The sequence below is a fragment of the Triticum urartu genome, chromosome 1A, assembly GCF_056163025.1.
Source record: "Triticum urartu cultivar PI428250 chromosome 1A, HENAU_Tu73, whole genome shotgun sequence".
Classification (NCBI taxonomy): domain Eukaryota; kingdom Viridiplantae; phylum Streptophyta; class Magnoliopsida; order Poales; family Poaceae; genus Triticum; species Triticum urartu.
The window spans coordinates 518,701,098-518,762,045 of NC_141873.1; the positions used below are offsets into that span (position 1 = coordinate 518,701,098).

Consider the following 60,948-nt stretch of genomic DNA (forward strand, 5'->3'; position numbering starts at 1 on the left):
TTTGCTCATGGCCAATAGAATCCAGCTCGGTATGCTTTAGCCACGATGGCTCGAGAGGACGCATGATGACCACAGGTCCCCGAGTGGATGTCATTGAGGATCATTCGACCTTCTTCTGGTGTTATGCATTTCTGACCGACTCCAGTCACACTTTCCCTGAACAGCTGCCCTCTTATCACAGTAAAGGCCTTGGATCGACGGACGATCTGTCGAGCCTCTTCTTCATCCTCCGGGAGTTCTTTCCTGAGGATGTACGCAATGTAGGGCACCGTCCAGTCGGGAGTAATGGCCAGAACCTCCATGATCAGGTCGACAACGGCTGGGACCTCGACTTCAGTCGGATCTGTGGCGCTCTTAGGTTGCGGGGGCTCTTCAGTAAAAGGATCTTCCTGAACTATTGGCGAGTGGATATGCTCCAAAAATACATTGCTGGGAATGGCTTCTCTCTTGGAACCTATCTTTTCCAAATCGTCGGCTGCTTGATTTTTCAGTCGGGGTATGTGGTGGAGTTCTAACCCCTCTAACTTCTTCTCAAGCTTTCTCACCGCGTTGCAGTACCCAGTCATGGCTGGGCTTCTGACGTCCCACTCCTTCATCACTTGATTAACTACCAAATCTGAGTCGCCATAGACCATGAGGCGACGGACGCCGAGTGAGATGGCCATGCGCAACCCATACAGGAGTGCTTCATATTCCACTTCATTGTTGGAGGAATCAAAGTGAATCTGGAGGACATATCTGAGCTTGTCTCCTCGGGGGGATACCAGAACTACTCCAGCACCAGAACCGTTCAGCATCTTGGATCCGTCAAAGAACATGGTCCAGTGCTCAGAGTGAACCTGAGTCGGCAGTTGCTGTTCGATCCAATCCGCGAGGAAATCTGCTATTGCTTGGGACTTGATAGCTTTCTTTGCCTCAAACTTGATATCCAAGGGAAGGAGTTCAATCGCCCATTTGGCCACTCGACCAGTTGCATCTCTGTTGTGCAGAATCTCTAACAATGGAGCATCGCTGACGACTGTAACAGAGTGATCCGAGAAATAGTGTGCAACCTTCTTCATGGTCATGTAAATCCCATAGACAAGCTTCTGATAATGAGGATATCTCTGCTTTGACGGGATCAGAACTTCAGAAATATAATAAACTGGGCATTGAACCTTATAAGATTTTCCTTCTTCTTCCCACTCGACCGTAAGTACTGTACTGATGACTTGTCCAGTGGCTGCTATATAAAGAGGTAGAGGCTCTTTGTTGATTGGAGCAGCAAGCACCGGCTGGGTGGAAAGCAGGGCTTTTAGCTCTGCAAACGCTGCATCAGCTTCTGGGGTCCACTCGAACTTGTCTGATTTCTTCATCAGTTGGTAAAGAGGCAGCGCCTTTTCACCGAGGCGAGAAATGAATTGACTTAGGGCGACCAAGCAACCAGTAAGCTTCTGGACATCATGCACACGCACAGAGCGCTTCATTCGGAGTATAGCGCCTACTTTCTCTGGGTTAGCATCGATTCCTCGTTCAGAAACAAGAAAACTGAGTAACTTTCCGCCTGGAACTCCAAACATGCACTTTGATGGATTGAGCTTGATATCATACCTTCTAAGGTTGGCAAAGGTTTCAGCAAGGTCAGTCAGTAGGTCAGAACCTTTACGTGACTTGACCACAATGTCATCCATGTATGCTTCCACATTCCGACTGATCTGAGTGAGCAGGCACTTTTGAATCATCCGCATGAATGTGGCTCCGGCATTCTTCAAACCGAATGGCATTGTGACATAACAGAAGCACCCAAACGGGGTGATAAAAGCTGTCTTTATTTCGTCGGGTCCATACAGACGGATCTGGTGGTACCCAGAGTATGCGTCCAAAAAGGACAAACGCTCGCACCCTGCAGTCGAGTCGATGCGAGGGAGAGGAAAGTGATCTTTCGGGCAGGCCCGATTGATATGCTTGAAATCGATGCACATGCGAAGTGAGTTGTCTTTCTTTGGGACCATGACAACATTGGCTAACCACTCGGAGTGGTAAATCTCTCGGATAAACTCAGCTGCCAAAAGCCGAGCCACCTCTTCCCCGATTGCCTTTCTTTTCTGGACGGCGAACCGTCGAAGATGTTCTTTAACTGGTTTCACCTTCGGGTCGACTCGCAAACGATGCTCAGCCAGTTCCCTGGGAACACCCAGCATGTCAGAAGGCTTCCATGCAAAGATGTCCCAGTTCTCACGGAGGAACTGGATGAGCGCTTCTTCCTATTTGGAGTCGAGTGAAGTCGAAATGTGAGTCGGAGCAGCATTGGGATCTGTCGGGTGAATGTGAATTGACTTCGTTTCATCAGACGACTAGAATGCTGATTCTGTGGCTGGCTTCTTGGCTCACAGCAAGTCACTCGGATCTGCATTTTTCTGGTATTCTTGCAATTCTACCACGGCCATCTGGGCATCAGCGATCTTTGAGCCCTTCTGGAAGCACTCTTCCACCTTCTTCCGATTGCCAGAGATAGTGATCACTCCTCTGGGACCAGGCATCTTCAGTTTGAGGTACACGTAACATGGTCGAGCCATAAATCGTGCATAAGCTGGCCTGCCCAGAATTGCATGATAAGCACTCTGGAAATCCACAACTTCAAACGTCAACTTTTCTTTGCGGTAATTTTTGGAATCACCAAAACCCACGTCGAGTGCAATTTGACCGAGGGATGTAGCCTTCTTGCCTGGAATGACACCATGGAAACTCATATGGCTTTCGCTGAGTCTGGAAATCGGAATGCCCATTCCTTTCAACATTTCTGCATACAGTATGTTTATGCCACTGCCACCGTCCATCAGGACCTTTGTCAGTCGAGTGCCTTCGACCACCGGGTCGACCACTAGTGCTTGCCTCCCAAGGGTGGCGATGAGCGCTAGATGATCAGACTGGTCGAATGTAATGGCAGTCTGCGACCACTTCAAGTAACTGGGTGTCGTCGGAGCGACCATGTTCACTTCCCTGTTGATGACTTTCAATCGACTTTTACTCTCAACGTCAGCAAAAATCATCAGAGTGGAATTCACATGGGGATAACCATCGTCATCCTCTTCCTCATCCTCAGCCTTGTCTGCCTCCTTCTCTTTTTCCTTGGGCTGTTTCTCTCGGAACTGCTGGATTAGGAGCCGACACTGCCGAGTGGTGTGCTTCGGGTAAATGAAATTACCTTCTTCATCTTTTTTGGTGTGGATATGGCACGGCAGATCCAACACGTCATTTCCATCTTGATCTTTTACTTTCTTGGGGTTCCACGGCCCTTTGGGCTTCCCCTTGAACTTTCCTTGAACCACAGCCAAGGCTTCACCCGGAGCAGCTGGCTCGTTCTTGCGCTTCTGTTTCCGACCGGAGTTTCCTCCTCCGGCTTCGTGGGTGACTGCTTTGTGCTTGCCACTACGGAGTCGTTCTTCTTCTTCACCATTGGCATACTTGGTGGCAATTTCCATCATCCGAGCCAGAGTCATATTTCATGTCCAGCCGAATTTCATATTCAACTCTCGATACCTGATGCCTTCCTTAAAGGCGCAAATTGCCTGATGATCTGACACATCTTCTACTGTGTGGTGCAGGGTGATCCATCTCTTGATATAATCCCTCAAAGTTTCATTCGGTTTCTGAACACAACACTGCAACTCTGTCAAACCTGCCGGCTGTCTGCACGTGCCCTTGAACATTCTGACAAACACTCGGGCGAGATCTTCCCAAGTATAGATGCTGCCAGGTGCTAACTGATTCAGCCACGCTCTAGCCGAGCCCTCTAACATCAGAGGAAGGTGTTTCATGGCCACTTCATCATTGCCGCCACCAATCTGGACAGCCACTCGGTAGTCTTCAAGCCAAGTGTCAGGCTTGGACTCCCCGGTGAAATTACTAACTCCAGACGCCAACCTGAAGTTGGGGGGAATCACCGCAACTCTGATAGCTCTGCTGAAGCACTCTGGACCATAGACATGCACCCCATTGCTGGTTTGTGGACCTCCATCATGGCCCTCTCGGTGAGCTCTGTTTCTGTCGACCAAGCCCTGCACGAGAATAGATCTCGCATCAAAGCCTGGTTCCCTAGGGTCGATTGGAATACCTCGCCCAACACTGTGAGGGCGTCTGTCTTCATACTGCCGAGGCACGTACGACCCGCTCCTCAGGGGAGGCATGGGCACTCGACGGCGATCATCACGATCGACTCGGCGATCATACCGCTCTCGGTTTCTATACTGATCTCGTCGATCCCCACGTCCCTCACGCCTCGGAGGCGATCTTGGGCTATGGGTCGACTGAACTATGTCTGCCATCATGGATCTGCTGTGGATCCTATCCTGCAACTAAGATACAACTGTATTCTGCTCTCCTGCCGCCTGGAGCAAGGCTTGGATCTGCACCAGACCTCGACCAGCTTCTGCTGGGAGGGTTGGATCGACTCCGCTACCCAAGCAGCAGCTAGATTCTGGATCGAGGTTCGGTATACCTGAGTTGGAGGTGGAAAAAGTTGGCGTCGACTGGACTCAGGAGCACGTTGTCGAGCGTGATCATCGAGTGCGTGCTGGAGGTTCTCCAGTCGAGTGCGCTCAGCCAGATTGGTCAAGCGCGCCTGCTCCAAGGCCTGGCCTCGGGTGTTTCTCCAGCTATAGGAGTGTGCAAGGCATCCACGTTCCGGCGACGAAGTTCTTCCCTCTGCTGTGAGGAGAGAGGTTCGGGGCGGTACTCCTCGTGAACACGTGACGGATCGCCATTCCCGTCACCTCCGTCTTCACGATTGAAGCCAAGAGGACTGCATGGTCCATTGACCATCAGGACTTCCGCCGCCGAGTCACTGCTGCCGCACTCGGATGCGGTCTCTACGGAGCCAGTCGACAGATCGAACAGGCCGTAGAGAGATTCGTCGGGCTCGATCGCCGCGACTTGAGGGGTGGCCCATTGGCGGGCCACCACATGCTTCACCCATTGCTGAAGCCTCGACCGACCGGTGCGCTTGCTCTGGCGGGTCGCAGGGAGGGGGAAAGCTGCTGGAGTCGACTACTACTGGGTCGACGGTTGCCGCAGGAGGACGCCGCGGACGCACGTGCGAAAGTGCACCGCCCCGCGGGCGGGGAGCGCGTCGGCGTCGAGTGGTGCCTCCTGGAGCCAAGCGGAGTCGTCAGCGACAAACACGAGCGCGCCGAGACGGATCTCGCGTCCCTCGGCCAAACCTCCGCCTGGAACCATGATGAAGGGGATCGGAAAAATTGCAACTTCTCCAATAAGTCGCTAAGACACCGGCCCCACGGTGGGCGCCAACTGTCGTGGTCCTAAGACTGACAGTAGAATAGGGGGTAGGAATGTAGAGGCAAGATCCTAGCTATGGAGGAGTTGTACACACGAGTTTACGAGTTCAGGCCCTTCTCGGAGGAAGTAACAGCCCTACGTCTCGGAGCCCTGAGGCGGTCGACTGAATATATGTGTGTGAATTACAGAAAGTGCGAACCCCTGTCCCAGAGGAGGGGGTGGCTTATATAGAGTGCGCCAGGACCCCAGCTCCCCTCCGTTACACAAGGTTCAATGTTCATAAAGGTGGGGCGTTACTGGTAACGTCTACAAAGTGTTATAAATGCCCATAAAGCTATGGTTTAAGTCACAACCGTTGCAGAGTGGAGGGCTTCTCATCTTCTGGTGGTCGAGTGTCTTCAAGGTAGTCGAGTGTCTTCAAGGAAGTCGAGTGAGCACATCTTCATGGTCGAGTGGATGATGTTTTCTCTTCGACTGCTTCTGATTCTTTGTAGAGATGTCCTTGGGGAGGGTATGTTGGATAGATTCATGACCCTACCCTAGGTACATAGCTTCATCAGTGGCCTTATTTAATTTGCGGAAATCAATTACCATCCTATAACCTGTAATAATTCTTTGAGGAAACAATTCATCTTTATCATTAGGTAAGACAGTAATACCTCCCTTCTTAGGGACACAATGGACAGGACTTACCCACTGACTATCAGCAACGGGATAGATTATACCTGCCTCAAGGAGCTTTAGTATTTCCTTTCTTACCACTTCTTTCATTTTAGGATTCAGCCGTCGTTGATGATCACGAACTGGTTTAACATCTTCTTCCAAATTTATTTTATGTTGACATAGAGTGGGACTAATGCCCTTAAGATCATCAAGAGTATACCCAATAGCAGCATGGTGCTTCTTCAGAGTTTTCAATAATCTCTCTTCCTCATGCTCTGAAAGGCTAGCACTAATAATAACAGGATATATCTTTTTCTCATCAAGATAAGCATATTTAAGAGTATCAGTCAATGGTTTAAGCTCAAACACGGGATCACCCTTGGGAGGAGGAGGATCCCCTAGGATTTCAATAGGCAAATTGTGTTTTAGAATAGGTTCCTGTTTAAAGAATACTTCATCTATTTCCCTTCTTTCATTCATAAACATATCATTTTCATGGTCTAGCAAATATTGTTCTAAAGGATCACTAGGAGGTATGGCAATAGAAGCAAGACCAATAATTCCATCCTTACTAGGTAATTCTTCTTCACGGTGTTGTCTACTAAATTTAGAGAAATTAAATTCATGAGACATATCATCTAACCCGATAGTAACAACATCCTTTTTGCAATCTTTCTTAGCATTAATAGTGTTTAAGAAGGGTCTACCAAATATAATGGGACAAAAGCTATCTTGTGGGGAACCAAGAACAAGAAAATCAGCAGGATATTTAGTTTTCCCACACAAGACTTCAACATCTCTAACAATTCCCATTGGTGAAATAGTATCTCTATTGGCAAGTTTAATTGTGACATCAATATCTTCTATCTCAGCAGGTGCAATATCATGCATAATTTCTTTGTATAAGTCGTAAGGTATTGCACTAGCACTAGCACCCATATCACATAAGCCATGATAACAATGATCTCCTATTTTAACAGAAATAACAGGCATGCCTACCACAGGTCTGTTTTTATCTTTAGCACAAGGTTTAGCAATTCTAGCAGTCTCATCAGGGAAATGAATAACATGCCCATCAATATTATCAGCCAAGAGATATTTAACAATAGCAATATTAGGTTCAACTTTAACTTGCTCAGGAGGTGTATATGTTCTAATATTGCTTTTATGAACCACGGTTGAAGCTTTAGCATGATCCTTTATCCTAACAGGGAAAGGTGGTTTCTCAACATAAGAAGTAGGAGCAATAGGATCATTATAAGTGATAGTCTTTTCTTCAACTTTAATAGGTGCACCTACTTTTAATTCTATGGGAGGATGATATTTAAACCACTTCTCCTTGGGGAGATCAACATAAGTAGCAAAAGATTCACAGAAAGAAGCTACTATCTCAGAGTCAAGTCCATATTTAGTGCTAAATTTACGGAAAACATCGGTATCCATAAAAGATTTAACACAATCAAACTTAGGTGTCATACCTGACTCCTTACCTTTGTCGAGGTCCCAATCTTTAGAGTTGCGTTTAATTCTTTCCAATAAATCCCATTTGAATTCAATAGTCTTCGTCACAAAAGAGCCAACACAAGAAGTATCGAGCATGGTGCGATTGTTATCAGAAAGCCGAGCATATAAATTTTGAATAATCATCTCTCTTGAGAGCTCATGATTGGGGCATGAATATAACATTGATTTAAGCCTCCCCCAAGCTTGAGCGATGCTTTCTCCTTCGCGAGGCCAAAAATTATATATATAATTCCGATCATGATGAACAAGATGCATAGGATAAAAGTTCTCATGAAATTCCAATTTCAATCGTTAATTTGTAGTTCCATGACCCCGTATCATCACATACCCTATACCATGTCAATGCATCTTCCTTCAAAGATAAAGGGAAGACCTTCTTCTTAACAACATCTCTGGGTACACCTGCAAGCTTAAATAATCCACAAACTTCATCCACATATGTTAGGTGCTCACCAGGATGCATTGTTCCGTCTCCTGCAAAAGGATTATCTAGCAGTTTTTCTATCATACCCGAAGGAATTTCAAAGCAGGCATTTTAATTTTCAGTAGGTTCAGTAGGTTGAGGAGCAACTCTTTGCTCTACTGGTCGGGGTGAAGATACCCCGAACAAGCCCCTCAGAGGATTACTTTCCATAGTAACAAGTGACAGTAAATTTCAGCACACTGTATAAATTTTCCTTACCAAATTCCACCTACCAAAGGCGCTTCACTCCCCGGCAACGGCGCCAGAAAAGAGTCTTGATGACCCACGAGTATAGGGGATCTATCGTAGTCCTTTCGGTAAGTAAGAGTGTCGAACCCAACGAGGAGCAAAAGGAAATGATAAGCGGTTTCCAGCAAGGTATTCTCTGCAAGTACTAAAATAAGTGGTAACAGATAGTTTTGTGATAGGATAATTTGTAACGAGCAACAAATAACAAAAGTAAATAAAGTGCAGCAAGGTGGCCCAATCCTTTTTGTAGAAAAGGACAAGCCTGGACAAACTCTTATATAGAGAAAAGCGCTCCCGAGGACACATGGGAATATCGTCAAGCTAGTTTTCATCACGTTCATATGATTTGCGTTCGGTACTTTGATAATCTAATATGTGGGTGGACCGGTGCTTGGGTGCTGTCCTTACTTGGACAAGCATCCCACTCATGATTAACCTCTATTGCAAGCATCTGCAACTACAACAAAAGTATTAAGGTAAACCTAACCATAGCATGAAACATATGGATCCAAATCAGCCCCTTACGAAGCAACGCATAAACTAGGGTTTAAGCTTCTGTCACTCTAGCAACCCATCATCTACTTATTAGTTATTACTTCCCAATGCCTTCCTCTAGGCCCAAATAATGGTGAAGTGTTATGTAGTCGACGTTTACATAACACCACTAGAGGAGAGACAACATACATCTCATCAAAATATCGAACGAATACCAAATTCACATGACTACTAATAGCAAGACTTCTCCCATGTCCTCAAGAACAAACGTAACTACTCACAAAGCATAATCATGTTCATAATCAGAGGGGTATTAATATGCATATAGGATATGAACATATGATCTTCCACCAAATAAACCAACTAGCATCAACTACAAGGAGTAATTAACACTACTAGCAACCTACTAGTACCAATCCCGGACTTGGAGACAAGAATTGGATACAAGAGATGAACTAGGTTTTGAGAGGAGATGGTGCTGCTGAAGATGTTGATGGAGATTGCCCCCTCCCGATGAGAGGAGCGTTGGTGATGACGATGGCGATGATTTCCCCCTCCTGAAGGGAAGTTTCCCCGGCAGAACAGCTCTGCCGGAGCCCTAGATTGGATCTGCCAAGGTTCCGCCTCGTGGCGGCGGAGTTTCGTCCGAGGAGATGGCTTATGATTTTTTCCTCATCGAAAGACTCCATATAGCATAAGATGGCCATCGGAGGGCCACCAGGGGGCCCACGAGGTAGGGGGCGCCCAGGGGGTAGGGCGCGCCCCCACCCTCGTGGGCAGGGTGTGGCCCCCTGGTGAACTTCTTGTGCTCAGTATTTTTTATATATTCTGAAAACGTCTTCCGTGAAGTTTCAGGAGTTTTGGAGCTGTGCAGAATAGGTCTCTAATATTTGCTCCTTTTCCAGCCCAGAATCCCAGCTGCCAGCATTCTCCCTCTTTATGTAAACCTTGTAAAATAAGAGAGAATGGGCATAAGTATTGTGACATAATGTGTAATAACAGCCCATAATGCAATAAATATCGATATAAAAGCATGATGCAAAATGGACGTATCAGGAGAGCAAATGGATCAGCCGGACAAGCCTTGTTTAAGTCCGTGTAATCCACACACATCCTCCAAGTGTTGTTTTTCTTAAGCACCAGCACCGGGTTAGCCAACCATTCAGGATGAAAAACTTCAACAATAAACCCGGCCGCTAAGAGCCGGGCCACTTCTTCACCAATGGCCTTCTGCCTCTCCTCGTTAAGACGATGGAGGAATTGCTTGACCGGCTTAAACTTCAGATCAATATTAAGAGTGTGCTCAGCGAGTTCCCTCGGTACACCCAGCATGTCTGAAGGCTTCCATGCAAAGATGTCCCAGTTCTCACGGATGAACTCGATGAGCGCGCTTTCCTATTTCGGATCCAAGTTAGCGCTGATGCTGAACTGCTTAGATGAGTCGCCAGGAACAAAATCAACCAAATTAGTGTCATCCGCCGATTTAAACTTTAGCAAAGGATCATGCATCATGCTCCGTGGTCGGCTTCTTTAAGGACGTCATGTCCGCCAGGTCAACATTATCCTTATAAAATTTTAGCTCCTCTGTTGCACAAACTGATTCAGCATAGGCAGCGTCGCCTTCTTCACACTCCAAGGCCACCTTGCGACTCCCATGCACCGTAATGGTGCCCTTGTAACCCGGCATCTTAAGTTGCAAATAGACATAAAAGGGCCTTGCCATGAATTTAGCGTAAACCGGCCGCCCAAACAGAGCATGGTAAGGGCTTTTGATCTTAACCACCTCGAAGGTCAGAGTTTCAGATCTGGAATCATGCTCATCTCCAAAGGGAACCTCCAAAGATATCTTGCCCACTGGATATGCTGACTTACCAGGCACCACCCCATGAAAGATGGTATTTGACGGCTTAAGATTTTTGTCAGTCAGCCCCATGCGACGGAAGGTTTCATAATAAAGTATATTAATACTGCTACCTCCATCCATGAGTACCTTAGTAAACTTATAGCCTCCGACCTGAGGTGCCACCACCAGTGCCAGGTGACCCAGATTATCAACCCGGGGCGGGTGATCCTCACGGCTCCACACAATAGGCTGCTCTGACTACCGTAAGTAACGTGGTACCGCCGGATCAACAACATTCAATGCCCTCTTATGCAGCTTCCGATCCCGCTTACACAGGTTGGTGGTGAAGATGTGGTACTGCCCACTGTTCAATTGCTTCGGGTTGCTCTAATACCCAGAGTGCTGCTGCTGATTCCACTAATTACTCTGCTGGTTGTAACCGCCTTGATTACCCTGGCCGTGAAACCCGGAATTTGAGCCGCCGCCACCATGACCTGGTCCATGAGAGCCGGATCCTGAACCACCATTCGCGCACCGGTGTTGGCTACGAAATCAACCGCCTTGCGCTTACCGTTGCCACCCTGATTGGTTGGATTGTACTGCTGTCCCTTCATGCTGCTATTCTAATTTCCCTTTCCCGATCTTTCATCCTCGGAGTCGGGGTCCTTGGTAACATTAGAATCGGCATATTTGACAAGAGCTGCCATAAGCTCCCCCATGTCGTTGCAATGACGTTTAAGCCCCCCAAGTTTCTGCTTGAGTTGGATGAAACGGCAATATTTCTCCAACATTAGAACCGTTGAGCCGACGTTGATGTTATCTGAAGAATGTATGATAGTCGAGACCCGGCGCACCCAGTTGGTCGTTGACTCGCCTTCACCTTGAACACAAGAAACCAAATCCACAATCGACATAGGCTGCTTGCACGTATCTTTGAAATTCTGGATAAATCGGGCCTTCAGCTCCACCCATGACCCGATGGAGTTAGCCGGCAGTCCCTTCAACCAGGTGCGAGCCATCCCTTCTAACATCATGGTGAAATACTTAGCGTATGCAGCCTCACTAACATCCAACATCTCCATGGCCATCTCATAACTCTCCACCCACCCCTCAGGGGGTTGATCTACTGTGTAATTAGGCACCTTACGAGGGCCCTTGAAGTCCTTGGGAAAACGCTTGTTTCATAGAGCCGCTATTAGACACGGCACACCGAAAGCCTTAGAAGTTACACCTGCCTCAGTTGAAGCTGCCGGGTAAGCCGACGCGTGCTGACGAGCCACCAGCTAATACCATGATACGTCTCCATTGTATCTACTTTTACAAACACTTTTGCCCTTGTTTTGGACTCTAACTTGCATGATTTGAATGGAACTAACCCGGACTGACGCTGTTTTTAGCAGAATTGCCATGGTGTTATTTTTGTGCAGAAATAAAAGTTCTCAGAATGACCTGAAAATCAATAGAGATTATTTTTGGAATATATACAAAATATTGGAAGAAAGATCCACGTCAGGGGGCCCACACCTTGTCCACGAGGGTGGGGGCGCGCCCCATACCCCTAGGCGCGCCCCCCTGCCTCGTGGGCCCCATGACGCTCCACCGACCTCAACAATAACTCCATATATTCGTTTCGGGGAGAAAAATCAGAGAGAAGGATTCATCGCGTTTTACGATATGGAGCCGCCGCCAAGCCCTAAACTCTCTCGGGAGGGCTGGTCTGGAGTCCGTTCGGGGCTCCAGAGAGGGGAATCTGTCGCCATCGTCATCATCAACCTTCCTCCATCACCAATTTCATGATGCTCACCGCCGTGCGTGAGTAATTCCATCGTAGGCTTGCTGGACGGTGATGGGTTGGATGAGATTTATCATGTAATCGAGTTAGTTTTGTTAGGGTTTGATCCCTAGTATCCACTATGTTCTGAGATTGATGTTGCTATGACTTTGCTATGCTTAATGCTTGTCAGTAGGGCCCAGTGCCGTGATTTCAGATATGAACCTATTATGTTTTCATCAATATATGAGATTTCTTGATCCTATCTTGAAAGTATATAGTCACCTATTCTGTGTTATGATCCGTTAACCCCGAAGTGACAATAATCGGGACCATTACCGGTGATGACCGTAGTTTGAGGAGTTCATGTATTCACTATGTGTTAATGCTTTGGTCCGGTACTCTATTAAAAGGAGGCCTTAATATCCCTTAGTTTCCAATAGGACCCCGCTGCCACGGGAGGGTAGGACAAAAGATGTCATGCAAGTTCTTTTCCATAAGCATGTATGACTATATTCGGAATACATGCCTACATTACATTGATGAATTGGAGCTAGTTATGTGTCACCCTATGTTATGACTGTTACATGATCGATCGCATCCGACATAATTATCCATCACCGATCCAATGCCTACGAGCTTTTCCTATATTGTTCTTCGCTTATTTACTTTTCCGTTGCTATTGTCACAATCACTATAAAACCCAAAAATATTATTTTTGCTACCGTTACCACTACTATCATATTAATTTGCTACTAAATACCTTGCTGCAAATATTAAGTTTCCAGGTGTGGTTGAATTGACAACTCAACTTCTAATACTTGAGAATATTCTTTGGTTCCCCTTGTGTCGAATCAATAAATTTGGGTTGAATACCCTACCCTCGAAAACTGTTGCGATCCCCTATACTTGTGGGTTATCAAGACCATTTTCTGGCACCATTGCCGGGGAGCATAGCTCTATTCTTTGAGTCACTTGGGATTTATATCTGCTTATCATTATGAAGAACTTGAAAGATCCAAGAACCAAGATTTATCCCTCAACTACAAGGGGAGGTAAGGAACTCCCATCTAGCTCTGCACTTGATTCACCTTCTGTTTTGAGTAAGCTTGTGTCACCTTAACCTGCGTCTGCTATTGATTCTGATATGTCGCATGTTATTGATAATGCCACTTCTACTATGCATGATACTTATGATGAAACTACTTCTATGCTTGATAGTACTATGCCACTTGGTGAATTTCTTGATGAACAACTTGCTAGGGCTAGAGAGAATGAAATTATTGAAACTGATAATATAGATGAAAGTGATGACGAAGATTCTCCCCCTAGATATGAATTGCCTGTTGTGCCTGAGGGTTATGTTATGGATGAATAAACTACTAGAGACTTTCTTGCCTGCAATGATAGAAGTGATCTTAAGAAACTATTAGCTAAGCTTAAAGAAAAGTCTTTGAATGCCAGAATGAAATATGATCCTGCTTATGCTACTTCACCTATCTTTATTACTGATAAGGATTATGATTTCTCTGTTAATCCTGATATAATTACTCTGGTTGAATCTGATCCTTTCTATGGCTACGAATCTGAAACTTTTGTGGCACATCTTACTAAATTAAATGATATAGCTACCCTGTTCACTAATGATGAGAAAACTCGCTACTACTATATCCTTAAATTATTTCCGTTCTAATTAAAGGGTGATGCTAAGATATGGTTTAATTCTCTTGATCCTGGTTGTGTGCGTAGTCCCCAGGATATGATTTATTACTTCTCTGCTAAATATTTCCCCGCTCATAAGAAACAAGTTGCTTTAAGGGAAATATATAATTTTGTGCAAATTGAAGAAGAGAGTCTCCCACAAGCTTGGGGGAGGCTTCTCCAATTACTTAATGCTTTGCCTGATCATCCTCTCAAGAAAAATGAAATACTTGATATCTTTTATAATGGACTAACCGATGCTTCCAGAGATTACCTGGATAGTTGTGCTGGTTGTGTTTTCAGGGAAAGAACTGTTGATCGAGCTAAATTGCTTTTGAATAATATGTTGACTGATGAAAATAATTGGACACTTCTTGAACCAACTCCTATGCCAACTCCGAAGAAAAGGGGTATTCTATTTCTCAGTCCTGAAGATATGCAAGAGGCAAAGAAATCTATGAAAGAAAAAGGTATTAAAGCTGAAGATGTTAAGAATTTACCTCCTGTTGAAGAAATACATGGTCTTAATTCATCACCTATTGAAGAAACACACGGTCTTGATAACCCGACACAAGTAGTAAAGGTAAATTCTCTCTATAGATATGATAAAGCTGAAATCCCTCCTACTAAGTTTGCTAGCCAATGTTTGGATGAATTTGATAACTTTATGGTTAAGCAAGAAGATTTTAATGCTTATGTTGGTAGACAATTGAAACATAATGCTTATATGATTGAACACTTGAGTGATTATATGGCTAGTGTTGAAGGTGAACTTAAACTTATTAGTAAACATGCTTCTATGGTTACCACTCAACTAGAACAAGTACTTAAAGCTCAGAATGATTTACTCAATGAATTAAACAGTAAGAATGATAATGTTGTTAGAGTTATGACTAGAGGTGGTAAAATGACTCAGGAACCTTTGTATCCTGAGGGCCATCCTAAGAGAATTGAGCAGGATTCTCAGAAAAATAACGTTGATGCACCTAGTTCTTCTAAGAGGAAGAAAAAGAAAAATGATAGGATTTTGCATGCTTCTAGTGAACCTATTATTGACACACCTGAGAATCCTAATGATATTTCTATCTATGATGCTAAAACACAATCTGGTAATGAACATGAACCTAGTGATAATGTTAATGATGATGTTCATGTTGATGCTCAACCTAGCAATAATAATGATGTAGAAATTGAACCTGCTATTGATCTTGATAACCCACAATCAAAGAATCAACGTTATTATAAGAGAGACTTTGTTTCTAGGAAGCAAGGTAAAGAAAGAGAACCATGAGTTCAGAAACCCATGCCTTTTCCTCCTAAACCATCCAAGAAAAAGGATGATGAGGATTTTGAGCGCTTTGCTGAAATGATTAGACCTATCTTTTTGCGTATGCGTTTGAATGGTATGCTTAAAATGAATCCTTATGCTAAGTATATGAAGGATATTGTTACAAATAAGAGAAAGATACCGGAAGCTGAAATTTCCACCATGCTTGCTAATTATACTTTTAAGGGTGGAATACCAAAGAAACTTGGAGATCCAGGAGTGCCAACTATACCATGCTCCATTAAAAGAAACTATGTTAAAACTACTTTATGTGATCTTGGAGCCGGTGTTAGTGTTATGCCTCTCTCTCTTTATATCGTAGACTTGATTTGAATAAGTTGACACCTACTAAAATATCTTTGCAAATGGCTGACAAATCAACTGCTATACCTGTTGCTATTTGTGAGGATCTGCCTGTTGTGGTTGCAAACGTTACTATTTTAACATACTTTGTTATTCTTGATATTCCCTAGGACGATAGTATGTCTATTATTCTTGGAAGACCCTTTTTGAATACTGCAGGGACTGTTATTGATTGCACTAAAGGCAACGTCACTTTTCATGTTAATGGTAATGAGCATACGGTACACTTTCCAAGGAAACAACATCAAGTCCACAGTATCAATTCTATTGAAAAAATTTCAACAATCACTATTGGAGGTTTTGAATTTCCTCTTCCTACTGTCAAGAAGAAATATGATATTCTTATTGTTGGGGATGTGCATATCCCCGTTGAGGTAACCTAGTGTTATTCGAAAATTCTCCGATTTCATGTTATTCGAAATGAGTTCGTTAACAAGACCTGATCAACCTTGTTAGTGGATTCCTTTTGATGAGCATAAGATGGATGAATTTAGAAGGCACAACTTTCTGTACCCTCTTTTTACTTTCTGTTATTTATATTAAATAAAGCAAAATAGTATTTTCTGTCTGTTTTCTGAATTATCCATGCAATAAAAAATACCCTGAAAATAAAAGTTCTCCAAATGCCCTGAAATTTAAATATGATTTTTTCTAGAATATTTGAGAATATCTGGCACTGAGAACACACTAGGGGGAGCAAGCACCTGGCCATGAGGGTCCAGGGCGCGCCCACCCCCTGGGCGCGCCCCCTGCCTCATGGGCCCATGGTGGCTCCCCTCCACTTATTCCATCCACCACACACTCCTTCTTCCTCCCAAAAAAATCACCAACCAGCTCAAGCACGAGTTCTAGCTCATCTTGCTGCCATTTTCGATCTCCTAGCTCAAAGCTCCATTCACAAAACTGCTTTGGGGGATTGTTCTTTGGTATGTGACTCCTCCAATGGTCCAATTAGTTTTTGTTCTTGTTGAGGATATAACCATTAAGGGTAAACCGCCCAGGAGGGGCCGGTTCACCTTCACCTATACTGAAGCCCAAGGAAACCCAGAAGATGGCGCTTTACGGATAAGGCTTAGAGGCCCAGAGCCCGCAGGGGATTTAGGGCCCATGATAGTAAACCGCCATGATTGTATAAACTTGTATTATAAGATAGGAAAGAGGAGACCGAGGCAGACACTTGTATGAGCCAGCCTCGGGACTCTGTAGACCGGCCGGGGTCCTCCTGAGTATATAAAGGGGTGACCCGGCGGCGGTTCAAGGACAAAGAACAACAACTCGAGAGCCAGACAAAGCGGATTCGCTCCCTGGCCTTCGAACCCATAGCAATACCAATCACAACTAGACGTAGGCTTTTACCTTCATCGAAGGGGCCGAACTAGTATAAACTCCCGTGTCCCTTTGTCCGGTTTAACCCCTTCAAGCTAACCCGTAGCGATGGCTCCACGACTAAGTCCTTTCACAAGGACATCTACCATGACAAACCCACGACAGTTGGTGCCGACCATGGGGCTATCGCACGGTGGTTTTGAGTTCTTGAAGGGCAGCTTCGATGGACTCAAGGGATACGCCGTGGGCCGGATGACAAAGAGTCGCCGTGGAAAGCTCTACATCGACAACGTAGGATGGGGTCCCGAGGCCGATTCAATCGAATACGGGTACCGGATCCCCTTTGGTGGGATTCACGTCTTCATCGGCAAGATCGGCGAACCGGCCCCCGAGCCGGACATCTGCACCGACATCATCAAAACGGCTCGGCGTGCAAGTTCTTCGCCGGTTCAGCCCGAGGCAAGGCATGTTTTCGTAGGTGTCGTCCATGGATCGGGGTACGAGGACGGACCGGTCTCCGATGGAGAAACCGTAGTCTGCTGTGGTGACGAGTCTTCTGGAGAAACCGAATCGCTTTACCAGTTGTAGGACGGCCGGATTGAGGGAGGATCCGAGGGCAACAGTATTCCGGATTCCCCGGGTCTGCCAAACCGGGCCGCCATCTTCATGGCCGGCACACGATCGGCGCCTCATTCATCTACCGCCGCAGCAGTGCTCTCCGGTTCAACGACGGCCACACCAGCAGGGGCAGGAAGCTCGGCGCCGCCTCCGGCCCAAGTCTTATCTGATTTGTTCGACGCTCTGGCGGCACTGATGTCCGCGGAGGTAGACGCAGCAGCCAGGGATCAACACGATGCGGAGATTCTAAAAGTGAAAGATCAGATAGCCCAGGCTAAAGTGGACTTGGCAGCAGAGAACGCCAGGATGGCTACGGAGCGGGCCGAGTTGGAAGCACAGGCTTATCGGATTAGACTGGATCAGAATGCTTCGGAGGAGGTCATGAGAAGAAGGTACCGATCACGTCTCCCGTCGGTTTATGAGCCGCATAATCTTTTCAACATGCCAGGTGCAGGAGCTGGTAACCAACTCACGCTAAACCGGGCGGGGGCGCCAGGAGCAGGAGCGCCGGTTCAGCCGCGTGCGACAGACCTGCCTCACCAGAACAACGTTGTACCATCAACGCCGCCTGGGCATTATTCCAACCCGTTGGACAACATTGTGGCCGCCGCTTCACGTCTTGCGGCCCTCCCAACCGACGGCGAGTCACTAGTTGCAGTGGAAGCGCGTCGGGCCAGGGATCTCCTTCAGACAGCACTAAATCAACAACAAGCATATTCACACAGCCGTGAGAGGATTCATTCCACTCCCCGTCCAAGCCGGAGTTATAGCAGACACATGGAAGATGAACCAGCCGTGTCCAGTAGTGCACGCCGCCGAAATTCGCCACGGGGGAACAACTCGGCCGGGGAGGTGCTAATGCGCAAGATGTTGTGGACCATGGCCGCGCACGTCGAGAGGCCGAGTTGACAGGTCGACACGAAGCACGACAACATACTCCGGTTCACCCCACTGCCTCCGTGGAGCCAGGGATGATGTTCAGTTCCCTAGGGGTACCGTGTTTAACTCCCGCATTGCGTAATGTGCGACTGCCCAAGGATTTCAAGGGACCTCGTAAGGTACCAAATTACACCGCCGATTTGCAGCCAGAGGCGTGGGTGGAGAGCTATGAGATGGCAATGGAGATGTTAGATGTGGATGAGGCGGTGTGTGCTAAATATTTCACCATGATGTTGGAAGGAACAGCTCGCACTTGGTTGAAGAGCTTGCCGACCAACTCTATTGGATCATGGGCCGAACTGAAGCACCGGTTTATCCAGAACTTCAAGGATACGTGTAAGCAGCCGATGTCGATTGTAGATCTGGCCGCTTGTGTCCAAGAGGAAGGAGAGTCCACGACCCATTGGGTCAAACGGGTCTCGGCGATTTTGCATTCATCAGATCGTATCAATTCAGACACCGCAGTGTTAACGTTAGAGGGCAATTGCCGTTTCAAGCCGTTGAAACAGAAGTTGGGAAGGCTCAAACATCACTGCAACGACATGTCAACACTCATGGCCGCTTTGGTTAAGTATGCCGATTCAGATAATACCAAGGATCCGGATTCAGAGGAGGACAAACCGGAGAAGGGAAAGAAGAACGGCAGTGCAAAAGGGCAGCACCACAACGAAGGAGGCCATGGGAATAATGGTAAGCGTAAAGCGGATAGTTCAGACTTGGTGGCTAACACAAATATGCAGCGTCGCAAAGGTAAACCGCCCCAGCGCAGTGGAGGGATGAATCTGGAGCGTTTGTTAAACCAACCCTGCCCGAAGCATGGAACCAAGGAGGCCCCTTCCACACATCTTTGGAAGGATTGTCACATAATGAGGGAGTTCAAAAACTCTGATCTATACCGGTATGATCAGGATCCGCCGGGCGGTTCAGGTCCAGGTTTCCATGGGGGCGGCGGTTCAAGCTCTGGATTTCAGAATAACCAGGGCCATCAGAACAACCATGGTAATAACCAGCAGAATAACCAAGGGAATCAGCAACAGTCAGGTTACTAAAGTCACCCCAGGCAGTTGAGCAGTGGACAGTATCATGTGTTCACTACTAGCCTATGCAAGCGGGATCATAAGCTTCACAAGAGGGCAATCAATACTGTTGAACCGGCCGTACCACGTTATCTACGATGGTCGGAGCAGCCCATTGTGTGGAGCAGAGAGGATCACCCGCCCCGGGTTGACAATCCGGGTCAACTAGCCTTGGTGGTAGCACCTCAGGTGGGGGGCTATAAGTTTACCAAGGTTCTGATGGATGGAGGGAGCAGTATCAACATCCTGTACTATGAGACTTTTCGTCGCATGGGGTTGACAGATAAGAATCTTAAACCGTCAAACACTATTTTTCATGGTGTAGTACCAGGTAAATTGGCATACCCTGTTGGAAAGATTGCTTTGGAAGTCGTGTTTGGAGATTAGCATGATTCCAGGTCTGAAACATTAACCTTTGAGGTGGTGAAAATCCAGAGCCCATATCACGCGCTATTTGGACGGCCGGCTTATGCGAAATTCATGGCGAGACCCTGTTATGTCTATTTACAACTCAAAATGTCGGGTTATAAGGGGACGATCACAGTACATGGAAGTCGAAAGATTGCTTTGGATTGCGAGGAAGGTGAAGCGGCCTATGCTGAATCGGTTTGTGCTACAGAGGAGCTGAAATTCTATAAGGACAATGTTGATCTGGCGGACATGACCCCTCTGAAGAAACCCACAACTGAGCATGACCCGGCCCTGACGTTCAAACCGGCTAATGAGACTAAACTCGTTGACTTCGTCCCTGGTGATTCATCCAAGCAGTTTAGTATCAGTGCCAATCTGGATCCGAAATAGGAAAGCGCGCTCATCGAGTTCATCCGTGAGAACCGGGACATCTTTGCATGGAAACCTTCTGACATGCCAGGTGTACCGAGGGAACTCGCTGAGCACACTCAATATTGATCCTAAGTTTAAACCGGGTCAAGCAGTACCTTCGCCGTTTTCACGAAGAAAGACGCAAGTCCATCGGTGAAGAGGTAGCCCGGCTACTGGCAGCTGGGTTTATCGTCGAAGTGTTTCATCCCGAATGGTTGGCTAATCCGGTGCTTGTTCTTAAGAAAAACGGCACTTGGCGTATGTGTGTGGACTACACTGATTTGAATAAAGCTTGCCCGGCATATCCTTTCGCTCTCCCGCGTATTGATCAGATCATTGATGCGACGGTGGGTTGTGAGTGCCTGAGTTTCCTGGATGCTTATTCAGGTTATCATCAGATTAAAATGGCAGTTAAGGACCAGGAGAAGACAGCCTTCATCACTCCCTTTGGAGCCTTCTGCTATGTTTCTATGCCCTTTGGGCTCAAGAGTGCCCAAGCAACCTACCAGCGTTGTGTGCAAAATTGTCTTCACAAGCAGATCGGGCGTAATGTTCATGCCTATGTGGATGATATTGTGGTGAAGTCCAGGAAGCAGGAAACCTTGATAGATGATCTCAAGGAGACGTTCGACAATCTTCGGGTTTACAAAATGATGCTCAACCCAGACAAATGCGTTTTTGGTGTTCCGGCAGGCAAACTCTTGGGCTTTCTTGTGTCCAACAGAGGTATTGAGGCCAATCCGGAAAAAATCAAAGCAATCACATCCTTGGCTAAACCGGCGTGTATCAATGATGTTCAGCATCTGGCGGGCCGGATTGCAGCCCTTAGCTGGTTTATCAGCCGTTTGGGAGAGAAGGTGATTCCCCTGAATCAGATGTTGAAGAAGACAGATAAATTCGTCTGGAGTGACGCCGCCAATGCGGCATTTGAGGATTTGAAGCGGCAGCTGGCTGAACCGCCAGTCCTCGCTGCTCTGGTTGATAATGAGCCTCTATTGTTGTACGTGGCTGCCAATGCCCGAGCGGTCAGTGTGGCGATTGTGGTTGAGCGTAAGGAGGCTGGAAAAGAATATCCGGTTCAACGACCAGTTTATTATATCAGTGAGGTACTGATTGAATCAAAGCAAAGATATCCGCATTGGCAGAAGCTACTGTATGGAGTTTTTATGGCAAGTAGGAAGCTCAAGCAATACTTTCAAGGCCATCCTATCACAGTGGTTAGTTCTGCTCCCTTGGGCGATATAATCCAGAATAGAGAAGCAACTGGCCGGGTTGTGAAGTGGGCGATTGAGCTTGGTCCCCATGGTTTGAAGTATACGCCCCGAACAGCCATCAAATCTCAGGCGCTTGTTGACTTCATCAATGATTGGACCGAGTTACAGGCACCAGAGGACAAACCGGATAATACATACTGGACCATTTACTTTGATGGATCCAGGCAGTTGGAAGGCTCGGGGGCTGGGGTTGTCCTCACTTCCCCTCGAGGAGATAAGATTTGTTATGTTCTCCGCTTAATGTTTCCTTGTACTAACAATGCAGCAGAGTACGAGGCCTTACTCCACGGCCTTTGTGTGGCTAAGGAAGTGAACTTAAGCCGGGTTCGATGCTTTGGAGATTCTGATCTGGTGGCTCAGCAAGTTTCTGGTACTTGGGGTTCTAAGGACCCACTCATGGCGGCTTATAGGCGTGAGGTGGATATTGTAGCAGGTCACTTTAAGGGTTATCAGGTGGAACACATCGACCGGCGCAAGAATGAGGCAGCAGATGCTCTAAGCCGGCTGGGATCTCAGCGTAAACCGGTACCACCCAATACATTTCTAGATATCTTGCATAACCCATCTGTAAAGTTGCCTATAGAGGAGGATTTAGCTGTTCCTGATCCAGAGGCCCAGTTGGTAGCCGTTTTACATGCCACTCTGGATTGGACGGTTACATATTTGGCGTATCTGAACCAGGGCGAATTACCAGATGACAAACTTTTCGCCAGACAGATAGTCCGGCGGTCCAAGTCTATGGTTGTTCACAATGGCGAGTTGCACCGTTCTAGCGTTTCAGGCGTATTCCAACGTTGTGTTTCTCCTGAAGAAGGACAAGAGATTCTACGTGAAATCCATGAAGGGGATTGCGGTCACCATGCCGGTTCAAAGTCCTTGGTGGCTAAAGCTTTCCGACACGGGTTCTACTAGTTGACAGCTCATTCTGATGTGGAAGACTTGGTAAAGCGGTGTGACGCTTGTCAGAAATTTTCACGTCGAGCTCATGTTCCGGCTCAAGAGTTACGCATGATTCCCATCACTTGGCCGTTTGCTACTTGGGGGCTTGATATGGTTGGACCCTTTAAGCGCTCCAAGGACAAGAAGACCCACCTGTTGGTGGCGGTTGACAAGTTCACCAAATGGGTTGAAGCGGAGCCCATCAGTAAATGTGATGCAGCCACGGCGGTTCAATTTCTCAAAAAGATTATTTTCCGTTTTGGCTTTCCACACCGCATCATCACAGATAACCTTTCTAAAGGTGAGATGGAGGAGTTTTGCCAATGAGAGCACATCTGGCTTGATGTAGCGTCCATGGCTCACCCTCAGTCTAATGGTCAAGCTGAGAGGGCGAATCAAGAAATCCTGAAGGGTATCAAGCCTCGGCTTATGGTCCCTTTGAAGCAGACGCCGGGTTGTTGGGTGGAAGAATTACCATCTGTGTTATGGAGTATAAATACCACCCCAAACCGATCTATGGGATATACACCTTTTTTCATGGTTTATGGGGGCTGAGGCTGTCCTCCCAAGTGATATTCGTCACGACTCGCCCCGGGTTGTGAATTATGTTGAAGCGGACAACGAGCAAGCATGCCAAGAGGCGCTGGACCTGTTAGATGAGAAACGAGACATGGCTTTGGCTCGGTTGGCGGTTTATCAACAAGACCTGCGGCGTTATCACAGCCCCCGGGTTAAGACAAGAACCTTTCAAGAAGGCGATTTGGTACTTTGGCTCATTCAAGACCAGACTGATATGCACAAGTTATCCCCACCTTGGGAAGGGCCCTTTGTGGTCAACAAAAATCTGCACAACGGATCATACTACCTCATTGACGTTCGAGAAGACTCACGTAGCTCTGAGGAGGAGACCTGGCGGCCATGGAACATAGCTCTCCTACGGCCTTATTACACTTGAAGCCACAGGCTTTTCTTATGTACATATTTCAACAATGCATATATTATGATCAATATAATAAACCGGCATCCTTGCTATTAAGCAGGGTCTCCGCCGTTTTTTCTTTAAATATTTGTTAACTTGGGGGCTTTAGCTAATAAAGCGAGGTACTACCTGTTAGCCCGGCTACCATGCCACCATCTAGCTTGGGAGCTTCACACCCAAGGGGCCAAAGAGAGTTTGATTGCTCAAAGCACGACTCAAACATAGGCACCCATTGAGCACAGCTCACAAAGTTACTTGGGGGCTCCTTGTGTCAAATACCAAAGAGTCTGAAAGGACCCTTATAGCTGGGTATTGACCCACGTCTTGGAAGCCTGGTGTATTCACCTAAAACCCCGGGTTAACCTGCCTTCATCAAGTAAGCCACTCCTATCCAGGTAATCCTGGCACGACCCGTCGAACGTTTGACAGTTACTCTCATTGAGACCCTAAACTTGTCAAAGTTAAAACGATGATTGGTTAGTTGGAGGGCCATCTTAAAAGGCTTTGTCAAAATGGTTTAACTCAGTGGCCTGGCAGCCCATGAAAAGCCTCGATTTGGGCCTGGCAGCCCTTGAAAAGCCTTGACCACGGTTTTTGTTTGCTTCTTGCCAAGTTTTTGTTTTTTGTAAGGTTTATGTTAAACCGGTGTTTCTTAACCCGGTATGGCCTACGGATCTTCTATTAAAGCATACAATTAAAGGTAACCCGGCATCCTTCAAAACCGGTCTGGCTTTGACACCTTGTCTCCAGCAATTGGCCGGTGTTCATCACAACCCGGTTCTATATCATATATATACCAGCATGGCATGGTGGAAGTTGGGTTTTCACCCTTCTTCAAATCACAATTGGTAAACCAACAACAACGTTTTGTATCACAGGTATGATTTATTATTGCTGCAACCATAGTTGCTTACCAAGTTGTGTTGGGTATTTTGACCCGTCCGGTGGTAAACCACCCGGACAGATTTTTCTTATGCAGACACAGGGATTGCATAATATTGTGAAAATACATAAGCCAGTACTGAAATTATCATGACGAATCAACGCAAAGTGTATCCCAGTGCACGATGGCAACGGATTAAAGTATTTTCACTAGCCTATTACAAAGCGCTTGAAGGCCCAAAGTATGGTGTTTCCAACAGAACAAGGTTTATGGAGCATCACTCTGATTGCCGGATCAAGTCTCATTACCATGTTGATGCAAAGTTGATGGGTCATTTGGCGTCGGATCAGCCTCCTCCTCCCCACCTAGCGGCTGGAAGTTTGTGGTGGTCCAGTCAATCCGGGTTAAGGCCTGAAAGATAGCTTCTTCACTGATAAGTTCCGACGGATCAATGTCAGGGGCATAAGTGTGCTTATGGATTGGCGGAATAAAGATTTTGCGCCTCCGGCATGACAGTATTAACCCGTTTGTTGTTGGCATCATAATAAGACCGGTGAACAGTCAAGTTAGCATCTTCTGCTAGCTGACTCGCCAGAGGACGCATTTCCCTTGTCACTTTTTTAAGGGCTTCATCATCAAAATCTGCCCTGTTTTCTTGTGTGCCTGGAAAGCCTTTGGCAAGGTCAACCGGATCCAAGTCGGCTATCCACGCTTTGGCTCGGGTGAGTGCCAACAAAGCGCCAGCCCTGGCAGCAGATCGCTTTACCTCTTCTATCTATGCTGGTGCCATGGATAGCCTTGCCAGAGTGTCCTTGATCAGTGTTGGGGCCGGATTGTCATAGGATGCTGCGCAGATAACCCGTTGAGCACCGGCGTATAGTTGTTCAAGCAGAGTATATGCTGCTTTCAGCTTCATCCGTACATCTGAGCCCAGATGAGTAATGCGGCTACCTGCAACGGTTTAAGAATTTCATATTTCAACCGGCACCTTACAAGATGGATATTTCAGATGCCTTGCTAGGAGTACTTACCAAATACTGCGGAGGTCATGGCGTTCACTTGGCGCTTCAACCCAGAAAGCTCTTCTGCCACCGGTTTAAGAGCAGACTCGGTGTCTTTAGCCCGTTTCAGCAATGTACCCTTCTCAGTGTCCCAATTGGCACGTTCAGTCTTGAATTCTTCCTTCAGTCGTTCCATGGAAGTTAAAGCGGCTCGAAGTTCATATTTGGCTTTACAAGATTCTTCTTGATGAGATTTGATACTCTCTTGAAGATCAGCAATCTGCATCCGTTGATGGTTTATATCATCCTGCCACAATCAGAGGAGCGTATCAATATTTTATCAAAAGTCCCAAGCATACAACTGGTTCTACACTTGGCACTTGGGGGCTAATGCGGATTGTTTCTTTCCTATTGCTTATTCAAAGTCCCGAGGATTAATACAAGTTTTAAATCCTGGCACTTGGGGGCTAATGCGGGTTGCTTCTTTCCTACTGCTTATTCAAAGTCCCGAGGATTAATACAAGTTTCAATCCTGGCACTTGGGGGCTAATGTGTATTTGTTCAAAAACTTAAAAGTCAACAATGTGCAGTTTGGAAGTTCAAAAGTCCCGGTTTGTCTTTACAAGCTAAACCGGCCCTTGGGAGCTACAGGATACAAGGAAGTGAAAATACAAAGATAAGGATGAAAATGTTTACCTCATAGCGTTCCTTCATCAGATTTACCAAGTCAGCCTCATTATCTCGGCTTGTATAAAGCCGGTTTAAGAATCCGGAATGAAGATCCTAGGCAGAAAGATTAGCATATTTTGACAAGTCAGCTTCCATCTTCCCCTTGCCCATATAAGTAAACTCATCCTTGGCGATATGTTTTGCCAAGATAATTGGATTGCCCGAAGCGGTATAAGCAGTGCCAGTAACAATAACGTCATCATCTTTGGCTGGGTTAGGAGTGGTAGAAGGGCTTGGCGGATTAGCAGTTGACCTCAGTGGATCAACAACCGGACTTGCATGTATAGCATGTGGACTTGAGGTGCCCTCATGTGTGGCCGGATCAGCTTCCGGCGGATCAGCGTTGTTAGTTGGCTCCGGCGGGACAGAATCATCCATGATATTATCAAGATTTTTATCAGGAGTTTCCTCCGGTTCAACTTCGCTGGTAGGGGCACTGGTCTTGGCCTTCTTACTCAGACGATCTTTAGCACTAATATTAAAACAAGGATTAGCATGATTAACCGAATTATGAAGGAGAAGGGAGGGCTGCATGCTTACCCAGGGACGGTTTTCAGTGGAGGCAGCTGAGTGGTTGATGAACTGCTAGACGAATTAGAAGATACCTGGTAGTTTGAATCAGATGGATTGAGAGGGCATCGGAAGAAACCTTTCAAAAGATAACGTTTTTCAGGAGAACAAGCAACCTCTGGACGACGTTTCCGGTTTGGTGTATGAGGTAAACCGGAAGAAGTGACCTGTTGACCACTGTGCCGGGTTGTGTGACGCCCTTCGGTTTGATGTGTCTTCAAAGAAAGTTTTTGATCCAAATGAGCAATAGGGTTAGAGCATTTCACTTTCCGAACTACATGGCGAAATCGTTGAACCGGCACAAGTTCTGAGTCAGAAAGACAAATTACCTCAACATGATCTGCATGGCTGGCCTCCGCATCATCCTGGGAGTAACCATTATCAGTAAAATATATGAATAGAAGTCAAGGGAGTCAAACTTTACCTCTTCAGCCGAGTCACCGACATCCTCTGGTGGTTCCGAAGACTCAGCAGTTTTCTTTTTGGTAGCTCTCTTGATGACCTTGGTCTTAACACGAGGAGCCTTAGCCGCTTTGTCTTGAGATTTCCTTTTCCAGAAGGAGCTATTGGCCTGCGAGATTGCACAAAGGGTTATTATAGCAGTGTTAAAGCGGAGAAGGATCAGGAAAAGTACAAGGTTAAAGTCTTTACCGCTGGCGGTTTGTTGGAGGCATAAAAAGGACGCAGACCAATTTGAGTACATACGGTGAGCGGTTCGTCAAGTATTTTCTTTACACCTTCAGTAACTTCATCATCAGTCAGTTCTATTTCATTAAACCGTTGTGGATCATTGGTGTTGCCGGTATATTCAAACATCAATCCGGGGCGGCGGCTTAAAGGTAGAATGCACCATGAAATCCAACAGCGGATGAGATCAACACCAGTTAAACCGTTGGCAAGGAAAGCCCGGAGTTTGGCGAGTTGAAGTGCATAGGCTTGTCGGTCTTTGGTAGACAATCTCTGAGGTAAAGGGTGATTATTGCTGAGCCGGTGCGGATGGTAGCCCGGTAAAGGATTCTCTTCAGCAGGGGCAGTATTCTAACAGTAGAACCAGGTTTGGTTCCAGTCTTTTGGATGGCTGTGAAGTTTGGCATGAGGAAATTCAACCTCTTTCCTCTTTTGGTTCGACACACCACCAAGTTCAGTATTGGGTCCGTCAGAAAATTCAGTCCGGCGGTTTAAGTGAAAGAGATCGACAGTTGGTTCTTCTTGCAGGTAAACCTCGCAGAATACTTGGAAATTGCATATGTTGGACACAGAATTTGGTCCAATATCTTGAGCATGAAGTTGGAAGCTGGCAAGAACATCCCGGAAATTTTTTGATCCGGGAGGACTGAAACCTCGAGCTAAATGTTGCATGAACACAATCGCTTCTCCATCTTGAGGCTCAGGAGGGCACTCAGGGCCAGGAACTCGCCAATGGAGGACATTTTTTGAAGCTAAAGCGCCTGTGGTGACATATCCATTGATTTGCGTTTCTATGATCCGAGATGGAACCCAGTTGCAAGCAGCAAATTGCTTCGTCATCTTACAAAGTCTGTAAAAGGAAAATGGACGGTTTACGATTGGCGGTTCATATGTGTTTGTCAAATGTTAAACCGGCAATTCAAGGTATACGTATGAAGTGAACCAGGCATTGCTATTCAAGTCTAGATGGCGGTTTAAGAGAGAGCTAATGACATATGACGGATTATCAATTACTAAATGATAAACTGCCCTTGGGAGGCAGAACCCAATCTGAAAATTTGCTAAGTGTTGCGGAAACAAGTTTCACAAGATGGTGATATAATTTTGGATCTACAGTTGTTCAAAAAACAAATTTTTCTGAGCCTTACAATGGTGTTAAACAGAACAGAGAAGGTTCAGATAAGGATTTATACAGGAACAGTAAGATGCTGTAGTACAGCAGATTAAAGCTACAAATCCAGCCGCAAGGGGAAACTATCAGGCGTAGCTAGATTCAGTATGATGCTAAAGGAAAAGCAGAGAAAGTACTGATGAACACCGAAGAAACTTCGAAACCCTAGTGCAGATTTAACAAGTAAAGGGAAGGAGTATTTAGCAGAGACACACAGCGGCGGAGTATCTTAAGAGATCTGGTACGAACAGGGTGATGCAACGGCCTAGTTGGTGCAGACTGGAAGATCGACGACGACGGCGGCGGCGATGCTTGAGGTCTTCGGGTCGCGAGGAGGAAGAAGATGCGAATAGGAAAGGGGGGAAATGGAAGGCGCCCCGATCTTATTTATAAGGGAAGTGGGATAAAATAGCAGGCGCGAAAATCGAGGAGTCGGGAGCGGCAAAAGAGGATGTAGCTGTCGCCTCGATCTTCAGGAATTAATTAAAGAGAAGGGAATCTTCATAAATCTTTTTATACAGGGATGACGTCACAATGATTTACTGCAGTGACAGAAGATGACGTCATGGAGGTTCACCAAAGTTCACAGGGAGAAGACAATATGGCGGTTTACGAGAATTGTCAGAAAGTCAGGTAGTTTTTCTAAGGATTGAAGATTGACATGAACAGGTTCAAATCAATCTGGGGCCTAATGTTGAGGATATAACCATTAAGGGTAAACCGCCCAGGAGGGGCCGGTTCACCTTCACCTATACTGAAGCCCAAGGAAACCCAGAAGATGGCGCTTTACGGATAAGGCTTAGAGGCCCAGAGCCCACAGGCGATTTAGAGCCCATGATAGTAAACCGCCATGATTGTATAAACTTGTATTATAAGATAGGAAAGAGGAGACCGAGGCGGACACTTGTATGAGCCAGCCTCGGGACTCTGTAGACCGGCCGGGGTCCTCCTGAGTATATAAAGGGGTGACCCGGCGGCGGTTCAAGGATAGAGAACAACAACTCGAGAGCCAGACAAAGCGGATTCGATCCCTGGCCTTCGAACCCATAGCAATACCAATCACAACTAGACATAGGCTTTTACCTTCATCGAACGGGCCGAACTAGTATAAACTCCCGTGTCCCTTTGTCCGGTTTAACCCCTTCAAGATAACCCGTAGCGATGGCTCCACGACTAAGTCCTTTCACGAGGACATCTGCCGTGACAAACCCACGACAGTTCTAGTGCTTTATTTATTGCAAATTTTTGCTGCTTAGGTGACCCTGTTCTTGAGCTTGCATGTCAAATTTATGTGGTCAAAAGTAGTTTTAATGCATGATGTTGCCTCTAGGCACTTGTAGGAGTAGTTTCTATCAATATTGTTGAGTTTGGTTCACTTTTATTTTGAGTTACTAAAAATTTCAGAAATTTTTCAGAGGAAGAAATATGTTTAGGAAAATGTATCAAGGTGGTTCTTCAAGAAATCAAGGACCCAGGCCCGCAATACGCGATGCGGATGAGGAACCACCAAGAGAAGCTCAAGTGCGGCCTTGTGAATGGCCGTCAGAGGATTTCATGGTCCAAGCAGGAATTAAGGAGGAATTTGATGCATATGTGCGTAATGCTGAACTCAAGGGCTTCATGCTAGATAAGTGCCCTCAATACTATCACCTAATTGTTTCCTTTGTGAGAAGGTTCAAATTTTCATCTTCACGTAGTTCTCAAACTGTCCTATTTGATCTTTATCATAAATCTTATACCATGGACTTAGAAGATTTTAACACTGCTTGTAAACTTCCACAGTGGGGTAATGTTAGTGAACCTCGCAAATCTGAATATAGAGACTTTCTTGCTAGTATAACTGTGGGGGGGTCTAGGGAAATCACGCAAGCTACCATAGGGAGCATTCATTTTCCTTCTATACATTATTTTGCTCTCTTCATAGGTAGATGCATTAATGGTAAGGATGAAGCATGTCACATGTGTGTGCCAGATCTCAGTGTTCTCAAGAGTGCTATATTAGGAGATAGACAATATAACTTGGGGGCCATTGTTGCACGTAGGTTGCATAATAATAGAATTAATGGAGATTTCTTTGGTGGAATTTATGCAACCCGTCTAGCTAATTTTCTTGAGATACCCATATGTGGATATGATATTGAGTTGCCTCATGTTTATTTAGATTATGAGGCTATGGTTCGTCATCAGTTTGTTGAGAGGAACGATCAGTTCCTCCAGTACCGACTAATCTTTGACAGACGACGCACCTATCATGTCGCTCTCCCTGCTCCTACTTTGTTTGACTTTCAGGCAAATGGGAGATATTTTATAACCAGGGAGGAGGTGACCGAGTACGAAAGAAGGGTGGAGACAGCTCGCCTCCAAGCCGCAGCTCATCAGGCAATTGCCGCTGGATCTCAGTACGACCCCAACTATAACTTTGGATATCCGCCAGGCCAGCCGTGGCCATAGACCAACTTAGGCCAAAAGCCTAAGCTTGGGGAGTGTGTATCTCACCAACATTACATTCCTGCTCACACACTCATGCTAGTTGTCGGTGCTCATACTTTTTCATTGAAAATTCATGCTAGTTTGTTTCCCTCTTTATGCTTTCTTCTTGTGTGTTTGAAAAACCTTAAGAAAAACCAAAAAAAAATAGTTGTAGCTTTTAGTTAGTTTACTTTGTATGCCTGTAGTAGTAGTAACTAAAAAGAAAACCCAAAAAGATGTCTCGTTCTTCTTTTGCTTGTTGGGAGCTTTCCCGTGTAAATAGTTTTATTTCTTTTCTTTCCTTTGGGGGTCGGGAGGAGAAGGCCATAATGAAAATGTTGAGTGGCTCTTATATACATTATTGTTGATCTAACAAAGAGCTCATATTACCTTGTCTTCTATCTTGAATTGAATGCTTGCAGATTCCAGCTTAGTCCAATGCATGTGCACTATTATTATTATCCACACTATTCGGTCGTGCAAGTGAAAGGCAATAATGATGATATATGATGAACTTATTGAGATGAAAAAAGCTGGTATGAACTCAACCTCTCTTGTTTTTGTCAATATGATTAGTCCATCGTTCCTGATTCAGCCTATTATGAAAGAAACATATTTGCAATGACAATTAGAGATTGTAGTTGCTTATGCCATGCTTAATCAGCTAGGAGTTTATAATGGTTTACCTTGCGTGCCAACATGCTATTAAAATGGTTTTGATGTGGTATGATAGGGTGGTATCCTCTTTTGAATGATTCGAGTGGCTTGACTTGGCACATGTTCACGCATGTAGTTGAAACAAAATCAACATAGCCTCTACGATATTTATGTTCATGGTGCATTATATCCTACTCATGCTTGCATTCGGTGTTTATTAATTTTAATGCATGTTCATGACTATTGTCGCTCTCTAGCTGGTCGCTTCCCAGTCTTTTTCTATCCTTCACTTGTACTAAGCGGGAATACTGCTTGTGCATCCAACTCCATAAACCCCAAAGTTGTTCCATATGAGTCCACCATACCTACCTATATACGGTATCTACCTGCCATTCCAAGTAAATTTGTATGTGCCAAACTCTAAACCTTCAAATAAACATTCTGTTTTGTATGCTCAAATAGCTCATGTATCAACTAGGGCTATCTGTATCTTCCATGCTAGGCAGGTTATTCTCAAGAGGAGTGGACTCTGCTCCTCACTCACGAGAAAATGGCTGGTCACCGGGATGCCCAGTCCCATGCTTTATGCAAATCAAATCAAAATAACTGCCAACAAAACTCCCCCAGGACTCTTGTTAGTTGGAGGCACTCGTTGTTTCGAGCAAGACATGGATTGATGCTTGTTGGTGGAGGGGGAGTATAAACTTTACCATTCTGTTTGGGAACCGCCTATAATGTGTGTAGCATGCAAGATATCGAGATCTCTCGGTTTTTATGTTGACAATGAAAGTATACCGCTCAAAATATTATTCATATCTATTTCAAAACCGAGCTCTGGCACCTCTACAAATCCCTGCTTCCCTCTGCGAAGGGCCTATCCATTTACTTTTATGTTGAGTCATCATCCTCTTATTAAAAAGCACCAGTTGGAGAGCACCGCTGTCATTTGCAACCATTACTGCTAGTTTACATTGAGTATGACTTGACTGGATCTCTTTTACCATGAATTACAATGTCTAGGCAGTCCTTGATCTTTAAAGGTGCTCTGCATTTATGTTTTGCGGTCTCAGAAAGGGCTAGCGAGATACCATCTTTTTATATCATATTAAGATTGTTTTGAGAAAGTGTTGTCATCCGAGATTTATTATTATTGCTCGCTAGTTGATTATGCCATTGATATGAGTAAACATGAGACCTAAATGTTATTGTGAATATGGTTAGTTCATAATCTTTGCTGAAAACTTGAATGTTGGCTTTACATATTTACAACAACAAGAGCAAACAGAGTTTGTAAAAGTTTTTCTTTATCACTTTCAGTTTATCAAGTGAATTGCTTGAGGACAAGCAAAGGTTTAAGCTTGGGGGAGTTGATACATCTCCGTCATATCTACTTTTCCAAACACTTTTGCCCTTGTTTTGGACTCTAACTTGCATGATTTGAATGGAACTAACCCAGACTGACGTTGTTTTCAACAGAATTGCCATGTGTTATTTTTGTGCAGAAATAAAAGTTCTCGAAATGACCTAAAAATCAACAGAGATTATTTTTGGAATATATCAAAAATACTGGAAGAAAGATCCACGTCAGGGGGCCCACACCCTGTCCACGAGGGTGGGGGGCGTGCCCTACCCCGTGGGCGCGCCCCCTGCCTCATGGGCCCCCTGACGCTCCACCGACCTCAACTCTAACTCCTTGTATTCGTGTTTGGGGAGAAAAAAATCAGGGAGAAGGATTCATCGGGTTTTATGATACGGAGCCGCCGCCAAGCCCTAAACTATCTTGGGAGGGCTGATCTAGAGTCCGTTCGGGGCTCCGGAGAGGGGAATCCGTCGCCATCGTCATCATCAACCTTCCTCCATCACCAATTTCATGATGCTCACCGCCATGCGTGAGTAATTCCATCGTAGGCTTGCTGGACGGTGATGGGTTGGATGAGATTTACCATGTAATCGAGTTAGTTTTGTTAGGGTTTGATCCCTAGTATCCACTATGTTCTGAGATTGATGTTGCTATGACTTTGCTATGCTTAATGCTTGTCACTAGGGCCCAAGTGCCATGATTTCAGATCTGAACCTATTATGTTTTCATCAATATATGAGAGTTCTTGATCCTATCTTGCAAGTCTATAGTCACCTATTATGTGTTATGATCCGTTAACCCCGAAGTGACAATAATCGGGACCATTACCGGTGATGACCGTAGTTTCAGGAGTTCATGTATTCACTATGTGTTAATGCTTTGGTCTGATACTCTATTAAAAGGAGGCCTTAATATCTCTTAGTTTCCAATAGGACCCCGCTGCCACGGGAGGGTAGGACAAAAGATGTCATGCAAATTCTTTTCCATAAGCATGTATGACTATATTCAGAATACATGCCTACATTACATTGATGAACTGGAGCTAGTTCTATGTCACCCTATATTATGACTGTTACATGATCGATCGCATCCGACATAATTCTCCATCACCGATCCAATGCCTATGAGCTTTTCTTATATTGTTCTTCGCTTATTTACTTTTCTGTTGCTATTGTCACAATCACTATAAAACCCAAAAATATTACTTTTGCTACCGTTACCACTATTATCATATTACTTTGCTACTAAATACCTTGCTGCAGATATTAAGTTTCCAGGTGTGGTTGAATTGACAACTCAGTTGCTAATACTTGAGAATATTCTTTGGCTCCCCTTGTGTCGAATCAATAAATTTGGATTGAATACTCTACCCTCGAAAACTGTTGCGATCTCCTATACTTGTAGGTTATCACCAGCTGAGCCGTCAGCTCGGCCTCCTGACGTGTTCTACCCTGGTCCACCAAATCCTGTGCATTGGCACCATTGCGCGTTGGGTCATGTCCATGAGGTTGGTTACGACGCTGCTCCGTACTCGAGACTGCTGGTGAGTCAATGTGCCTACTGTAGCTTCGGCTTAGACGAGGGGTTGAATGAATCCGGTCACGGCTATAAGAATAAGCCTGTTGCTGCACTAAAGCTGTTTGAAGAAGCTCCCTAGCCGTTCGGGTTTCAATCGACGTCGGAGTCTCGCCCTCAACTAGTAAAGCCGCTGGTCGCGTCGCCACAGCAATCATGTTGTCCAAAGGGGTGGAATAGTGACCCGGCGGTGTTACCACGTGTTGAGGCGGGGTGTTATTCATATACGGAGAACTTGTCACGCGCGGCTGACCCGGCACCCCATCGCCTGGCGCTTCAGTCATCCGATTCACCACCGGCAGGTTACTGGCCCCGGCTCCAGGGGTGTTGAAGAGGTCCCTTGAGTCATAAACTGAGGGCAGACAACTCCGGTATTTTCTCCTCAAAACTTCGTTTGACGCATTCTAATCCACCGTGAGCCAGTATGAATCTGCTTGAATTCGCTGTGCTTGGGCATTTAAGACAGCCCACTCTGCAGCCATCCTGGCGTTTTCTGCTGCTAATTTTGCCTTGGCTTGCGCTATCTCATCATGCATCTTAGCTATTTCTGCCTTGTGCTTCTCCTGGTTGTCTGGGGTTACCTCAACCTCCATCAGAATCGCCAGAGCATCCAACAGATCTGTTAGGGCTTGAGCCGGCGGGCGCGCTGAACCGCCAGCCCCGGCTGCCGTTACCGCTACTGCACTAGAAGTCATAGCCGCGGCGGCTGTCGAACCAAGAATCGGCTGGGTGCCAGCGGTGAAGATCACCACCCTGTTCGGCGGCTCACGGGGATCCGGAATACTGTCGCCATCGGAACAGCCCCCAAGCCCCCGTCTTGTAACTGATACATTGAGTTAGTCTCGCCCGTGGACGACTCATCATCAGAGTAGATGGTCGTCTCACCGCCAGACACGGAGCCCTCCAATTCAGCCCCATGGGTGAACCCAATGAAGACACGCTTTAGGGCAGGTTGAACCTGGGCGGGTCGTGCACGCTGAGCCGTCTCGATGATGTCGGTGCAGATGTCTGGCTCAGGGCCCGGTTCGCCGATCTTGCCGATGAAGACGTGGATTCCGCCGAAGGGGACCCGGTACCCGTACTCAATTGAGCCGGCCTCGGGGCCCCAGCCCGCATCGTCGATGTAAAGCTTGCCGCGATGACTCTTGGTCATCCGGCCCACAGCGTATCCCTTGAGCCCTTCGAAGCTGCCCTTTAAGAACTCGAAACCACCGTGTGCTGGCCCCACGGTGGGCGCCAACTGTCGTGGAATTGTCACGGCAGATGTCCTCGTAGAAGGACTTAGTTGTGGAGCCATTGCGACGAGGTTAGTTTAAAGGGGTTAAACGGGACGAAGGACATGGAGAGTTTATACTGGTTTGGCCCGTTGCGGTGAAGGTAAAGGCCTACTCTAGTTTGAGGTGGTATTGCTAGGGTTTCGATTACCAGGGAGCAAACACGCTTTGTCTGGATTTTGACTTGTTGTTTCTTGCCCTAAGCCGCTGCCGGGTCGTCCCCTTATATACATGGGTTGACGCCCTGCGGCCTACAGAGTCCCGACCGGCTAATACAAACGTGTCCGGCTCGGTGACTTATCTTACATGCCTTATAACACAAGTTACATATACATGGCGGTTTATACTCTCGGGCCATAAGCCGCCAGTCGGTTTGGGCCCCTTAACAGGCCTACTTCATGAACTGCCGCCTTCACATACTCATGGGCTTCGTCTAGATGAACCGTCATTGGGATAACCCGGCCCCTCCTGAGCGGGTCATACTCAATAGTTATATCCCCAACACTAACTACGACAACATGATGGTTTGATGTATGAATGGAATTATATAGAAAAGAACCAACCAACTTTTAAGTTAGATTAAGCTAGAAAGAAAAATATAGGCATCACCGTTTCAAAATTATACATACAAATATAGGCATCCACTACCTCACCACTATTTAACCATTCTGGACTACCTGTTGGCATGAGGTAGGGGCAAAAGCTTGCTTCACAAGTTTAGGATACTATCTTCTACTTCATCTGTTCTTTAATATTTATCTTTTTCAAATGGACTACCACATACAAATATATATGAACGGAGGGAGTAGCTAGTAGCTACAACCGAACTATTGAGGCACAATGGATAGGATCTTCTAGCTACAACCGAACAGCGGCTGGTCCAGATGCTGTTGTTGAGATAGCTCCCGCTGATTGTATATGGACACTATGATATGAGTAATACTACGAACAATTTATCACCCGCAAGAAAAAAGAAGTCCCAGCCGCAACTGCTGTGCAATTTCCAGCACATTACGAACACAGCAGCAGTTTACGGAACTCTGCCCGTACATGCGTGCACCTCAAGCAAAGGTGGTAGTACCCGCTTGAAAGAAAAAAAGCAAAGGTGGTAAAGACACAAACGCGTTCCTGGGTCGATGCTCGCACGTGCACACCCCGCGACTCGAGGTCGAGGGAACTAATGTAAGGTATGCGGTGGATTGAAAAAACATGCATTGTATACTGGGCGCCTTATTACGGTCTCGTGGCACATTAATGTATCTTTTTTATTTGTGTGGTACTACATGTACCTGGTAGCTTTTGTGTAACCTAACGAAGAATGCATACATTCTAAGGCAGACTTGACCAGTTTCAATTCCCTTTCCGTTGACGCGCCGACTTTTTGCGACCTATAGAGACGGTGATCGAGGACGAGGAGGCTGGGCATACAAACTTTCCTTCTCCTTTCCAGCAACTGGATAGAGACTCCACCTACGTACGTGGAAGGCAGACCAAGAGGACTTGGATTCTGGCGCTGTTTATAAAACAGAATTGCCGACGCGGGAAAACTGAGTCAGCTGCATGATCTAAAGCAACTCTATCAGACCCCGCATCTTCTCGACCCGCAAAACGTGTTTGCAGTTCGCGTAAAAACATCTTTGTAGACCGACGCAGACGGCCACAGTTGCAGACCCCGTGTAATGGATCCGTAAAAAAGGATATTTCCGAAATATTCTTTTTTACGGGTCGGCTTTGCGGCGTCTGATCTGGTGTAGCTTCTCCCGGCCCGCAAAAACTATATTTGCAAATTAAATTGATCTAGCATAATGCATTTCTTTACTTTTGCAACAACATTAGATACAAAAGACATCACTAAATCTTTGCTAGAATAGTAAAACCAAAGAAAACAAGAACCATAAGTATGCATTTAGAAGATTTCCAACTTCCATAACTGCTCCCACTAGTTGGACTAATATCTTCTCCATGCATTCATTGTTGATCTGTGGATTCTTGATTTTGCATTCCTCTTTCTTCATCTTTGGTTCAAAAAAAGTAGACGTTGCTTCCCCTCTAGTTGCACATGCAGCCACATTATTGCCTTCGATTCTACTAAGGAGTGCACCAACATCTATTAAGTTTCTTTCTATCAACAAATCAATGCATTGGCCTTACCAAAACCAAAATGAGCATCCATCATCCTACACAAAAGAATGAGCAAGCTCGAAGTGAGCTACCACAATTGAACTAAAGAATGAGCTACCGCAAGTGCACGTACCCCGTCATTTTCGCATTTGAAGAACACCTATCCGGGGTGCTTCGGCGTGCCCGAAGTGAGCCGCAACACTTTCCACGTGCACTCATTGCACTCTATGAGTGGCATCGGCAAGCCACAAAGACGTTGCGCGAGCGCCGAGCCCGATGGACGGCCAGACGAATCCATGCCCGCAAACCTTCGGCGGCGGCGGGCGGACGACCCCGTACCTGCATGCAGCAATGCGTCCTTGCTTGAGCTGCGGGAGAGGCTCGCCGACCACTCCATCACTTGGGGCAGCAACCGGCGGCCGGAAAAAGCCAAATCCGGCGGCCCGCGATGAAGTGCCGCAGATCTGCAAATCCGGCGACCCGTCGACGCAGGGGGGAAGGGAGGGGAGGCCTCGTGCACGTGGCGGCCTTCCGTCCTCCTGCCGGCTGCTTCCGCCGGAATCTTGGGCGGCGGCCGGCGGCGGCGCGAGGGAGGAGAGGAGAGGTGGTTGGTGGGGGAAAGCGCGAGATGAAATATCCCCCACCAACCGTTTCCGTTTATATGCAGGGCACCGCTGCCGCGAAGGGGAAACCCGCGTTTTCTCGTGTTGGGGTCGGGATTGTGCCGTGCCCCCTAAAATTTTTTGCGGGCCGGGGCAAGATCCGGGGTCTGATCGGGCTGGTTTTTTTGCCCCGACCCGCATTTTGACGATTATTTTACGAGTTGGGGCGGGATGCGGGGTCTGCTAGAGTTGCTCTGAGGATTACGTTCAAGCGCACATTAGGTACGTACGTGGCTTTGCTTCGTTCATTTTCTTCTTCTTTGGATTAGTCTTTGACTCTTTTCTAGGAGGAAGAAGCTAAGCGAGAGCAGGTGATCTGCCTGCTAGACTCACAATTACGTCCAAGCATCCTCGCCATGGATCAGCAAAAAAAAAATTGTTGAACCAAAAGGGGTTTCCCCCCGCCCCAACGATCAGCATTTTCTTTTGCATGAGGCTAATCTGGCCAGTGTCACTAAGATATTGGTTGTGATTCCCCTAAAAAGGACAAAAGGATATTGATTGTCGGAAGACTCTGCGGTGACCCATATATCCTCGAGTATACTATGCGTAGACCGCAAGACGGCAAGAGTAAAGTCACACGTGCAAGTTCATCGGAAATTCATAGCCATGTTTCTTACTCGTTTCCACTACGCGGCAGGGAGAACATCGCACGCAGACTTGATGCGATGCTCTCATGCATGCGATGTTGTTGGCTGTTTTGTGTGAAATGAAAATTCATATTCGTATCGTTCGGATATACATAGAGAAAATTCTACTTTTTGGGATGCATGCGAACAGTTGGACCATCTTTTGCCATGCATGCGTTGGTGCAGATGGGTAACACACATACTCCTACTAAATAGAGTGAAAAGGAATGGAGTGAGTACACCAGATTCAAATGTGAACTATTGCGCGAACGTCCATATTTTGGCAGTGTGACTGTTTTGGCTGCCTAGCGCATTGGTGATGGTGACACAATCGACAGTTTGATGTCACCTTGACGTGATCTATAGCACGCATTGCGTTATAACTCAAAACAGACTATTATCTCGCTTTACAGATAAAACATCATCCAAAAATCAACAATAGGTTACAAAGTACTCCCTCCGTAAACTAATATAAAAGCATTTAGATTACTATTTTAGTTATCTAAACATTATTATATTAGTTTACAGAGGGAGTAGTACTGTACGAAATAAGTAGGAGGCCATGCCCGAGGAAGCAAGCTAAAAAAGAGTAAGGCAACGGGCAACCTCCCGAAGACTGTTGATCATCACTTCAAGACCACCCCAATCATCTCGCTTAGCGAGCGACCGCTGCGGCGAGTAGTTTAAACACAGTGAGCAGGGCAACTGAAAAGAGACTTTCTCGATAATAAATTTGTTATGAATCATCCAAAGGGTCCAAATGAGCGTTGTGAAACCGACCTATAGGAGGTGACTCCTCCTACCACCGTCGTTTACCTGGACGACAAGGAAATCCTCAAGATCCATGGCCTGCCACTCAAGGCCTAGAGCATCCGAGACACAACTTCAAAGGAATTGTGCCATCACCAGGCAAGAGAGGAAAATGTGTGTCCCAGTCTCGAACACAACACACAAAGGACACAACCAATTCTTCGGATCATTCCACTTGGCCACCTATGTACATGAAGGTAGGGTGTCCCGGATCAGCTCTGAGAGAACTTAGCGAGAAAATGCACAAGAGTACTATTTTCTAAATTGTATACTAGTTTTAAGACAATTTGACTTTCACCAAATCAATATTATTAGATCGACTATAAAATACGTTTTCATATCGTATTTATTTGGTGATTTAGGTATTGATAAATTTCTAAAACTTGATCAAAGTATATAAAAAATGACTTAATACAAAACTAACATGCATGTTTCTTTATTGAGAATAGAGTGTTTATTACAAGACCATGAATTACGAAAAAGGATTACTCTCCCGGCATGATGGTTCCCTATCTTTTTGCTCCCGCGGCGATCCAAAACCTAGCCTCGCACTTGATGAAATTGAGCAAGATCGGGGGCGGCATGCTCTTGTGGCGGAACACACGGACATTCCTCTTGTTCCAAACAAACCAACTAGTGAGCATCGTGAGATGCCATGGCCTTCTTATTGGGAGTGGAGATGCCAGAACAGTTTACCCGCCTATCCTTGACGGATCTCTCAGGGTGCCAAGTGGAGGTGTCGATGTTCTCTAAGTGTAGCCACTCATTGGCTAAGTTCGATAGGCGGATGGTGAAGTGGCACATGAAGAAGAGGTGCATCTCGGATACTTGTTCCTGCTTACAAAGAGGACAATGGCCACAATCTAGTATACATATTTCAAATGCAGAAGTATAGGGCTATATCCCATTATTATTTTTACACACGAGATAAAACTTAGAGCGGTTAGCTATGTTACAGAAAACTTAGAAAACCTAGGGAGGGCTATGATCATAAAATGGAATCATTTTTTAGCATAAAATAATACTAAAACCCCCAAAAGTAAAGTCTACCATGCATACGGTGCCGGAGTTTAATACTTAAATCATGCATCAACTTTACTTGGTATGGGGGCGCTTCCTCACCTTCTTTTGATAAAGGGTGCTTTTTATTGACTCATAATGTAGTATCAAGGGATACAATCATAACGAGTACACATCCAGCCTCTGCATAATTAGGATGCATACAATCAATCAACACACATAAAATTATCATGCCGACAAAAAGCAAAGTCAAGACCGAAGGTATGTCTAGACGGAGGAAGAAAAAATAACCAAAGCAATGAAAGCATCGATTGACGATATACATGCAGCGACCATCCGCGCCAACAATCTTTTCACAAAATAAAGATGGCGAGAAGGGTTCTTCAAAAGCGACGCCTCCAAGAAGGTAACGGCGTACAAGCGCCACCGTCACCCAATCTAACCACCAAAGGTCTGACTACTTACTACCGTTGCAGCTGGGCTTCACACCGTGTTGCGGCGGTTTGGAAGAGGAGAATAGAGTGTTTGTTACAAGACCACGAATTACGAAAAAGGATTACTCTCCCCGCATGATGGTTCCCAATCTTTTTGCTCCCGCGGCGTTCCAAAACCTAGCCTCGCATTTGATGAAATTGAGCAAGATCAGGGGCGACACGTTCTTGTGGCGAAACACACGAACATTCCTCCCGTTCCAAACAGACCAACTAATGAGCATCCTGAGATGCCATGGCCTTCTTATTGGGAGTGGAGATGCCAGAACAGTTTACCCGCCTATCCTTGACGGATCTCTCGGTGTGCCAAGTGGTGGTGTCGATGTTCTCTAAGTGTAACCACTCATTCGGTAAGTTCGATAGGCAGATGGTGAAACGGCACATGAAGAAGAGGTGCATCTCGGATACTTGTTCCTACTTACAAAGAGGACAATGGCCACAATCTAGTATATTTCAAATGCTGAAGTATAGGACTATATCCTATTAATATTATTACACACGAGAGAAACCTTAGAGCGGTTAGCTACTCCCTCCGTTCCAAAATATAGTGCATACTCGGTTTTCACGCAGTCGGTCTCGTTGGTCAAAATTGAATCACGGGAAGCGTGGACGCCCTATATTTTAGAATGGAGGGACTATGTTACAAAAAACTTAGAAAACCTAGGGAGGATTATGATCATAAAATGGAATCATTTTTTATCATACTAAATCCCCAAAAACTAAAGTCTACCATGCATACAGTGCCGGAGTTTATTAATTAAATAATGCTTGAACTTTATTTTTCTCTATGTTTTTCATATCCACGCATACATTTTGCAGTGACAATATAACTTTTCACGATAATATATTGGATTACTTATAGGTAGTATAATAATATTAATAGCTGGAACACTCCAACTAAAGGTCTAACATGTGTCGTCCGTGCTTACGGATAAACCTAGCACGCCATCAGAGAAAGAGGGGGAGGTGGGTATGGGGCGCTCCCTCACCTTTTTTCAATAAAGGGTGCTTTTTATTGACTCACAATGTAGTATCGAGGAATACAATCATAACGAGTACAGACCAGACCTCTACATAATTAGGATGCACATAGCCAACTCAAAACAAACATAAAACTATCATGCTGACAAAAGCAAAGTCATACAAAACCGAAGCTATGTCTAGGCGGAGGAAGGAAGAATAACCAAAGCAATGAAAGAACCAATTGACGATATACATGCAGCGACCATCCGCGCCAACAATCTTGTGACAATATAAAGATGACGAGAAAGGTTCTTCAAAAGTGACGCCTCCAAGAAGGCAATGACATACAAACGCCGCCGTCACCTAATCCAACCACCAAAAGTCTGACTACTCTCACTACTGTTGCAGCTGGGCTTCACCGTGTTATGGCGATTTGGAAGGGGGTGGAGAGAGCCTGCAGTAGTGCATTTACTGCGCTTTCCTTTGGCTGTTTTTGAGCCACAAGCTTAGTGCTTGATTTTTTTTTATTTCCTTTTTTGGGAGGGGTGAGCTATTTGCCTTGTTTAACCAGATGCATGTTTCTTAGCTTGACCTCAAATAAGCTTAGATGAACGATAAAATCGAAATAAAATAAAATAAAATAAAAAACATGTCTTTTCTTTTGGCTCCCGCGATCGGTGCGTACCACTGGACGCGGCTTGCCTGCGGCCTTGGCGTGCGACCATCGGTGCGACGCGGCCATCGCACGGCTGTGCGTGAGCCCCCTCCCGCTGCGGATTTTCTCTCAAAAAAAACAGAATACAGATCCTAATACCGGACATCCCGTGATACCTATTTCGTTCCGTAATACTCTCGCACCATTAAGAGTAAACAAAAATCAAGTGAAAAAAAACTCATCGTCTGTGAAACATATCCACAAAATGCCCGCGAAACAGATCCGCATATGCAGAAAAGCACGCCAAAATATACTCCTGAAGGCGAGAGAGGCCTACAACCTCGGCAGAACAATCAATGGCGGCTTGACCAAGGAAGCACAGGTAAAATCTCCTCTTAAATTGGGCAGCCAAGGAATCCCGTCCCTGATGTCTTCTTCGAGTCTCACGTCCCCGGTGGCTTCTCCAAGAAGTGGTCCAGGGAACCAAGATGCTCCCGATGATTCCCAGTCACCAAAAGTAAGAAATCGCACTATGTTCTTCACGATGAATCACCGGCAAATTCTCCTGTTGTACCGTTTTAGAACTTGTACAGGAAACCATGACTAGTGACCACAATCTGGAGATGCGAAACAACGACAAGAAGTTAGTTCTGGTTCTGTTGCATTTGGAAAAACAAACTAGGAGCATGTACAGTACCCCAATTTCACATTTAATTGGATGAAAAGACGTTCTTGCACAAACCGTATAAAATAGAACAAGGATTGCAGAGTGCATCTTAAGTTTTCCTCTAAACCTTAAGACTACTACAGTATTGATCCCTCAATGCACTGCATGTTTCCCAAGACAAATATGATTGCAAGACAGATAAATATGATTCATGAATGGGTTGATCAAAACTTGTGGTAGGGAAATATGATTGCCATTTGCCATGTCTGTGGATTAACTAAATTGAATCCTGACTGATACAGGATTCGCAACAAACCACGGCAGATCACAGTGATGAAAGGGTACCAAAGCTTGGCATGACATTTTTATCTGAAGAGGAAGCTTATTTATTTTATAACAAGTATGCTGAAACTATCGGTTTCAGCATCAGAAGAAGTAGTGGCCATAAAGTGAAGAACTCTTCTGTATTTCAGCAACGCACATTTACATGCTCTCGTCCAGGTACATGTTACTTCTAATTTGTTTTGATTCTAACCACTTATTTATGCTCTAAGACAAGTACTACAACTCACAGGCCACCGGCAAGAAGATAAAAGAGAGGACACATTCAGTTACAGTAGGCCTGAAACACGATGTGGTTGTAATGCTCGTATGAAGATAAGCCTTAAAATGCTTTTTATTGTGTGTATGAATTCGAGGCATCACATAACCACACTCTTGCTCATGGAATCATGGCCCAATACTTGAGATCCCAGAGAAAAGTAACAGAAGCACATATAGCAAATGCTGAGGTTGCAAAGTCAGTAGGCATTTCAAATAAAGCAACATTCGATTTGATGGCCAAGGAAGCATGTGGAAGTGAAAACCTTGGCTTTATACGTGAAGATTTGAAAAATCGTTTGTACTCAAAGAGAACAATAAAAGCAAAGAATGGTGACACAGGGGGAGTATTAGAGTACATGGAGAAGAAGGTCTCAGAAGATGTCAACTTCTTCTATTCAATTCAAGTTGATGAAGATGAGTTGATAACTAATATTTTTTGGACTGACTCGAAAATGGTATCAGACTACGCATTATTTGGCGATGTTATATGCTTTGACACCACATACAGGAAACTAGATGATGGACGCCCATTTGGTTTGATTGTTGGGGTAAATAATCATCAAAAAACTGTTGTCTTTGGCGCCGCACTTCTCTATGATGAAACTGCTGCAAGCTTTGCTTGGCTTTTCAGAACTTTCTTAAAAGTTATGTCTGGGAAACATCCACGTACAATTCTCACCGATGAAGATGCAGCAATGGCAAAGGCAATCCGTAAAGTGTTCCCTCATTCTCACCATAGACTTTGCGTGTGGCATATGAATCAAAATGCTTGCAAGCATCTCGCTGGAGTTGTTGATGAATATAAGAAATTCAATGTTGATTTTCAACATTGTATATATGATATAGAAGAGGAAGATGAATTTGTAAGTGCATGGAATAAAATGATTGACAAGTATGGACTAGGTGACAATGCATGGTTGCAAAGGCTATTTGAGAAGAAAGAACAGTGGGCACTAGTATATGGTAAAAATACGTTCTCTGCCCACATGAGCACTACCCAACAAAGTGAAAGCATGAACAATGAACTAAAGAGGTACATTAGTGTTAAATATGACATGCTTACTTTCTTTGAGCATTTTGAACGGCTAGTTTCAGATAAAAGATGTGAAGAGGTGAAGTATGACTTTAAAGCAACACAAACTACTCCAAAGTTGAAGGCTGAATCAAGCTATATGCTAACACAAGCTGCAGCTACATATACTCCAGCAATATTCAAGATGTTTCAAGATCAAGTGCTTCGGACTCTGAACTACGACACATTGCTTTGTGATGAAAGTGACACAGAGTTGAAGATTTATGTAGTAAAATTTCATGGCACACAACGGGAGCATGTTGTTAGATTCATTCCAAAAGAAGAAAAGGTTAGTTGCAGCTGCAAAAGGTTTGAGTTTTCTGGAATCCTTTGCTCTCATTGCTTGAAGGTACTTGATATTAATAATATCAAGCATATCCCTGGAGAATATATCTTGAAAAGATGGACAATTGATGCCAAAGTTCTAGATATAACAAGCAAATGCAACCCGCATGAGAACCTAAAAGCAAGAATGTCCAATCGCTACAAGGAACTGTGCAGAATGTTCTTGAAAATAGCTGCTCGTGCCGCTGAGTCAGAAGACTCATACAATAAGGCTGCTAAATTTGCAGAGCAATTAGCACAAGATGTGGAGAAATGCTTGAAGATTAGAGCTGATCCAGATTTGGGAGACTCGTGTACTAAAGAAGGTGCATATTATACTAATAATAATTTCCTAGACTATTGACAAACAAAGACTGATGTTTACCATTACAGTGGCAGCAGGAGTGAACATCCCCTGTAGCAGAATTTCAAAACATAATGATGGGCTTGCAAAGCCAAAAGGTATGAAGGTCAAGGAGAAGACTGTCAAAGGATCAAAAAGGCCTGTTGGTGGATTTGAGAAAGCAACTTCAAAGAAGAAAAGGAACACAGATGATATTGTACAACTAGAGCCTCATGGCACCTCAAAGGTATTATACTTCGTCGCTTTGTGTCTTATAAAACCTTCAACATTATTAACCTTTTGAATCATTTTTGATAGGCCCCTTCGGAGAAACCAACTTCAAAGAAGAAAAAGAACAAAAAAGTTATTGTACAACTACAACCTCATGGCCTCTCAACGGTATAACGTTGTTGCTTGTTTCTTATAAAACACTCAATTGTATTGACCTTTCTCTATCATTTTCAACAGGGTCCTTTGGAATTTTTCGGTAACCAAATGGGTGCATATCAATTAGACTACAACACTATCCTAAATGCTTCAATGCAACCATCAATTGATAATACCATCCCGATGCCACTGCATACCCAACAACTGTTGGCGGGATTCCAACCATACAACACAACAGTGGTAGAAGCAGTCCACTCTTTCAAGTTTATGATTTTTTTAAACTTCATTGAAACTGAACTTTGCTACTTTGTGCACAGGGTCATCCGACAGACCACATGTCCACCTATTTACAGCAGCAGAACTCTGCTCAGCCAACACCTATCCAAAATGCTACAATGCAGCCATCAACTGGTCCGAGCTTCCCCATGCAACCACAAACCCAAGCACCACACAACACTCCAGTGGTACAACATTCCACCCTTTCGAGTTTTCCAGTTTTTAAACTTCACTGAAACTGATAGTTGCTACTTTGTGCACAGGGTCATCCGACAAACCACATGTCCACCTATATACAAAAGCATAACTCTGCTCAACCAACACCTATCCTAAATGCTATAATGCAACCATCAACTGGTCCGAGCTTTCCGATGCAACCACAAACCCAAGCACCACACAATACTCCAGTGGTATAACATTCCCCCCTTTTGAGTTTTCCAGCCTTTTAAACTTCATTTAAACTGAAAGTTCCTACGTTGTGCACTGGGTCATCCGACAAACCACAAGTACACCTTTTTACAACAGAAGAACTCTGCTCTGAATCCCTGCCTGATAGAACCCATTGGAGCCTCTAACTATAGTTCGATGACAGGAGAAAATCAAGGCCTCCTTCTTCAACCGAAGGCGACATCTATTGTAAATGCTACAATGCAGCCATCAGTTGGTCACACCATCCTGATGCCACCACAGACCCAAGACCCACACTATACTCCAGTGGTATAACATTCCATACTTCCAAGTTTTCCAATTTCTCAACTTCAATGAAACTGAAATTGCTACCTTTCTGCCCAGGGTCATCCGAAAAATCACATGTCTACCTATTTACAGCAGTAACAATCGGCGCAGAATCCCTCAGTGCAAAGGACCATTGGAACCTCTACCTCTAGTGTGACGACAGGACAAAACCAAGCCTTCCTCAATCAACCGAAGCCAACATGATCTATTTTGTTGTCGCGAGTTTTATCTCATGTGTGTTTTGACTTCAAAGTTGCAAATAATTTTTATTAGAACTTGTATGTACCATCAACTGAATGCTACTAAATGTCCCCAATCAAATATACTAGTTCACATATATTTTTTAATTGCGTACTAATTCATAGAATTAGCTATGAACAATTTTCCACAAGCATCGTTCTCATATGAGCCTCTAAGCTATCCTTGTCTCATTTTAAGTTACGATGAACGGGATCCCAATGATCCATTTCAATTATGCATAATATATGAACACTGAACCATCTATCTGAATGTCATGCTTAGAGGCATAGAGCGAGCAGAAAACAAATTGACAATCAGTCCGAATTTAGCATGTAAGGAATCTTAATTTAACTGAATGAAAGCAGAGTACTGGAATTGCTATTAGCCCTCCCTTCTCTGAATTTAACACGCATCTTAACTGAATGAAAGCAGAGTAATTGTCATCTTAACTGAATGTCATCCTTCTCTGAATTTAACACGCATGAGACTGGAATGACACAAGAAGAAGAGGAAATTACCTGTGTTATGCGGAGGTAATACTCCATGTATGAGCTGCAGTTCCTTTATTCTTCCTATCTGAGTACCAATATGATGGCGCCGATGCTGATTCTCGACGTCCTTCCCCTCTATACTCGGCCCCTCCTCCACAAGCCCGAGCACCCGCCAAGGACACGCCAACCCCTTGCGTGGCCGTCCCACATGCTCCCGCTAGGCTCCGCATCTCAGACCAGCGAGGACGGCGCCGTGGAGGATCCCGTCCCCATGGAACTGTTGTGCGACTAGGTCGAGCAGGCGGACCACGGCGGCGGCCAACCGAGCCGGGACGCTGATTCAGCAGGCGGACCACGGCGCCGGCCAGCCGAGCCGGGGATGCTGATTCAGCAGGCGCACGCGGGCGGCGGCCAGCCGGGAACGGGGATGGGGTGAGATGCGTGAGTGCGCACGCCCGAGTAGAAGCTGCACGGCAGTGCGACGAGATCCGCTCGATGGGCAGGAAGTGCTTGGAGGCTCGAGGAGCAGGAGCAGCAGAGGACATGGAAAGCTTCAGCTGAGCTTGAGTTCCGACCCAGGAGAGGGATGTGGATAAGGGATGTATCCATACAGACGGCAATCAGCATTAGGATCTGTATTCTGTTTTTTTTTTTTGAGAGAAAATCCGCAGCGGGAGGGGGCTCACGCACAGCTGTGCGATGGCCGCGTCGCACCGATGGTCGCACGTCAAGGCCGCAGGCAAGCCGCGTCCCCACCGTACCACTAGCTTTGTTTAACCGAAGGATTCCGGCCAGTTAGTTGCGTCAGACAATAGTAATACCACTACCCATTTGTCTTTTACTCCCTTCGTTTTTAAATATTTATTTTTAGAGATTTTAAATGAACTACCACATATAGATGTAGACATATTTTAGAGTGTAGATTCACTTATTTTACTTTGGATGTAGTCATTTGTTAAAATCTCTAAAAAGACAAATATTTAGGAACGGATGATTAGTTTACAGGAGCACCAAGCCAACGTGCAACCCGCTATCCATCATTTCGAAAAAAAAACCGCTATCCATCGGGGTGGTGCCACTTGGCCGTTGGAACGGCCACGACGTACGCGTCGCCCTGCAGCAGAAAACACCTGTAAGATCGAGAGCGCGTCCATCTACGCGGACGAGAGGACTTGGAAGGCTCAGCCTCGCGCCGGCCGCCGCGGTGCACACCGGCACCACACGGCGCCGTTCATTTCTTCACCGCGTCCATGCATGCCACACTAGCTAAGCTAGAAGCCGATGGAGCAATTAAGCTTGGTCGACATCGTCGACATACATACCCTTTTCTCTTTTTTTGTGTGGGGGATTTACAGAGCTTTATTGAATAAAAGCGTTCGCTGGACAGTCAGCCAAGAGGCTGCTGGTCAGGAAGCTGGGAGTGGTATCTAGCCAGCTCTCGGTCACGTTAAGCGTACATGCATGCTTAGCATACAAGTGTGCAGGACCGTTAGCAGCTCTACTTACATGAGAAATATCAAAAGACAAAAAGCTAGCAGAGAGCTCTCTAATTTCAGACAGGATCGGTGCTACTACCGAAAGATCAGTGTAGCTAGAGTTCCAGAGGTTTACTGCCTCTAGACAGTTGGTTTCCAGTTGCACGTGCGTGAATCCTCGAAGCTTAGCAAAGATGGTGCCCTCCCGAAGAGAGAGCACTTCGGCGATGAAAGGATCCGTGACCCCCATGTGGGGTTTGCACCATGCACCCAGGAAAGCCGATGAAGAGCGGGCGACGCCACCCGCACCTGCATTGCCAGCATCGCGCTGGATCACAGCGTCTGTGTTCACCTTGACGTAGATTGTCTCGGGCGGCCGCCAACCGTGGCCCGGCAGTGGTATGATACTCTGCCGGGGAATATCAAGCAACGCCAGGTCTTCCCGGATGCGCCGAACCGAAGATGTTGGGTCGATGATATCTTGATCATGTGTCCTCCTGTTATGGGACATCCAGATAGCCCACATGACCGTGATGATGATGGCACGGTCTCTCTCTGAGAAGCGTTGCTCACAGAGTATGTCACGCGCCCAAGTGTTGGGGTGGAGCCTAGGCAAAGATATCTCAAAAAGCAACCGGGCCTCCTCCCAAAAACTTCTTGCATGAGAACAATGCACTAATGCATGCATCAGGTCCTCGTCCATCGCGAGACAGAGCTTGCATAAGCTTGTCTCCTTTATGTGTCTGTGTTGGAGTGTCTTCTCATCTGGGATGATTCCTCGAATAACTCGCCACCAGAACACCCTGACCTTGGGAACTACTTTGAGCTTCCATAAAGCACTACACATCTGTTGTTCATTCTCTGATGGTCCTGCTACCTGCCCTTCTTCTAGAGCTGCATGCTCTTTGTGATTCATTAGAGCTCGATAGGATGTTTTAACAGAGTAAGTGCCGGATCGCTCATGTGCCCAAGCATGAAAGTCCTCCCCACCGCCGTGACGTAGGGGAATATTCAGGATCGCTTCCGCATCGGGTGTGATAAAGGTTGCACGGATCAGATCCCGCTTCCAAGACCAGTTATCATAGTCGATCAAGTCGCTCACCATGTTGATCGTTGTATTTGGCGGTCTGAATAACGGTCTCATGGATACAGTCGACTGCAGCCATCGATCCTCCCATACCGAGGTGGTAGTGCCATCACCGATTCTCTTAACAAGGCCAACATCTAGTGCTTGACGCCCAGCAACGATCGCCCTCCAAGTAGCAGAAGCTGACTTTGGTATAGTAGCCTGCATAAAATCACAATCAGGAAAGTACCTTCCTTTCATAACTCTGGTGTAAAGTGAGTCCGGTTTCGTCATGAACCTCCAGCCATGTTTCCCAAGAAGGGCAATGTTGAACTGTCGGAGGTCACGAAAACCCATCCCCTCTTTGATTTTTGGTGTAGCAAGTTTGTCCCATGCAATCCAATGAAGAGCACGTATGTCCAGAGAGCTCGCCCACCAGAATTTTGCATGTTTGAGGTCAAACCTTTGCACACTTTTTTGGTCAGCAGAAAGCATGACATGCTGAAAGTTGGAATGGCCTGAACGATTGACTTGATTAGGGTTTCTCTCCCGGCACATGCAAACAAGCGTTTTGACCAACCTTGCATCTTACCCTTGGCCCGATCTCCAATATGTTCAAAGGTTCCGCTGGAGATCCTTCCAATTGCAGTGGGGAGGCTGAGGTAACGCTCAGAAAAAGCTTCGGAATGGACATTCAGAAGTTGTTTCAGACTTGCTTTGAGCGCCGCCGGTGTGTTAGGACTGAAATATATAGAACTCTTTGATCTGTTTACACATTGGCCGGAGGCCGCACCATAGATCGTGAGAATGTCATTCAATCTAGTTGCACTCTTGAGGGTCGCCTTGATGAAAATCAAACTATCATCGGCGAACAAAAGATGACTTACCCAAGGCGCTCTGTGGTTCACTCTGATGCCACGATCAACGAAATTGCCATAGTGATTAACCAGAGCAGAGAAGCCTTCAGCACATAGCAGGAAAAGGTATGGCGAAACTGGGCAGCCCTGCCGGAGGCCTCTCGGCGGGGTGAAGTAGGGCAGCAGCTCCCCGTTTACACGCACGGAGAAACGTACAGATGTGACACACTTCATGATCAGTCTCACCAAGCTGCCAGCAAATCCGAGCCTCAAAAGCATAGCTTCAAGAAAATGCCACTCGACTCGATCGTAAGCTTTCATCATGTCCAGTTTGATTGCACATGAGAAATTTTTCCCTTTCTTCCGTCTCTTCATCGTATGTACACTTTCAAATGCAACGAGAACATTGTCTGTGATCAAACGACCCGGGACGAAAGCACTTTGTTCTTCGCTAATAATCTCATCCATGCACGGCCTCAAACGATTGGTAGTGGCTTTAACAGCAATCTTATAGAGTACTGGGCACAGAGCAATGGGTCGATATTGCGAGATATTCTGTGGGTGGCGTACCTTTGGGATTAAAGTGATGGAAGTGTCATTGAGCCCCGCCGGTAATTCACCACCATTTAAGAACTCCAATAGCGCCGGGACTATATCTTGCTTAAGAAGATCCCAATGGCGTTGGTAAAAACCTGCTGTAAATCCGTCCACCCCCGGCGCTTTTGACGGGGCCATCTGAAAGAGGGCAGCCCGGATCTCTGATTCGTCGAACGGTTTACAGAGAAGATCATTCATCACCGGCGTGACCCGGCGCGGTACATGCGATAACAGCTCATCACTGTTGTTGTACCCCTGAGACGTGTAGAGACTTTGATAAAAAGCAAGTATCTCTTCCTTATCCTCCTCCCCCGAAGCACAGACTGAGCCGTCAGACCGCTGTAAGTTAGCGATCTTGTTGATTCGTTGGCGTTGCTTAGCCTGCGCTTGAAAGTAGGCCGTGTTGCGATCTCCCTCACGAAGCCAAGGGACACGTGATCGCTGCTTTAACCATATCTCCTCCAACTTTAATGCCTCTCGGAGCTTTGACATGGTAGCTTTTTCTTCATCTGAAGGGCCCCGTCCAACCGACTGTCTACGCAGTCTGTCGAGTCGTTTTTGCAGCTGACGGACGGTCCTTGTTAAGCATCCGAATTCCCGAACCCCCCAAGGTGCTAGTTTATGTTGTAGGGCTTCTAGGGAGTTCATGACCCCGATCAGACCCGGCTCCTTTACTTGTGCACGCCAAGTTTCAGTCACCAGCTGTTCATAGTCACTATGAGTTTGCCAGACGTTCTCATAGCGAAAGGGCTTCGAAACATGTCTGTTGGGTGGATGGTGTCGAAGATCCACCACTACAAAGCAGTGGTCAGATTCTAAGGAACACACATGGCACACTGTAGCATGCTCGTACTTCCGTCGGAACTCCTCGTTAGCAAAAGCTCGATCAAGTCGAGCCTTAACATTTGCATTACCAGATTGTCGGTTGTCCCATGTGTAGGGAACCCCAGACCACCCCAAATCCTGGAAAGCACAATCACTGACAACATCGCGGAAAGCTCTCATTTGCCACTCTGGTCGAGTTGTACTGCTAAAATGCTCTTCCCCATAAAGGGTTTCGTTGAAATCACCCATACACAGCCACTCAGAATGAGGTAAGCTGTGTAGGGTGCGTAGGAATCGCCAGCTATGGTGTCTGTTCTCTGCCCTCGGCGCTCCATAGAACCCGGTGAACCTCTAGTTCACCGAGGCGTTTAGTGCATCGCGGACCACAACATCGATATGGCTCGAGCTGTAGTTCTTGAGCTCCACTGTTACTTCATGGGACCAAAAGAGGCCGATGCCCCCACTTAGTCCCTCGCTGTCCACAACAAAACAGCCAGCAAACCCTAACGTCTGCTGCAATTTTTCCACTCGTTTCCCTCGGATCTTTGTTTCCATGACAAAAACCAGAGCGGGGCCTTCTTGCTTCACGACACTGCGAAGCTCGCAAACTGCCTCGGGGTTCCCAAGCCCCCGGAAGTTCCAGCTTAGGCAAATCATTGCTTTGGGCAGGGCCGACTAGCAGCCTCTGCCGAAGATTCAGAATTCGTAGGTGTTGGTTTCTTTTTCTTAACCTCTCTCACTGTACCATCATTTTCCTCAGCATCATCCGCACCCTTCTGCATGGCTACATCTGAATGGTCTGCTTCCAAAGTATCAGCTATAGCGTGATTTGTCAGAAGAGGCAATTCAATTCTGCGGTACACTTGGGCAGGAGCCTCCCCTTTTCGTTTTGGTGCAGTTCGTTTCGCTGGGGATGTGACCTCGGCCCCCTTCTCAGTTGCATTACTTGAGTTCCTTGTGTCATTCTTGCCTAATTTGGTCTGGTTGGTTTTCGAGGAACCTTCAAAAGATGCAGGTTTCCTTTTCTCTTCCGGTGGACGGAGACCCTTGCCAAACGGCAGATCGCCGTTTTCATCTCTCGTTCCAGGCGTCACAGAATAAGTCAGAGTGACCCAATCGGCCACACGAGAAGCAAAAGTGAGGGATGTTTTCATACTGTATGTCATATGGATCGATGATGCCCCTCCTTGCAGAATTGATGACGATCCATCTCCTCAATGGCTTGGCTACGTCCAAAGTAACACGGGCACGCAGGTAGCCTCCCCCATGATCGAAGTGGACCGAGCTAGCCTCCTTATCAATCTGCTTCGCGGTGGCCTTGCACCAGGTTTCAGTGCGCAGATTGAACGGAAGATTGACGACACGAGCCCAAACCTTGAGTTTGTCGAATTTAAGTTCCGACGGGCACATGCACTCATCGAACTCTGATAGGATTACTGCGTTCTTGCTGATGTGCCATGGGGATCCATCCCATACACGATCTCGATCTCACTTCGTCGCAAACTCCGCGACAAACGTGTTCTCTCCCACGATCCGGAAAGCTAGACCCTTGGGATTACCCCAAGCAGGTCGGAGGGCGTTTGAGATAGTCTGGATGTGAAGTAAATTCCGATTCAGCACTTTTCCGGCCACAATCCACTTCTCTGGCGCCCCATCCACACGATCATCTAGCACCAATGGCTTCGCCTCTTCCTCTGTGATGTCGAGTTTCCCGAGCTGTTCCTCTAGGCGCGCCCTAGCCGATCCAGGCGACAGAGTTGCCCCTGCCGTCCCGCTACCGCTGCCGAAGGGTGTCGCCATCCCTCCCGCCGGCGGAATCCCAAGTGCGCCCCGCCGATCCAATCTGCGGGCGCCGTCAGGTCCGCCAAACCCTAATCGCCAGAGCGGTAGGGTTTACGGAAAAAGTTCACCCTTTTCTCTTATGTTTTGTTTTGCCACTAACTAAGGCGTTGCACATACGTACTCCCTCCGTTTCGAATTACTTGTCGCAGGTATGGATGTATCTAGATGTATTTTAGTTCTAGATACATCCATTTTTATGACGAGTAATTTGGAACGGAGGGAGTGGTGTGTGTAAAAAAACAACGTTGCAGCTGTCTGAAAACATTCACACAGCAAAAATTATTTTGTTTTTTTGGTGAAGCGCATGCAGGGTACTGTGGTAGTGCTACTAGTAGTATTTTGATATGTTGCGGGCAGCCGAAGAAATTGGCATTGATCTTCTTTGTGTTCCTTTTGTGATCAAATAGAAACAGCTTAACGCTTACTCTCTCTGTATACTTTATAAGACGTTTTAGGTCATTGTCTTTACTTCTTTATAGTGTGCTAAAACGCCATAAAAGTTTAGTGTGCTCAACCGGCCGGTGCAATGAACTGAAGGGAAAAAAATCTGTGGTACAAGTACATCATAAGATTGCACACAGAAACACCCACCATATATAACAATGCAATGCTAAAACAGTTAATCTCCACACTGACAACACACTAATTATTGTTTATTTATTATTATTAAACCACGATGGGGATATCGAGCACTGAAGAGGATGCATGCATGCGAGGGCGACGGTAACGACTACCGAGAGGTGCAGTCGAAGAGATAGCACGCAGCAGCCAGCTTGCTGAAATGCTGATGAAGCTCACACTCCGCAGAGGACAACGACGAAGCCGACGACGAGCAGCAGGGCCTGGGTCACGATGAAGAGGGCATGGTAGAGGATGAGCATGACAGGTCGTAGTAGTAGTGTGGGGTATAAACCCACCTACACATGTATACACATAGCGCGCAGAGGCCCAAATCCAGACCCACACTCTCTCGATTCCCCTTCTCCCTCCCACCCGTGATGCCCTTCCACACCCACCGCCACTGCCTGCCTCGCACCTCGACGTCTTCCCCAGATTCAGCGACCTCTGCTCCCACCACAGCCCCCTCCCCCACCCTTCCTTCCTCCTCCTTCTCCATTGCTAGAAGGAGAGGGAGATCCAGCAAAGCGCCGTCCATGGCGATGGCCAGATCTGCCATGGACGCAACCACTTACACTTCCTTATCGGGACAGAGCCTCGTGAGGACATGAGGTCCCAGGAAAAGCAGTAGCAGATCAACGGGCATCGGCTCCAACTTCGGCAGCCACCGGTGAGTTGTTGCTCCTACTCCTCTCCATCTCTCTCTTCCTTTTCTAATCCTTTTCTCTTTTTTGTAGAAACAGCAAAAGAGAGGTGCGGGGAAGAGTTGAATGGGGAAGCACCATCACCATAGACGACTTCATCCCCTCCAGAATCAGCATTAGCCATGGCCGGAGAGGATGATGACGCCCAATAGTAGCAGCCATGGCTGGAATTTATTTATTTTTTAATTTCTAATTAGTTAGTAGCAGCGAGGGTCTAGACCCACGCTACAGATAACTAGTAGTAGCGCGGATGGCACCGCGCGACTATCAGTTAGCTATAGCGCCCTAGTAGGCTTTTCTCTAGTCGTAGTGTACGTACTACTACATTTACACATGCATGTACACGGAATTTTGTTCGGAAATATACTACCATACAAGAGGTATACGTACTTCTACACTCACACATGCATATACCCAGTGATGCACTACTAGTTTCTCGCTCTTTTTTGCACGTACCTACATCGTCGACATCCGTGCCTCATACGGTTTTCTCTTTCTCTTCTTGTCCTATTACGGTTCCACTAAGGAGTCGATCACTCCCCGTCCAAGGCAATGCAGCGGCTTCGTTGCTATCCCAGCTTCATTTCCATGAAGCTTCCATCCCCAAGTTCTGCCTCATATATACGTACAGGATTGAGGATTCATCTGCATCAATCAAGCCCAGCAATTCAAGCACCTAGCTATTCACCCCTCCACCTACATCCGTCCATCCATCGTGATCGACTCCTCCTCCTATACGAGTTCTTGACTGATCGATCGCCACCCCGCCGCCGCGTCCATCTATCCGTCCATCCCTCTTGTTTTCTCATCCTGATCGCGCGCTGCCGCTGCACAGCGGATGGAGTGCGCCGACGTCTTCATCGCCGTGGGCCGCCGGTCAACGTCGCCCTCCACGTCCTCCTCGTGGCAGCCGGGGAGGCAATGGCGCAAGGCCCTCAACGTCATCCGGACGTGCCACAGGCTGGCGCGGCTCGGCATTCTGTCCGCGGGCGTCCTCCTGCCACGGAGCACCGCCTCCTACGTCGCCATCAAGATCCACCACGACGGCAGTGACTCCGACTCGTCCGGAAATGCCACCAACGCCGCCGCATTCTCTGTCGCCGCTGATGACGAGCTTTTCAAGGGCCTGGTCAAGGAGAAGCGCGAAGACTGTTTCCGCCGCCTCGGGGGCAGTGCTGCCATTGCCGCGGCGTTGGCGTCCGACGCAGAGCGCGGCATCCGTGGTGACCGCGACGACGTGCGGCGCCGCAGGGAGTCGTTCGGCGGGAACACGTACCCCAAGCCAAAGCCCAAGAGCTTCTTCAGCCACGTCTGGGACGCGCTCAAGGACGTCTTCCTCATCGTGCTCCTCGTCTGCGCCGTCGTCTCCCTCGGCTTCGGCATCAAGGAGCACGGCCTCAAGGACGGCTGGTACGACGGTGTCAGTATCTTTCTCGCAGTGTTCCTTGTCGCCGCCGTGTCCGCCGTCAGCAACCACAGCCAGGCCAATCGGTTTGACAAGCTGGCTAGCGAGTCTGACAACATTGCCGTCACCGTCGTCCGCGCCGGCCGGAGGCAGGAGGTCTCCATATTCGACATCTTGGTCGGCGACGTGGTGATACTCAAGATCGGCGACTCGGTGCCGGCGGACGGGGTGTTCCTGGAGGGTCACGGCCTGCAGGTGGACGAGTCGAGCATGACAGGTGAGCCCCACCCGATTGAGATCGATGCCGAGAAGAGCCCCTTCCTCACCGGCGGCGTGAAGATAGTCGACGGCTACGGCCGGATGCTCGTCACCGCCGTCGGCACCGACACCTTGTGGGGCGAGATGATGAGCAGCATAACCAAGGAGACCGCCGAGCCAACGCCGCTCCAGGAGCGCCTGGAGCGCCTCACCTCGAGCATTGGCAAGATCGGCGTCGCCGTGGCGGTGCTCGTCTTCACCATGCTCACCGCGCGCCACTTCACCGGCAGCACCAAGGACGACCAAGGGAAGCCGCTGTTCAACAAGGGCCACGTCACCTTCGACGCCGTGTTCAGCTCCCTCGTCGTCATCTTCCAGCAGGCCGTCACCATCATCGTCGTCGCCATCCCCGAGGGCCTCCCGCTCGCCGTGACGCTCACGCTCGCCTTCTCCATGAAGAGGATGGTGAAGGAGAACGCGCTGGTGCGCCGCCTGTCGGCGTGCGAGACAATGGGGTCCGTCACAGCCATCTGCACCGACAAGACCGGAACGCTGACGCTCAACCAGATGAAGGTGACCGAGTTTTGGGTCGGCACTGACCAGCCCAGAGGTGCCACGGCGATCGCCGGGAGCGTCGTCAGCTTGCTCCGCCAGGGAGCTGGGCTCAACACCACGGGAAGCGTTTACAAGCCGGACAACGTGTCGCCGCCGGAGATCACAGGCAGCCCGACGGAGAAGGCGCTGCTGTTGTGGGCCGTAGCGGACCTCGGCATGGACGCCGACGCGCTGAAGAGGAGCTGCAAGGTGCTGCACGTTGAGGCCTTCAACTCGGACAAGAAGCGCAGCGGCGTGATGATCAGGGACAACGCTACCGGCGGCGTGGTCGCGCACTGGAAAGGAGCCGCGGAGATGGTGCTGGCGAACTGCTCGATGTACGTGGACACGGACGGAGCGGCGCGCGAGCTCGGAGTGGAGCAGAGGAGGAACCTTGAGCAGGTGATCAACGACATGGCGGTCGGCAGCCTCCGGTGCATCGCCTTCGCCTACAAGCAACTCAACGGCACTACTGAGCAATCGAAGATCGACGACGACGGTCTCACATTGCTGGGCTTCGTCGGATTGAAAGACCCGTGCCGGCCAGAGGTCAAGGTCGCCATTGAGGCTTGCACGAAGGCGGGCGTCGCCGTCAAGATGGTCACCGGCGACAACGTCCTCACGGCCCGCGCGATCGCCAAGGAGTGCGGCATCATATCCAGCAACGACCCCAGCGGCATCGTCATCGAGGGGCACGAGTTCCGCGCCATGTCGCCGGAGCAGCAGCTGGAGATCGTGGACCGGATCCGCGTCATGGCGCGGTCCCTGCCGCTGGACAAGCTGGCGCTGGTGCAGCGGCTGAAGCAGAAGGGGCACGTGGTGGCCGTGACCGGCGACGGCACCAACGACGCGCCGGCGCTCAAGGAGGCGGACGTGGGGCTGTCCATGGGCGTGCAGGGCACGGAGGTGGCCAAGGAGAGCTCCGACATCATCATCCTCAACGACAACTTCGACACGGTGGTGACGGCCACGCGGTGGGGGCGCTGCGTCTACAACAACATCCAGAAGTTCATCCAGTTCCAGCTCACCGTCAACGTGGCGGCGCTCGTCATCAACTTCGTGTCCGCGATCACCACGGGCAAGATGCCGCTCACCACCGTGCAGCTCCTGTGGGTGAACCTGATCATGGACACCATGGGCGCCCTGGCGCTCGCCACGGACACGCCCACCAAGGCGCTCATGGACCGGCCGCCCATCGGCCGCACGGCGCCGCTCATCAGCAACGCCATGTGGCGCAACCTCGCCGCGCAGGCGGCGTTCCAGATCGCCGTGCTGCTGGCGCTCCAGTACCGGGGGCGGGACGTCTTCGGCACCGACGAGAAGGGCAACGGCACCATGATCTTCAACGCCTTCGTGCTGTGCCAGGTGTTCAACGAGTTCAACGCGCGGGAGATCGAGAAGAAGAACGTGTTCGCCGGGGTGCTCAAGAACAGGATGTTCCTCGTCATCATCGCCGTCACGCTCGTGCTGCAGGTGGTCATGGTGGAGGTGCTCACCAGGTTCGCCGGCACCAAGAGGCTGGGGCTGGGGCAGTGGGCCGTCTGCCTCGCCATCGCCGCCGTGTCGTGGCCCATCGGCTGGGCCGTCAAGTTCATCCCCGTGCCCGACCGGACTCTCCATGACATCCTCACGCGCCGGAAATCCTCATGATTCGTGCATTTCATACCGCAGTGCTCATACTATTTCAGAATTCACTTAGCTTTAGGTGATTCTTTCATCATTTGTTTAGTATTACAGTAACTATTTGTCGAACTGAAGTTTTCATATTTCACATAGCTTAGGCAATTCTTTTATACTGTACATTGTTACTCGTTATTTGTCGAATCTTATATACAGTATAATGCAAGTATATTTCTTTTGTTCATCGGTGTTTCTAAAATCCTCCATTCAAACAACATAAATTAAGGCGCGATTTCGCGCCGGAACGTGGCAAGCTGGCTACCGTGTTGACCGAGGGAACAAGCTGAATGTCAGCATGACTACACCTAATATGATCACACAATTCGGCTGTCAGTCATAAGATAGTGTCCGTTCTAGATGTTCAATCAACACGTCTTGGTCCTTTTTAGGTGTGTATAGCTCTGGAACTAAGCATGATATAACTTTTTGCATATCTCTTCCAGATTAATACTTTTAAGATCTGGTTGGGTTTTGCCTTTGCTTGTACCTCTGAATATGCTTACATTTTCCATTATT

The 60,948-nt window shown here is 47.0% G+C and overlaps 3 protein-coding genes and 1 long non-coding RNA gene across 4 annotated transcripts; 2 read left to right on the top strand and 2 right to left on the bottom strand.

Moving 5' to 3' along the window:
• Nucleotides 1-43,662: 43,662 nt before the first annotated feature.
• Nucleotides 43,663-48,617, bottom strand: LOC147992145 (uncharacterized). Its single transcript, XR_015615093.1, has 2 exons — nucleotides 48,539-48,617; nucleotides 43,663-43,990 (listed from the first exon to the last, which is right to left on the bottom strand). It is a non-coding gene; the product is annotated as an uncharacterized LOC147992145 (long non-coding RNA).
• Nucleotides 44,840-47,478, top strand: LOC147992146 (protein FAR1-RELATED SEQUENCE 5-like). Its single transcript, XM_087539832.1, has 2 exons — nucleotides 44,840-46,365; nucleotides 46,442-47,478. The coding sequence occupies exons 1-2, from the start codon at nucleotides 44,877-44,879 to the stop codon at nucleotides 46,684-46,686; spliced, it is 1,734 nt and encodes a 577-aa protein (XP_087395958.1). The 5' UTR covers nucleotides 44,840-44,876; the 3' UTR covers nucleotides 46,687-47,478.
• A 951-nt stretch (nucleotides 48,618-49,568) lies between the features above and the next one.
• LOC147992147 (uncharacterized) lies at nucleotides 49,569-52,998 on the bottom strand. Its single transcript, XM_087538944.1, has 3 exons — nucleotides 51,940-52,998; nucleotides 50,018-51,274; nucleotides 49,569-49,625 (listed from the first exon to the last, which is right to left on the bottom strand). Exons 1-3 carry the CDS (start codon nucleotides 52,996-52,998, stop codon nucleotides 49,569-49,571), a joined length of 2,373 nt encoding a protein of 790 aa, XP_087395070.1.
• Nucleotides 52,999-57,147: 4,149 nt separating this feature from the next.
• Nucleotides 57,148-60,616, top strand: LOC125524658 (calcium-transporting ATPase 7, plasma membrane-type-like). Its single transcript, XM_048689692.2, has one exon. The coding sequence runs from the start codon at nucleotides 57,334-57,336 to the stop codon at nucleotides 60,400-60,402; it is 3,069 nt and encodes a 1,022-aa protein (XP_048545649.2). The 5' UTR covers nucleotides 57,148-57,333; the 3' UTR covers nucleotides 60,403-60,616.
• Nucleotides 60,617-60,948: the final 332 nt, after the last annotated feature.

Excerpts from the sequence above, each read along its gene's own strand:
- LOC147992146 (XM_087539832.1), top strand. The coding sequence starts at position 44,877 with ATGGCCAAGGAAGCATGTGGAAGTGAAAACCTTGGCTTTATACGTGAA. Across the intron at positions 46,366-46,441 it reads AGACTCGTGTACTAAAGAAG|GAGTGAACATCCCCTGTAGC; the intron begins GTGCATATTATA and ends CAGTGGCAGCAG.
- LOC147992147 (XM_087538944.1), bottom strand. The coding sequence starts at position 52,998 with ATGTCAAAGCTCCGAGAGGCATTAAAGTTGGAGGAGATATGGTTAAAG. Across the intron at positions 51,275-51,939 it reads TGAACCACAGAGCGCCTTGG|GCTACTATACCAAAGTCAGC; the intron begins GTAAGTCATCTT and ends GATTTTATGCAG. Across the intron at positions 49,626-50,017 it reads TGTCTTTTGATATTTCTCAT|GGCGACGCGTACGTCGTGGC; the intron begins GTAAGTAGAGCT and ends TTTCTGCTGCAG.
- LOC125524658 (XM_048689692.2), top strand. The coding sequence starts at position 57,334 with ATGGAGTGCGCCGACGTCTTCATCGCCGTGGGCCGCCGGTCAACGTCG.